Source organism: Protopterus annectens, chromosome 10.part0, assembly GCF_019279795.1.
Source record: "Protopterus annectens isolate FY-2018-M chromosome 10.part0, PAN1.0, whole genome shotgun sequence".
Taxonomy (NCBI): domain Eukaryota; kingdom Metazoa; phylum Chordata; order Ceratodontiformes; family Protopteridae; genus Protopterus; species Protopterus annectens.
The window spans coordinates 384,843,222-384,915,310 of record NC_056744.1 but is presented as its reverse complement, the minus strand read 5'-3'; the positions used below and the strand labels follow the sequence as shown (position 1 = coordinate 384,915,310).

Here is a 72,089-nt window from a genome sequence, read left to right as displayed (position 1 = left end):
GGGGACCTGGCTGAGAGGAAAGGATGGCCAAACATCAAATCGAACCAGGCTTGTCCCAAAAAGAAGATTTCTGGGAAAAAGAAGTCTGAATAGACTTAGCAGGAGGAACATGCGTAGAACCCTTCTTACCTTAGTTGGCAGGAGTTTCTTCCCACGCAAACTCTGGTCGTAACAAAATGTTTCCAAAAGTCATTAGGCAGATGGCTCCAAGTTCCACTAAGACAGAAACACAGTTATAGAATGTGTTTTTCACCCAATATACGCTATTCTAACTTTCTGAAATCAGAACACTCTAGAACAGATTACAGTAGGAACTCCTTTGGTTGTTTCACTCTTTCTAAGCTGAACTCACACTACTTTCAAATGTGTGGGGGCATGATCCACCCAAATCGCAGCTTTTCATAGCCAGATCCACATTCAGCTAGCTTAATCACTTTAGGATTAAGATAAAATAGTGAAGAAATACCAGCCTTCAACTATCCAACTCCTTGGCTTTTCACACAGCCCCCCTCCACCTCAGGTCTTGGGGGGGGGGGTGACTGACCACTTCAGCTATAGAAAGAAGTCTATATCTTAAAAATGCTCCTCTGTGGTGTCTGCCACAAGGGACTACACCTTGATCATCTGCCTTACCTTTATCTGGAAGCCTACAGCATTCCAAAGGAAAAACAGACCACAGTAATACCCATTTTTTATGTTATCCACTGTTTCTCTTTAAATGACTTATTTATTTGTCCTTTGTAACAGAAAGGAATAATGAGTCAATGGCCCAGTTTCAGGGGAGGCGAGGAAAGAAAAGCTCTACAACAGATTAAACAGCAGCTGAGGAGTAATTATATACAAGGGGAGAAGAGCAGTGCAACAGATTAAATATTTTACAATGAGCTGGAGAGAAAGGCTCCATAAAACACACACAAAACACATTGTACAACAGTTGATAAGTAAATTATATAAAAGAGAAAATCCATACAACAGATGAAACATAAATGGATTGAGATGCATTTTCAGAATGCTATTAGGATAAACTATGATCAAGAAATACAATATGAAGTGCAAGTAGTGAGACACTATGTCACGTAAACTAATACACAATCTTCAAAATATTGACTATATATCTAATATATGGAGGTGATAAAAAATAAAGTATTCTGTTGACAAAACAGAGTAATACAATGCGATGAGGAGTAATGAGCAGAAGGGAAAATGAAGGCCATGCAGAGTTAGTTTATTAACTGAGAAATGAGAATGTTATGGAAAGACATTACAGAGGAAACAAATTGCAGAAAATGTCAACTGAAGAGGTAGAACAGCATACATCAATGATACCACATTATAAAAGTGATCTTCTTTCGATGTTAGACCATAAACTCCTGGTATAAAGGCATTAGTTAAGACTGAGAATGGCACAGTTATAGTGAGTCAGTGGTCATGCATCTGTTTTGAGGGTTGTTCAGGTCCAGGTCAAGCTGTCGGATATACTTTTTTAAACTGGCTTTGAAATTGGAAAGATTCATAATACATTTAAGGGATACAGGGAGAGACTTTTAACAGTGGACTACATAGCTTGAACAGAGATAGTTTCCTGCTGATTGATGTAATTTATAAGTATTGAGGAGCATTTTGCTTTCCGATTGCCAAGTCTAGTAGGGCTTTGTTCTGGTTTATATATAAATTTGTGAACTTGGAGTAGTTACGTGAGTTGTAAGGGTAATTCAAGCCAATCAAACTGTTTTAGGGCTAAGCAATGATGTGTTTTGTTTTATGAGTTAGTGGCAAATTTTGCTATTTTGTTGTAGCACTGCTTTAGTTTATTTTGGTTGGAAGCTTCATCATTAAGCAGTACCGGGGATCCATATAGTAAAGTGAAAAGTAAGAGTGCAAGAGGCCAAGAATTTTCTGAATGAGCCAGTTAAGTAGATTTTTTTCTTCTTTTTTAATTTCTCCAAATCTTTTGGGTTTCTAACACCATGACAGGAATGGACCCCATTCCTAACTCAAATTACAATTAAAGTTCATGAAATTAGTATTGTTTCAGTCTTTGATGTCAGTCAGAAGTGCTCTTTGCAGCACCCACAATGTGCCCAGTAATGACTTCTGAAATTCGGAGTTACATGTATTGGTAACATATCTAAATATGACTATAGATTCTTTTTTATAAGACCCGTTGTTCCTACTACAATTGGAACTGTCTGGGTATCTTTCTTCCCCATTGCTCTCGTTTCTGCCTGCAAACCATGACTTTGTCTCTTTACACAAGACACTGTAGTCACCAGGTGTGCCAATTTCAATGATCAGTGCTACTTTTGTCTTATTTTCATGGACCACTATATCTTGTTTTCTAGCATCTATCCTTTGAACTATTGGTAATGGGTGATCCCATGTGATGTGGACTTCATAACTTTCTATGATGCTTTGTGGCTCATGTATTCAGTGTTTTTCAGCCATTTCCATACCATAATGTTTGCACAATCCCCAGTGCAACACTTTCACCACATTATGCCTTTCAGTATACAGTCCTTTTGTCATTAGTATGTCACAACCAGCAATGAGGTATGCAACTGTTTCCAATTCTGTTTTACAAAACCTACATTTGTCTGTTTCTCCCACATGTTCAATGGACTTTGTAAACCAATGTGTACGTAGCCCACTACATCATGCCACCAATATTAACCTTTCATCTCTTGCTTTGAATTTGCCTCTCCTTAACCATTCCTGCATTCATTCCTGATCAACATGAAATTCTTCCAGAAGTTTTCTATACTTGCAGCTATAGTTATGCATTTTCCACATTTCTTGCCTTCTCATCTGGTCATCTGGTCCTTCACCTTATATTCTTTTTGTTTTTGGCACATTCCGTTGCTACCTGATTTTTATCTACTTGTGGTTTGATTTCCATTCCTGCTTGATGCCGATGTGGTTCTTCTAGACTAAGCAGGGAAGTCATCTTAGATTTATTCTCCTATGCTTCAAAACTTTCACTACATTTTGGTCTTGTGAGGTCAGCAGATATCTGTGGAGTCCCACGATTGCAGAGCTATACATGTAATCAATTTCAAGGAAGCCCATCCCTCCTTCAGAACAGGGAATATATAATCATGGTATGCAATGATTTTTATAAATAATTTGGTGAGCATGAAGCATCCTACTTCTTTTCTTATCTAATCTATCCAACACGTTTTGGGGCCAGTCAATCACTTCAAAATTGATGAAGCCATTTGTAATGGTAAAAACGCTTAGCAAGTGAATTTTGATGTTTCTGGATTAAAACTTCTGCCTTGTGCCTTGGACGTGGTTCTTTTGTTTTTTACTAGTTTTGTACCCTTTGGGTATCCAGTTTGTGGTATTTATTTGCGAAGTGCATGATAGATCCTGATTGCACACTGCTTTCATCATATCTGCCTAAGTATTTTTGCTGAGCTTTTCTCTTTTTTATACTTTTCTAACAGTGACACGTCTTGTCTTAAATGCTTTATAGTTTTTTTTCTACTCGATACTTCCATGATGGTATTCAATTTTTCCCCTTCCTTTCCCTCACTACTCTGTGTTCTTGTGGTAGAACTTTATCAGTTATTAATTTAACTGCACAATATATATCCTGCTCACTAGTGTTATATCGTATGGATGTCTATGGACAGTTCTTATTACTGTGTTTGTTTTATCAAACGCCTGACTTTCATTTTTTATAGACTTTTGGCATTCTATTTCTTTTACTGATCTTAATATGTCTATCTACTGCTATTAAATCAAGCAACTCTTCTCTTAGCTCATTTTCTTTGAGACTGAGGGGACATTTTTTGTTTTCCATTTCCTGCAGGCATTCCATAGAAAGTCCTGTTGCATCTTCCTGTGGCACATTCTCTTCAGTTTCATTTTCATCCTGTGCCACTGTTGCTCTGCCATATGGAAACTCATTGGCCTGTCACTCCTCAACACTGACTGCATCAGAGTTTCCACAGTTTCAGTTTCCACAGTTTTATGTTCCCTCCTTTGCTGTCCAACTTCAAGTGAACGTTTATACTGGTTTCCTGTGGAAGGCTCCAAAATATCTTCATATGGCATCTGACCAATTGCTTCCTGTTCCACTGGTTCCCCCTTAATTTGGATGTCCATTGCTCTGTCCTATTGTGGTGCTTTCTGTATTATATTTTCTACCTTGAATCCTTCACTTCAGAGGCACTCCATACACTCAGTTTCTATTTCTTTAACTTCTCCATTACCAATGTCCTTTTCTACTTTTCCTCTGTCTTCTTATTTTTTGTACTGTACTGTTCTTTTTTGTATTCATTACTTTTGCTTTCTCCTTTGTATAGATATTGTACCATATTAAATATCTTTTTCTTTCACGTGTTCATATTTCTTCTTCAGATATTTCCTGATCTTCCTGTTTTTCCTTACTCTGGGAACTTGTTCCATTATGCTGTGAGGTAACCTGTGTTAGACCTTCTATACCAAATCATTCACTTCGCAGGCACACCATAACTTCATTTTCTATTATTTAACTTCTACTTTACCAATCTTATTTTCTACATTCCCTCTATGTGATTTTTTTATTGTGAAATTTTCCACGTCTGGATGTCTTTGCTTGTATTTCTCTTCAAATATCTTTGGGGGCTGCCTTCTTTACGTTGATTAATTTGGCTTTCGCCTTTGCATTAATATTGCACCATATCTTTCCCATGTCCATATTTCTTTTTTATACTTTTCAAAAATATCTTTTGTTGTTTATATCTTTACACTTCCTCAGATGCTTATTTTTCCAAACAGATCAAAGTTTCTTGGTCTATACACTGTTTTTCACAAATCTGTTGCATTAATGACCACACATTTTTATTTGAAGCTTATGACAGTTTTTCTTGTGGAAGTATATTTTTTCCCTCTAACTTCTCTCTTAATCTTTTTACATATTTTATAACTTGAAATTCTGGGCTTTTTGCAAAATAGTAACAATACATACTTTCTTTCATATCCTCAAATAGTCCACTTTATCGTCTTTATGGCTCTTCTTTGGCCTATCAGTTTTTGTGATTTTTATGGACTGCAACTCCCTTCTACAACAGGGGAGCCATCCTCTCCCAGGGCCTGGCCCCATTGTAGGGAGGTTTCTGTATTTTGAGGATTCTACACTGTCATTCCTTCCATTCCTGGCTCCAGTGCGCCTACCAAAACTGGGCACTATTTTATCCTGGGTCTTTTGCTCCCAGCTATCTTTAATTTCTGACCTATTTCTGTCCATGATATATGCTATATAAATAGTCTATATCTCAGTGTTGTCTTGGTGATATTTTATGAAAAACAGGGTCCACCTCATGAAGGTACTCACCAAGACTCGAGGATGAATTCAATTTCAGCAATACTGCTCTCCTTTGCTTGCTGACTTCTCTCTCCATTCAGACCCCACTTCTCTCTCCATTTGGACCCCTTTTCTTCTATAGGGATGGGATTATCTACCCTATGGACATCTGTGACTCCATGACAATACAGCACTGCCTCTACTTTGACGAAAGTTACATGAATGGGAGAAAACTGTGTACAATTCATGCACGGTTTGCCACCTATGTCTCTAATGGGCACAGGCAACTTGTAAATGGTTCATCTCCCAAGCTCCTGCTTGTAAATGTTTCATCTCCCAAGCCCCTGCTTACACTTATCAATAGTATCTGAACTTGACAGAGATTTGGGATGCTTGTTGTTGTTAGCCTAATAAACACATATGAATATGAACCTATAAAAAGGCTCTGTTCATATATATTTCATCTTATTTTTCATATTAGAAACATCACAAGTAAATTTTGCAACAGTAACATCCACGAAATGCCAATCTTTGGTTAACCGAGTTGCACACATTGTACTCTACAGGATTACTCAACAAGGAACAATTTTTCCCCCAACCTGATGGCACAATGATCCCACTTTGCCACCGTAATCTGTTTGCTTCTTGTTGCTTGTAACTCATTTTCACACTTGAGCCCTTGAAATTGTTTCATACTGCCTTCATCACATTTTAGATTTTCTGGCCTCAATAACATCTTGCAGATGAGAAATCAGCTTAACATTCTTTCTTTCAGCTTCTGTTTTAGAACATTTATTAATTTGTTTTTTCTGTTGAACGGATTAATTTTCTGAACTTGACAGATGACAGCAAAATTAATATTTTTTGCTTATAATTCAACATTGGTCTCCAATGCATGCAGATTTGCCATTAGTAAATCAACAGTGCACCTCTCTGGGACTTAATCTGCTTATCCTTCTCAGCTTGCAAGCACAGGTATTTTGAACTGTATCCTTTATTGTGGTTTCCCGTCCTTAGATTATTCTGCTTCAGGTCATTTATTTATTCTTGCTCTCCCTGTAATAAATATTCAAGGTCAGTTTGTGCTGTCACACATCTTCTAGTTGATGGACAGTAAAGGACAGTCATGAACAACATGAATTAATTCAGCTCAGCATTTCCTGACCTTGGTGCACTAAGGTGGCCATTCTACTGAAGAGTTGCTCCAGTTAAGGCTTCATCAATTTGTACTTCATCTAGAAAGTTAGTAGTCTTATCATAGAAGTCCATTTTTTTTGCCTATAGCTATATCGCTGGAAGCTTCTTGCCAGAAAGCTGTGTCTGCATTTTACCCTCCTTCTGCATACAGGTGTAGAATCTGAGTCAATGCAGACACTCTTGCAGTTACATTGGACTTCAGTATGATAAAATAAACACTGATTGTTCTGGCATTACACACCAACATGCAAGGATTCACTCCAATAACTTCAGCTACTGCCGTAAATGTCTATCTTTGCTTACTGTCAGCTGTTCAAATAAATGAGGACTGTGTTGGCATATAACACAGACCTGTAAGGGTTCAATTTAAACAGCACTGTCCAACAACTCAAAAAGTGACTTTTGGCTTTCCTCTTCATTTACTGTCTGCATGCTGCCAGGCTCTTGGCTCTTGGCATTCAACATATCATGTAATTTAAAAGCTTGGTGAGCTAAAGTGTTGTAGTTTTCATCTTCTCAGTGTCTTAACAGCATCTATTTTTTTCTTCTCATCACCTTGTTGGGTAATCTTATCTATGTATTTGCCCATTGTCTCTTGAGGGTATTAACACACATCCAAATTTCATATGTAAAGCTATCTTCCAGTATACAATTCTGCTGCGCTAAATGTTTTCCTTTACCACACACATTGGACAGCTGGTTCAGAACTACTGTATTTTTATTTTTTTAATTTCTTATCTTTACCAGCTGGACTAGTGTTTCCTCGTGAACTCTGCTCAAAGTCCCATGTTCAGCCTCTTGCCTTAATAGTTAGCTGACACTCTTTGCAGGGCAATGTGTTTCTCTTCCTACAACAGACTAAAGGCACTTTCATTCCAAATACATTTTTTCTAAGTCTTGTATGCGCCATTGTGCCTTTGACTACTGTTGCCTTACACCAATATTCACAATCATGCGGCAGTAGAGCAGAATCCTTTTCCTTAGCATCACCCCCATGTGTTTCATTAAGAACTGCAATCAGAAATGTATATTTGTAATTTCAGGTTTCTTTTGCTGTACAAGCTGGGCCAACGTATTTTCCTTTCCTAAGGAACTAACTTCTTTAATCAATTCACTGTGATGACAGTGAACCTTTTCAAAGCCTAATGGTTAGTTTTCAGTCACTATGAGTTGTACTTTTAAATAATCAACATATTTTGAGTGGGGTTCTATTGTGAAATTCACTTGTAGCTTGCAGTTTCTGGTAGTTGTCAGTCAAACCAATCACACTGTTGCTGACAGTCTACAAGCCCTGCAGAAACTTTTTTACTATTACTTAACCATGAAAAGTCAACTTGTCTCTTAACCTGACCTGTACTGTTGCTCGAGCCCAGGGATGACTTCTCTGCTCTTTGTCAATTTTGTGTCCATTTGTCTAGCTCTACTGTGTTTTCCTTGTGTCTTGGACAAGCATGTCCCAGCTCCTTTTGTCCTAAAATCCTTCTCCTCCTTCTGGTGGTCTCTTCAGGACCCCTCCATTTGATGCTGCAGTTCTCTAAGTGCAATGTCTGCCTCTTGGATCCCCTCTTGCTTCTGGTGTTGCCTCTGATGTAAAATCAAAATGCACAACTTTCACAAGTACTAGCAAGTACTGCCTCCTACAGCACAGCTTCTTCAAAGTTAACAAGTGCCTATAGGTTCACAATCTATCCCCCTCAGGGTTGGGCTAGCTCAGCAGCACGCCACAACTGCTTGCAACTTTTCCATTTTAACAGATTAGCATTTACCTGTTGAAAGCCTTCCACCAGTGTCAGAAGCAAAAAACATCCTTATTAAATGGAAGAAATTTTCCAGAACAAAAACAGAATGGAATTACTTTATTCTTAAATGGGCCAAAACAATCAAGCCCCTTAACAGTTTGATAAATAAGCAAAACAGTTCACCAGTTTGCATTGCTCAACATTTTTCTCACAAGCAGTAATGTATACAAGAAGCCCAAAACACAAAATCAGTTTTTAGACAGGTAAAACTTAAGTTACCTACTTTCACATCTAACTTCACTAGTGCACACTGCAGTGTTTAGGATAAACCATTTTTTTTATCTTACCTTTAAGCATCCCTGTGACTAGCACTTGCTCTAATACCTGCTGGAAAGCACCAGGAAGCCTTAAACTGATACAAGCACTCAATTTGCCTTATTAATAAGGAGAAATTAATCATAGGTACTAAACAGCCTATAATTGCAAAGTACCTTGCTACGGTAAGGGAAAACACCTCCTGCACTTTTAAAAAAAGCACCAAACCAGGCATGTCCAAGGGTCAGCTTCCGCTGATTTCTCCTGTCCACCCGGTGAATCTGGGCATACTGGGGCAATGCAGCAATTGCCTCATGTACACAGACAACCCTCTCCTCCTACCACCCAACACTATAACCTGTGAGAGATGCACTTAGCCAAACTGGAAGCAAAGCTCTCTCCACCCAAGATTGTGCTAGACAGTCAAGAGGGGAAGGTTAACACCCGCACTATACCTCAAGCAACACATAGCCCTTCTAAACTCATAGCAACACTAAATCCACATATGCTGTGGCCCATAACTGTAACCTGCACAAGCAACAAGGACCTCTGAAGCTGAAACGCAAACAAACACCAATCACAACCAAAGTGTCACATAGCTCACAACACCAGTGTGCCACCCAGCAACAACCCCTAAGGCAAGACAACGTACCTAACACTTTAGTCATAGGTAACTCTATAGTCAGGCACACTGATGTCCCACTCACCAGGCTGAACAAGGAGAAAATTACAGTCAGCTGCCTGTCGGGTGCCAGGAACCACCATATAACTCATGCACTCAAGTCACTCCACAACAAGTACAAATATGACCCTGTCATTGTCCATGTTGGAGTAAATGACTTGAGACGTACTTCCCTAGACTACATGAAAACAGACATGGAAGAGCTCTCAGATCATGTGGCCCAGGCAGGTATGACCCTAGCCCTGAGTAGCATCCTGCCTTCATCCAGAATGATACCACAATATAAGGACAAAATGATTGACTTCAACAATTGGCTAAGCTTCTGGTGTCATTCAAAGGGGATCCAGTATCTGTTTGACTGGGACGACATGATCGACAGACCACAATGCTTTGCCAGAGATGGTCTGCTTCTGTCGCCCCTGGGATTCAGGTTACTGGCAAAGGCTCTTGCCACCCCATACAGTGCCTTTTTTAGGCAAAGTTCAAAGGACAAAACCACCACCGTAACAGGTACAAGCATGCAAAATCTGAAGGTAATGCTACTCAATGCTAGAAGTCTAAACCTCAAAATGCACTCTCGAGGCACTCCTAAAAATGGAAAACATCGATATCTGTACAGTAACTGAGACCTGGTTCAAGGCTCCAGAGAGCACCCCTGCAATACCAGGCTACAACTCTTACCACACTTTTCAGCCAGCAAACCAGGATCGAAACACTAAAGGTGGAGGAGTGTCCATATTCACCAAGGATATTCACACCACCAGGTTAGTTGCCCAACACAATGCATCTGAAATTCTCCAGGTGCAACTAACACTAGGTAAGACTGCAATCCAAATTGTAGCTTTCTACAGATTCCCCACCATGCCCCAAGATTCTCACTACCTTTCTAAACATACTGGAAAATATTAATATACAACCAAACACCCTAATACTGGGTGATTTCAACTACCCTGCCATTAACTGGGAAAACTACTCGTGTACCAACACCTTTGCCCAATGATTCTTGGAATTCATAAATTCCAATGCCCTGGATCAACTAATTCATAGTCCCACCAGGGGCTCCAATATCATAGACCTGGTCATTACCAACATGGGAAATTGATGCTCCCCACCTATGGTCACCCCCTTGTTGGTCAGGTCAGACCATAAGCTAATCACCCTTAACATCCATGTCCCACCCCCACCCCCCAGTAAGGAAACCTCCATAAAAATGTCTCCAAAGCCAACTTCATGCTACTCAATCAGAAGTTACAAACTTCATGACACCCATGCAGACGCGAACTGAAAGTTTGACTGCTGAGTCCTACACTAAGGCACTGTACGAGCACATCCACTCATGCATGAATCGTGCCATCCCAAATAGAACCAAGATGCTCTCCTCCAAAGAAAGGAAGCCAATCTGGTGGTCCCTTGCCATAAACAAACTTTACAACAAAAGGAAGAAACTGTTGCAGAAAAGAGGAAAATCCCAGGATGCAAAAAACTCCCTTACCAGCCTCAGTAAGAAGCTGAGATCCCTCATAAAATCCTCCAAAGCTAGTTACAAAAATAAAATTACCAAAGATTCCAAAGACAACCACAAGGCATTCTATAACTATGTCAAGAATCTAAATGGCAATGCTCAGATCTGCTCTGAGCTACAACAGAATGGCATTAAATATACTGATCCCAATGATATTGCCAATATCCTGGTAGATCGATTCAGTGCCAACTTCACCCCCCTCTCACCCCCTAAATGGCCCATCTCAATACCGGACGATTGCCAAATTCCAGTAATAACAGCCACACAGGTAAAAAACGCACTCTCCAAAGCTAAGAATACAGCATCCATGGGACCAGATGACATCCCAGGCTGTGTACTACATGAACTACAAAATGAACTGGCACCTCACCTAAGTGTCATGTTTAATCATACCCTCACCTCAGGCTCCATGCCCACTGAGTGGCGCACAGCTACAGTTATCCCACTCCACAAGGACCGCCCCATCAGTCTGACGAGCCTGATCTGCAAGGCCATGGAACGTATTATCATGGAACTTATAAACAAAGACATTGGCAACCATAAAACACTGAACTCCACCCAGTTTGCTTTCGTGAAGGGCCGATCTTGTCTCCTGAACCTGAATGACTTCTTCGAATCAGTCTCCAGAGCCATGGACGAGGGTAAGGCAGTCCACACAGCCTATCTGGACCTCGCCAAGGCCTTTGACACCATCCCCCACTCTGGAATCATAGATAAACTTACTAAACTGGGCATTAATCCCTACATCACTCGATGGGTGGACAACTGGCTTACTGACAGAATCCACACTGTAAAAGTAGCTGACTCCAAATCCAGCTCCAGACAAGTGGAGTACCTCAAGGTTCAGTCCTGGGACCTCTCTTGTTTGGCATCTACTTCTCTGAAGTACAGGCCAACAGTAAGGGACTCTGGCTAACAAAGTTCACAGATGACTGCAAACTGGGAGCCATTACTGAATCCCTAAATGATGTCGATACTCTACAGAAGGGCCATACAGAAACAGATGCTTGGTGCCAGAGCCATGGGCTCAAGCTCACTGCCAAGAAATGTATAGTTAACCCCTTCGGGGAGAAAAAATGTACCTGTGAATTACCACATAGGTGGCAGTACACTAAACACCAAAAGTGTGATATGAGACTTAGGGACACAGGTGGACAGTGGTCTCACATTCAATAACCACATCGCCACAACAGTCAGGAAATCCTACTATGTGGCACACCTCATCACTAAGGGCTTTTCATCCAGAAAAAAGGAGGTAATTGTCCCACTGTACTCATTCCTCATTAGACCCATTATAGAATACAACACCCCATTTGGTATGTACCTCTCAAGACATCTGCAACAACTGGAAAGGCTGCAGAAATACCTCACTAAAAGAATCTCAGGCCTAAAGCAGATGCCCTATGCTGACCACCTTAAAAAACTCCAGCTATACTCTGTCGCATATAGTCTACTCCGAGGCGATCTCTGCTTAACATACAAGGCCATGTCAAACCCAGAGTTGTTGGACATGTTACACTTAAAGAAATCCCAATCCCTCAGAGCCACCTGCCCCAGAGATCTAAACCTTGTCATCACAATAAACAAAACATGCTGGAGGGTTAGGTTCCTGACCGAGAGACTCCCCAGACTCTGGAATAGACTGCCCATACATGTCAAGCAGAGCACCTCTTTGGCCCTCTTCAAAAGGATCATGTCAGTTGCCCTGCTAGAGAGGGGTCCAGGGAAGTAAATAGTTTGGGAAGAAATAGCAAAGGAATTGTTATGGCTAGGCTTGTATAGGCCCTAGGGCCGATAGCCTAGTACCAACCTATGAACCTATGTGATCTCAGATAGTCTGCTAAATAAAGGCAAGAAAACAGTCCTTGAATTTACATTTTGATGCAATTTCCAAATAGCTGCAGTCCCAATTTAAACCTGGGATTATCACTTAAGCACAGAACTCACACTAGCATGAAACACACTTTTAATAATTGTAAGATCTTCTCTCCTTTCGGGTCTCCTAGTTTGCAAGCTTCACCAGGCAGGTATTCTTTCTGCCAGTTTCCAAGTTCCATTAAGGCAGAGAAACATGCTCCTTACCAGGTACTTTCTCCTCTGGGAAACTCAACCCACAGAACTTTCTCAATATACTCTAAAATAACAGCATGAAGCTCCTTTGGCTGTTTCATCCCATCAAATTTTTAGCTAGCTCAACTCTTTCAGAGTCAGGATGAAATTAATAAGTGAAATAACTGCCTTCAGCTATCCAACCACTTAGCTTATTACAATATACCCTCTAAAACAAGTACACAAGCATACAGATAAAACTAAACACATGCACTTTTTTGGTGTGGTGTATCCAGGATTTTAAAATGTTATGCCCTTCCACACCATAGTCCTAACCCATTGCCAAGTACAGCACCCTCCCATGGATGACGTTACTGAGAATTTGGTTATAATATACAAGTAGCAAAACTACACTGTGCAATTAAGAATGTCCTCTACCACATTAAGGCATGGCTACCATCACACAAGATACAGACAATGGTGTATGGTTACAATACAACAAATCGGGCCAAGTCTCTGTACCACAATGGTAAGAAAGAGCCCAGCACACAGCAAATTCACATGCAAAAGCTGGCATTTGGTTACAATGCACACATGTGACAAGTCACACTGTACTATTGCGACAAGCCTCTGCACCACGTCAAGGTAGCCAGCAAGACAGAGGTCCACTCACACCACAACACTACCTGCAGCTGCAACTGATGTACACACACAACTCTCATCACACACCACAGATGCAGATCAATGAAATGTCCATAATATTAGTTGCAAAACACATACTGCAATCCATGATACAGTTAAAAGCTTTTGAACTACTGGTTTGCAGCTGCAGAAAATCACAAAATAGGAAAGTATGCTATTATAATAAAACAAGAGCCCAATAAATCCCATTCATATCACAACATACATAGCTCTAACTATGAAAACACATGTCTTGCCTTCCACCAAACAGCACCAAAACAAGTCATGACCTCATCATCCCAATAATATTCTATATGCTGTGAACTATCACAGGGCATCCATGTGTTCTGCATATGTCAACATTACTGGATTAATAAAATCTTTAAAGTATAAAACTGCTTACTGAACAAGTGTACCCAGGATTCAAGTTATGGGCATGTAATACAACAGTAATGTAGCAAAGTAAAACTCCAGCTGCTGAGACATGCAGGATTTCTGCTGAAGGCATAAGGACTACTATGAGCCACCCAGGCTAACCCAACCACATCCCATCATGCTCCTGATTCTCCTGCCTCTCCACTCCTGGACCAAAACAGCTTTAATGCACATCACACACACACACACACACACACACACACACACACACACACACACACACACACACACTATAAAATAAAGGATTACGAGCAGGTCAATGATCATAATCAAGCTCTTAATGTGTTTGAAAAATGGATTCAAGAACTGTACCTCAACAGCAAAGCTTGAGAGCAGCACAGTGGCTCAGTGGTTAAGATCTTTGGCTCACAGCTCCAGGATTCAATCTTGCTCTCTAGTTAGTGTATGGAGACAGCATATTCCCCACCCATCTGCATGGGTTGCTCTAGGTAGTCTGGCACATCCACATTACATATGCATACTACCTGTATGTCCTGATCGACCACTTCAAAAAGTGTCGATATACATAATATTCATCCTTGTACATGTGATTGACAAGGACCCATGATGATTAGCTTACTTACTTGAGCAACAACATTAAATTAAAGCAAGCATATCTATTTCTTTTCTCAAACTGCTATTGAATACATGGAAGGACAGTTTATTAGTGAAATAAATGCAATGTTATCTGGCCATTTGGAAATATGACTTTTGAGTACAAAATGCTAGAAGGCTAACAGAAAAGAACTCTCTTCAAGTATGTGCGTGTGTGTAGGTATGTGTGTATAAATATCTATATCTAGCTATTTAATATATATATATAAAATGGTACTCCTGGCTACACCATAACCCCCAAGACCAAAGCTCTTGCACTGTTCCTTTTCCAAATCAATGAAGCAACTGCTCCAACAGTGACCACTGGATTTATTTTAGATCCATGAATACATGCACAAAATCAAACATCATATTACATTAATCTTGTACCTTTTTGCAAAATGTATCCTTGCATCCTAAATGTCATACACTGAACTCATGGCCTAATAGAAGCCTTATGTCCTAACTACCATGAGTTAGTATCAGAATGGCTGTTGAAATTAATCCTAGAGTCCAGGTACATGCTATCTTAAGAAAGTGGCTATGTCAAAAGAACTGTGCATAACACATCCTGAAGTTTCTTTCAGATGGGTGAAATATATCCCATCTCAAGAAGGGCCTTCATAAGGAAGTACCTACACTAATGAAAGCTAAGACTTTGCAAAATTCACGAGTACCCCAGTCACAGATGTGAAGCAAACACTACCTCTAAGAGTCTCTTGATGCACCTAACTGGACAACTGCCTATGTATGGGAAAGATCTTGGTACCTCACCATTTCAGGAGAACTGCTATCATAAACACCTCGGGTACTGAGAAGAGTCAGAGGAGAAAGGATCAAATATTAATACGTGGCTCCAATCTGGAAGGGAGAAAATCTGTTTTACATTTTACTTCATTTTCTGGGCTAAAACTTTGCAGGATTCCAGCTGGGGAAGCTTGATGATCTCTGCCTTCTGTTGTTGTGAGGGCAGGCTTCAGAAATCCTTAATTCTTACTGGTTCTCTGTTTTCCAGAAAAGAATGCTAGAGCAAGAATGAGATCAATGTGATGTATTCAGATGGATTTTCATTTTGTTTACTGTTTGGTTAAGTCCAAATGTCACAGGACTTTCAAAAAGGAGGGAGTCCAAAATCATCTCTGCATCTTCAACAAAGCCATTAAGCATACCCACGAGTGCTGGCAAATAGTTATTCTCAATACCACTGCTCTAGTAGCCTCATTTGTTGCAATGCATGCTACATGCACCAGCAGGTTGCTGAAAGTAGCCATAGCTGCCTGCACTTTAAAGGCATCTATTAAAGGCACAACAAAAGTTCATCTGCAGTATGTCAAATTTCACTGAATTCACTCAAAACCAAGCACATGTCAAGTAGCTCACTTCTCAGTAACCACGTAGAGAATGTACACAGGCTTCCAGAAACTACCCATGATCTTGGATCTCTGGGGTCCAAGAAATCTCTCCTGTGGTTGGTTACTGACACAATAACATCTGGCTGATGACATCTACACAGAGGTAGCAGTCCTTCTGGGGGCTTATAAATGTTTTAACTGCCTTTCTCTGAATGGGCTACGGCTATCTTGTTGCTCCAGCCAATGAAGTCACATCCTGCATTATGCCTACTAAATGGTAAATCACTCAGGAGAACTGCTCTACAGTTCTAGAGGCCTTATGGATAAGTCACTGTGCAGACAGAAAAGCTTTGAAAGTCCCAGCATTTGCATGAAATATGATCTCTCTCCAAATCCTAGACCATCTGAAGGATATGGAGAAGTAGCACCTTTGTGCCTGACCCCATATTTTCTTAGAGGATGCAGACCTGGTTATTTATTTATTTTTATTTAAATGGAACATTTTCTTTGTCAATAATGATTCATTCCAAAGTCAGAAAAGATCACTCTGTATCATGCATGCCTTAAGGATGAGGCTACAGGATAAAACTGAGAGGGCCAGAGGAGAAGGGGAAGGGACATGCTGCAACCAAGATGAAGGTCCAGTACGGCCAAATACATGGATCTGGACAGGGATCCTCAGCAAGGAAACATTCTCCCTTACTGAGAGAAAAGAAGCATCTATAAAATGTGGGTGCTACAGAACAGAAAGAAGTGGCCCCTGGGGGGCTCCAATATTAGACACCCAATATCTGCTGTAAGGAAGCATCAAGCAACTCCATGAAAATCTGTGCCTGTTAGGCTAATGTTCAGTACATTGACAATTGCTTAACTGACACCGATATCTCCAATATTAAGGGGACAGATGCCTGGGTCAATGGCCTTTAGGCAGATGTAACTGACACTGATATTTCCGTTATGAGCAGACAGATGCCTTGGTCATTGGCCTTTAGGCAGAAGTTACTGACACTGATATTTCCATTATCAGGGGACAGATGCCTGGGTCATTGGCCTTTGGGCAGATGTGTGCTGGGAAGATGCTATGTGGTGCTGATGCCTGTGGTGCATGGAAGAGAGGAGCAAGCAAGCATTTATCTCCGTGAAGAAATGTTGGTTTTCAATCATTTTACTTCACAGGCCATAATGAAGTATTACCAAAGATGAGAGAAAAGGTATTCTTGGGGCTACTGAAAAGATACCCTACATGGACAGCGGAGTTCCATCACAGACAAGTTGGACAGATTTACCTTCCCTTCTAAGGTGAGTGCCATATATTTAGATTTCTTAGCTATGCAATGGAGTCAAAATTTGTATAACTTACGTAGTCCTCACTCTTGTGCCCATATTTATACTAAAGGAACTTCTGGTGTGCAAGTTACTTCTGCAAAGCTTTGATTCAATTGTAAAGGGAAAAGGGTGTTGTGCTTGACAGTACATTCTAAATGTACAGTGTGTGCCTGTTTGTAGAAGATCCTGCTTCCAAACAAACACTGTTGCTAGTGAAGGTAGTCATTTATGGACTCAAAAGGGACTTTGGCACAACAAATTAAACAGTAAAAACTGCCAATTTCAAAACTTCACTAAAATAAAGAAAAAGAATCACATCACTAAAAAAGGAAGCTTTTCCAAAATATCCATTAAACTACACAAAAGCAGCCTTGCCTCATTTTTGGCACAGAAGAATGCTTTCATGGCAGGAGTATGTAAGTGCATGTCAGAAGAGAGGGTACAGAGAACTGCTTAGTACATAAATCTAACTCCTGTGGTGCACTGTCCAATACATTTCACCACCCAAGCTCTAAAAAATTAGTTCCAAATATTATGACATATTGAAAGCTCACAGTTCTGCTTTCATTTCCAATAATGTTCACCGTCACTCACACCAGGAAAATGCACATGAAGAACTGCAAATATTTAGGCACCACAGCACACAAGAGTAAAATATGTTAAGAAGTCCAGACCATTTTCAGCCACAACATAAACAGAAGTACAACATACTGCAAGCCACAACCGAACGAGAGAGACATGCAGACAGTACTGAAGCTGAAGATCACAAAAAGCTTAAATGGGTTCATTATAGTGGATTTTATATACTTTACATTTGGATATTCAAGACTGAGCAGTTAAAACATACAGTGGCTAGAAAAAGTGTACACACCCCTGTTAAAATGCCAGGGTTTTGTGATATAAAAAAAATGAGACCACAATAAATCATTTCAAAACTTTTCCCACCTTTAATGTGACCTATAACCTGTAGAGTTCAATTGAAAAACAAACAAATCTGTTAGGGGAAAAATATAAAAAACGTACAATATGCTGGTTGCATAAGTGTGCACACCCTTAAAAGTAATACTTTGTTGTGTGTGCACACCCTTAAACTAATACTTTGTTGAAGCACCTTTTGATTTAATTACAGCATTCAGTCTTCTTGGGTACACACCTGCCATCAATTAAAGAGGCTCTGATTAACCCCAAATAAAGTTCAGCTGTCCTAGTAGGATTTTCCTGACATGTACTCAAGTTGCCTGCAAAAGTCATGGTTCACAGGGAGCTTACAAAGCATCAACAGGATCTCATCGTTGAAAGTGTGACAGTAACGAACAGGTTAAAAATGGATTTCAGTGGATTTTTCTGAAAATGTAAAATAAATATTCTGCATTTCAGTGTGTAGAGTGCACTTAGTTTGAACTCTTGGCAAAACATATAGCTTGGCATTCATTGTTAATAAGACTCAGAAGTAAAATGTTTTATCTCTTATAAACTGTGCAGCTTGTGAAATTTATTATCTACAAGCAGGACAAAATGAACTCTTGTATGCAACTGTGTCTCATCAATACGATACACAAGATAGGCCAAGGATGAAAGGAGTTATTCTTCAGGAACAGAATGTTTAAGATATGGAAAATTGTCAGCAGACCAGCTTGAGAGGAAAGACATATTATTCTGGCAAATTTCCAAAACTGCTGATGCAGGCAGAAACAATACTATGAGAGACTTTGATTTCCCTATCCTTACAGATCTGATGCTGTAGGCTGAAGTATGGTTTTGTTATTTCTGTACATCTTTCATTGTTAAACTAGATGCATACTTCGTGTGCAGAGTAAACTAATGTCTTAACAGCAGAACTGTCTCAGTGTTTTTCATTTGAGTAAAGGTACAGACTATCTGAATAGTGTAGTACAACTTTAATCTTAACAGAAAGGTATCAGTCAGGAGAAGGGTACAAACACATTTCCATAGCACTGGATATACCATAGAACACAGGGAAGATGGTCATCAAAAAGTAGAGAAAAAAATATGGCACAACAGTGACATTGCAAAGAACTGGACTTCCCTCCAAAACTGATAAAACGACAAGACGAAAACTGGTCAGGAAGGCTGCCAAGAGACCTACAGCAACACTGAAGAAGTTGCAGGAATTTCTGGCAAGTACTGGTTGTGTACTACATGTGACGACAATCTTCCATATTTTCCGTATGTCTGGACGATGGGGGTAGGGTTGCAAGACAGAAGCCTTTCTTACACAGAAAAACATCCAGGCCCAGGTAAAATTTGTAAAACAATACATCAAGTCTCCCAAAAGCATGTGAGAAAATGTGTTATGGTCTGATGAGAGCAAGGTTGAACTTTTTGGCCACAATTCCAAAAGGTACATTTGGAGCAAAAGCAACACTTCGCATCACCAAAAAAACACCATCCCCATGGTGAAGTATGGCTGTGGCAGTATCATGCTTTGGGGTTGCTTTTCTTCAGCTGGAACTGGGGCTTTGGTCAAGGTAGAAGGAATTATGAACAGTTCCAAATACCAGTCACTTTTGGACCAAAACCTTCAGGTGTCTGCTAGAAAGATGAAGAGGAATTTCACCTTTCAACACAACAATGACCCCAAGTATACATCCAAATCAACAAAAGAATGGCTTCACCAGAAGAAAATTAAAGTTTTGGAATGACCTAGCCAGAGCCCAGACCTAACACTAACAGAAAATCTGTGGGGTGACCTGAAGAGAGCTGTGCACAAGATATGCCCCTGCAATCTAACAGATTTGGAGCTCTTTTGCAAGGAAAATTGGGCAAATATTACCAAGTCAAGATGTGCCATCCAGATAGACTCCTACCCAAGACTGAACACTGTCATTAAATCAAAAGATGCTTCAACAAAGTATTAGTCTAACGGCACATTTATGCAACCAGCTCATTGTATGTTTTTTATTTTTTTTATATTTTTTTTTTATATTGTTTCCTGTAACAGATTTGTTTTTCAATTGAATTGTACAGGTTATAGGTCACATTAAAGGTGGGAAAAGTTTTGAAATGATTTATTGTGGTCTCATTTTTTATATTACAAAAAACTGGTATTTTAACACGGGTCTGTACACTTTTTATAGCCACTGTAGATAATAAAACCAAAATATTACAGAACACCATTTGAATTATTACAGCTGCATAATCCTCAGAACAGTGCAGCCTAAGGAAACCACCCCTCAGGATACACTAACCATGAGACAATGCATGATAATTACAACAAAGCACATCCCTACTGCAAGGTACAGCCATCAAAACATCTTCTGCTTTCAAATGCTCAGTTCTTTGTAGAACAAAAAAGTGACCTTATTTGGCAAAACATTCTCTACACTGATTAAGGAATCAATTTGGGTACATCTATCTCACTTCCTGAGCTCTTCATTTGTCTGACCAATTAGATATTATGAAGTCCATCTCTTGCATCCTACAATATACAGAAAGGCTCCTATTACCTCACCCAAATGTTCTTGGTCTAATATTGTCCAGGTAAGTCAGACTAATCGCCACTACTTTCTAACTCACAAGGCAGGTCAAGAAACATACCCATGTAAAGCTTGATAAAGGAGGAAAAACTGCTATGGTGGTCCACTTAAAGAAAATGTGGATTCAACTGTGGGCAAAAACAAATACAACCTAAAATTTCAGACTTCAAGAACTCTTGATCAGGATACAAGAAGATGACACGGTGTTAATTCCCACTTGTTCATAGAAAAGTAGGTGTAAATACATGTTAAAGATATCACTGAAAATTTTGTAAGAGTAAAGCTCAGATGTTTAGACATAAGGCAGGGATGCCAGACAGAGACCACTGTCCATCTTTGCCTAAAAACATACATGGAAAAGTTCATTACCTATCATATATGCTAAAGTGCTTCGCACATGAAACAGGTCAATTCATTCAGCATAACAGACTGGAAAATAAGTTACAGGACAGATAACATTGTAAGATCAGTTAGAAGAGGGGGAAACAGAAAAAAAATGATTAACATGTTTTAATATAAAACAGAAGTTAACAACAACTAGGTTACCATATATTTATAGAAACTATAGGGACTGCCAAGGGAGTAAGATACTACTTTATAAATTATGAATGCCTCTTGACTAAACATACGGACATAAGCAATGGCATGACCATCTCCAAGAAAACCAACTGAAAGAAATGGGTTTACTGTAGCAATCGGCAGGACATACACAACTGTGTTGTATACAGCTAAGAAATTCAGTGATTATCTACCATGTAACAAATGTTTTCTTGGCATCAATGTATGTATGTATTTCATAACATGAGTAATCTATACAAGCTGGTACTTTAGGCTAACAGTTGGACTCATCACACTTCAATACAAAAGGGATAAGGTTGGGACACAAGGTACAGGGTTTGATTCTCGCCTCTGGTTATTGGCTAGGCTTGTAATAACTTGCAGATTGCTAGCCTAGTATTTACTTATGAACAGAAGGGTTGTAGATTAACAAACTTACTATCATTAAAAACAAAACTTTTAATGCTGACCACTCAAGATGTGACCAAGTCTTTAGTGGCAACACTAGGCTACATCAACAGTCTTGTCAGTGTCAGCACTCCGAGAAAACATTTTTACAATCTGTATAAAAAATCATATACAGATCAGTATAGCATACACGTTTTGCCATTCACATGCATTTCTAATGTTTGTTGGAGCAAAAGGAAATATTTCAAATGTTACAACAGTCACTGAAAACCTATGCCTGCATTTACTGTTAGTAATATTTAAATCTTTAAGAGAGATGCTAATCTCAACCGTTCTAAAAGTATTAAGGAAAAGGTCACTGAACAACAACAGATGTAAAAAAAACAAATGATCACGAGTGAGAAAAGTGTTGCCCCATCATTGGGTTACTAGTCATTTTGCAGGTAATTCAACAGGAGTTCATCTGGACTATCCACGTCTGTTTCAACTACTACATATCCTGGTTGTGGACATTTCCTGTACTTCATGAGATAAACCACATTCTGAAAGCACAAAAGTAAATCTGTATCTTATACCTGTTTTGGGAAGTAATAATATCAGAAGTACAAATCATCTTATGTTTTGCACATCTGACGACAATACTGTTTTCAAACATTTTGTGCTGTGTTTTATTGTGTTAGCAGCCTGCTTCATAAAAGCAGGTTCTTCAGATTACTTGGCTGTGAATAAGAACTAGTACCAATATTTGCATATCCAAACTGTCCTCATCAAATGGCAGTTAGCACAGAGTTTTAAGGCACTTCGCTGTTAAGAAGTTCTGTAGTCAGGGGTACAGAAATTAGATTCCCTGCAACACCATTTGCCTAATGTATGACTAAGCAACTCACTTCAGACAAAGCTCCTGGATCACCCTAAAAAGAGATATGAATCCGGTGGGCTTTACCTGGTTAACAAATGTATTATGGGGGGGGGGGGCTGGTTAGAGGTCCCTTAATGATTTAGAGTTCTAGCCTAGGATGTTATGTTGTCAATACTACAACAACACCCACTGTACTGACCACTCTATAGCACTGGCAAATTTATGGTACAGTAACCCTAGTCAAGAAAGGCTTCACTCATTTGTGTCACAACTGCATCTCTCCCACAATTACTGAATGGAAGAAATAATACCAGGTAATTAAGTAAACATGTTTGTAACTCTGCGATCAGATTTAGGTGCATATACTTCATACCTGCTAAATTCCTGTAATATATTTATCTATCCATCCTTTGTTGACTGGGCTATTCCCAGTAGGTTAGTGACCTCTTTTCAAGGGAGACCAGAGGTGGTATTTCTACCACTAGGAGAAATTTGGCTAGGGCACTGGGGAACTTCCCCTACTCTTTAAACCTTTTACATCCACCTGAGCTACAACCAAGTCAAGCAGAAAGGACATAGTTTTAACATCTCATCTGAAGGACAACACATTCAGTACTGTCACACCCTCCTTATGCTATAATGCAGTGTCAGGTGTGGGAATAAACCCACAGCCTTCTGCACCAAAGGCAGTGTGGGCTACCTGTTGTGCCACTGACACAATTAGTGTAAATGCACAAAGGGTCCCGCAACCTATGTCGAAACATTAGTAACCAGAAGTTAACACCTGAATAAAAAGTATTCCACAATGTGTTATGGATAGATGGACCATGTTGAACTCAAACTCACAGTGTTTGTGCCATGTGTGCAAATAAACAAGTCAGTGAAGCAGTCTTGAGTGGGCAGTGTCTTAAAAAAAAAAAAAAGTCTGCACACTGGGGGAATCACTGTAGTTACCATAACCCAATTTCATTTTAATGGAAATCACTGCTGTCTTTAGTTAAATCTTTTGTCTGGGACTTCTACAGTAGCACCTGCTTTGTGCAAAAACTTTTTAAGTGGTATCTGCTTTATGGCCACAAGTGTGTGCTTTTACTGCAGTAGAGACAATGGAGTGTGTCTGTGTTTGTCTGTGGTGCTGCCCTTGGAGTTTGGATGTTCATAAGAATAAAGTCACACATCCTGAAAATTTAACGTTAGATCAATTTTCACAAATACATTTTACATATGGTCTAATTACAGAACATTCAACAAACTGATCTGCTTCCTCCCACAAATACTTACAACTGCAATACTAGCCTCATATGGCACACTGTTGCAGAGTGATAACAGTCACAGTGACAAGTCGCACTGTATGTTTAACAAGACAGAATGAAAGACAGTGAAGTGTGCTTTGACTACAGCCGCTACCTTTAATTTTTTTTTTAATTATTTGCAACCCCATAAATTTATTCCATCAAGGTACTGCTGCTTGACAGTAATGGTCTTCCTCTTTTGTCCAGTTTACCGATTCCTTGGAGTGGGTGGAAGGACACCTTGCTTAGACAGGGTAGGAATGATATCAGAGTTGAGGTTTCAGGTCCTTTCTATAATATGTAGATGGATAACCAAGTCACCATAGGGAACAGGTGTTAACACAGCTGCCTCTGTTAGCAAAAATTTGCTCCCTGGATACAACACTGTTCTCAAGGTTCAAGGACCACTGAAATCCTTTATTTGCCATTCAAGCTGCTGATCTGGATTATCTGCCTTTCGTGCTGATCATTTGCTTTTCGTGCTGATCATCTGCCTTTCGTGTTGCTGATCTGGATCATTTGCCTCCCATACTGCTGATCTGGATCATTTGCCTTTCATGCTGCTGATCTGGATTATTTGCCTTTCGTGCTGATCATCTGGATTACCTGCCTTTCGTGCTGCTGATCTGGATTATTTGCCTCTCGTACTGCTGATCTGGATTATTTGCCTCTTGTGCTGCTGATCTGGATTATCTGCCTCTCGTGCTGCTGATCTGGACCATTTGCCTCTCGTGCTGCTGATCTGGACCATTTGCCTTTTGTGCTGCTGATCTGGATTATTTGCCTTTCGTGCTGATCATCTGGATTACCTGCCTTTCGTGCTGCTGATCTGGATTATTTGCCTCTCGTGCTGCTGATCTGGATTATTTGCCTCTCGTGCTGCTGATCTGGACCATTTGCCGCTCGTGCTGCTGATCTGGACCATTTGCCTTTTGTGCTGCTGATCTGGATTATTTGCCTTTCGTGCTGCTGATCTGGATTATTTGCCTTTCGTGCTGCTGATCTGGATTATTTGCCTCCCGAGCTGCTGATTTGGATTATTTGCCTCTCGTGCTGCTGATCTAGATTATCTGCCTCTTGTGCTGCTGATCTGGACCATTTGCCTTTTGTGCTGCTGATCTGGATTATCTGCCTCTCGTGCTGCTGATCTGGACCATTTGCCTTTTGTGCTGCTGATCTGGATTATTTGCCTCCCGTGCTGCTGATCTGGATTATTTGCCTCTAGTGCTGCTGATCTGGATGATTTGCCTCTCGTACTGCTGATCTGGATTATCTGCCTCCCGTACTGCTGATCTGGATTATCTGCCTCTCGTGCTGCTGATCTGGACCATTTGCCTTTTGTGCTGCTGATCTGGATTATCTGCCTTTCATGCTGCTGATCTGGATTATTAGCCTCTCGTACTGCTGATCTGGATTATTTGCCTCTCACACTGCTGATCTGGATTATTTGCCTCGCGTACAGCTGATCTGGATCATTTGCCTCTCGTACTGCTGATCTGGATTATTTGCCTCCCGTACTGCTGATCTGGATTATCTGCCTTTCGTGCTGCTGATCTGGATTATTTGCCTCTCGTGCTGCTGATCTGGATCATTTGCCTCTCGTACTGCTGATCTGGATTATTTGCCTCTCGTGCTGCTGATCTGGAGCATTTGCCTTTCGTGCTGCTGAACTGGATCATTTGCCTTTCGTGCTGTTGATCTGGCTGCGTTTCAAAGACACTGCTGTCACTCTTGCTGCAGCAACATGTCTGTCTATGCACAACAAGGATGGGATAGTCAATATGAAATATAGTTTTAACAGCTACACAGTTTTGTACTGTATCCACTTAGAAGTAAAAGCAGCTGGTTTCTAAAAACTGTGAAGCTCTTTATCTGTGAGCCACTCATTTCTTGTGTAATGGAAAAACTCACAGCTTCAGTCTGAAGTAGTGCGCATATTTTCTAAAACGGGTGGTTCCAAGATGAGAAGCTACTTTAGAGGGCCAATTAATTTGGCAAGGCTCCATTTAGGAGCTGGATTTCAGCAGTCAAGTACAAAAACAAGAGTACTTCTGATATATTCTGTAGCTCTTCATTTTTTGCAGAAGACAGCATCTAGCTTATTAAGCATTCTTTCAGGGAAACACAGACTCCTCCAAAGAAAAATCATATTTATCACGTGTTCATCCACTATTCATCTGAAAAGGTGCTCTGTATAAACTGTAGGTATTTTTCAAAGGGCTTTTCACACGTATGAATACTTGGGAAAAATATTTCATCTCTTGCACTTAGTTAAGGTTATGCGGCAATCACTCTGTGCTTATTTATTCAGGATGCTGTGAAACAGGAATACCACCGACTTTCATTATACAGTCTGTCGTGTTACATGACACAAAGACTTTTTTGTTTTTTTACACTGTTGATGACACACTGACTTCTTTACATTGTCTGTGTAGTGTAACAAGGTACCACTGGAGTGTCTATGAATAGTGTATCACTTTACAAAAGCATATCAGGCAAAAATATGGCACTACTGTTTCTCTTGTGGTACTTGTGGGAGAAAACAGATATAACTTTTACAATTTATCCCAACATGTTATTTAAAAATAAAAAACTGCATCTTAAGCACAATGTCCACTTCTGAGGGTGTACTTCCTCACTAGTGTGTGACCTCTCTACTTAATATGACCCGCAGTTTCTTCCCCTCTGTGGAATTGATATCCATGTCTCTTCTTCAGTGCACATCATGTTGGGGCATGAAAGGAATCTCATCTTACTTTCCTTCATAATTTCTCCCTCTTGCACCATGTGCATATCTGAAAGTTTTCGGCTGCAAAGCAAAGTACTCGTTTCTTACTATATATAAACACAGAGGTCATAAAGCTGTTTAGGTAAAAAAAAGAAATCACAGCTCTGGAGTACTATCACACAAAGATACACGCCTTCCCTTTCCTGAGGTCATAAATTTACTGAACCCTAGTCTGAAGGTGAACACATCTGATAACCACTAACCGCAATGTTACCAAATAAACTTCGCAAGGCAGGAAACGTGATGCTCTGGTAGACTCAGGGAAGGAAAGAGGAAGGACGACAGGAGGTGAACCACACAAATTATCCACTTTTAAAAAAGTCTAGGTTATCTCAGTTATTTATTTACACTTTTGCAGGAAACTTTCACAAGATGGTGTAACACATACGTAGGTGACAAGTCAATGTGAAAGACATCAGCATTAAACCAAGGACTTTCAAACTTAGTTACAGTTGTTTGCTGATTTTGTTACTTTATAACTTTTGAATTGACAATGGAACCTTTTCCATTTGACTCCCACCAGAGTAGCTCAGTGAGAACACCAATCTCATGTCATTGTTATGCTACATACAATTATGTGTGTTCACACAGCATTCAAGGAAGTCATGGAGAAATGGCTCACATTTTAAGAACAAAGTAAGAAATGTTTTTTGGTGCAATCTGCACATTCAGAAAGATGAACCCCTACTGCAGCAGCACGGCAAACATTACAGACATTCCACAGGCAAGTGGGATCCACTGCACATGATCTTTAAAACCACATGTGCTCTACACTGCAATTCATCTCCAGGTACACTTTAAATTCTGACACTGCAATTCATTTTGTTAAAAAACAACATACACTGTATTTCTGCAATGTTTTAGGTTCACTTGGGTGCTCCATCTTACCATACAGGCACCTGTACAATGTAACGAGTGGTTTACAGCCCAAAACCTTTCTGGGTAATAAACAAGTTACTTATTTAGAATAACAGTTAGCCAGTTACATACATTATAGCTTCAGTACTACATCAAATGTTAAAAAGCAAAGTATTCCACCAGGAAAACATGGTGACACTAAACCTTTCCACCATGTAAAAGTCTTCTACTGCTGCAAACAGCTTGGAAACAAAGTAGCCTATACTCATTCATGTAGTAAGGTTACTACGGGATTAGTCTGCTGCGATGAAAAAGAAGAATGTCACAACTCAGGACAGTTAACAAAACTTTTAAAAAACAAGTAAAACACAGAAAGAATGTGCTTTTTCACATAAAACATTGTACAATTAAATAATGGACCTAGTAACTGTGTTATTCCCAACTCTAAGTTCTTTTAAATGAAATGAAAGGCGGTATGTTTCCCCAGCATACAATGAGCAGGGCAACGGCTACCACAAAGACTTACAATACAAGGCTAAACAGCAAGGTAACCGCCTCAGAAGCACTGATCAAGCCCTGCCTTATGGAATTTTAGTAAAGAAATGAAAATTACAAAACATGTTCAGATGTTGTTGCAGAACAGACTGCAATACATTTTCTCAAAGCCTCTCAGGTTCACAGTCTTCGGCTCAGCACTGATGGCACTACCTGGGAGGCACCAATTAAATAGCCCTGCCTAATGGAATTTCACCAAACAGATGTAAGTTACAACACACCTTCAGCTTCAACTTCTGGGGATAAGGAATGGAGCTCTGTCAGTTTTCCCAACATATACTGCACTATAGCAACAGCTCAGGCTTAAAATCTATTGCCAAGCTGTTTCATTCAAAAATATTAACTAAATCAGCCATGCCCTAGTGAATGTCAAACAAGTTTAAGTTAGAGAAACCACCTTCATAAAATACAGGCTAAACTACTGTAACAAGTTGAGAGAGCACGTGGTACAATCAAGTCACAGCGGACTAATCCCATAGTAACCTTAGTACATGAATTAGTACACTGTACTCAGACATAGCTTTCAGGCTTACAATGCAAGGCTCAACAGTGACGTCATTCCCGGAAAACACTGGTTAAACAGGCTTGCTTCAGAAATGTCTTCACAGACTTCCAAATTATAAAAATACCTTCAGAGATTAACAGAATGTAGTAACTTTTCACAAAACACAGCATACCAAGTAAAGACTGCCTCTCAGACTTACAATCTAATGCTAAACCATTCTGTGCAGAAGTACCAGTTAAATAGCCAATGTAAGGCAGCACAACAATTTCAAAGGCACCCCCCCCACACACACACACACATTATTAGTTTTTATTGATGATATGGACACAGTACAAACATCTATCAACTTTAAGTACCTGCTGCCCATCCAGTAATAATACTTGCCATGAGGTATATTCTACTTCAAGTGTTACTCTTCTGGACAATGGCATTATGGGTCAGATTCCAAAGGACTTGCTCTCAGAGTGACTGGCTTGTGAGGCTTATCCATAAACGAGCTTGCACTGGGGGGCCCGATTCCTAAACACCTGCTCTCAGTGTAACTGTTCACTTACACTGAGAGCAAGTCTTTTGGAATCAGGCCCTATAATGCACATTCAGAAATGTATATGACAAAAAGTATGGATATGCACACAGAACAATTAATTGTACTAGTCAAAAAGGAAATCTCCTGCTTAGGTAAGTACATCTGTTTCTGAGACAAAAGTAGGGCTGCCACAAATAAAGGAAACCTTTCTTGCCCACTCAGTACCATGAAGTGTTGAGTACAGTAAACAAGAGCAAAATACATCTGCCAAGAAAAATTCTGCTTTCTTATAAGTAGGAGCCACATAGGAACATGTTAAAATCACCCTAAATTTACTCAAGATAAATGACCAATATGCACAAAATAATCTAACTCAAATATATCATCCTGCCATCTTTACTTCTTAAACCCTACATCTACCTGTAAATCAGATGTCCAAAGACACACCCGGGGTGTGTGTGTGTGTGTTGGGGGATGGAGAAGATGTGGCCCAAAACCAACAAAGACAATCCACATCGCTGTTGACTCATGTAACAGTGCCTCACTGGCCTTGCAGTAATATGGCCAGACTACTTCCTTTTGTATACACCATTAGCATTAATACCTGGCATCAATTTATGTTTACCTTTCCAGTCACTGAGAATTGCTTTAAAGGTTTTTCACAGAGGTACTCTGCATGATGTGAACAGTCAATAACCTCTAAATGTGGGGGAGTCATTAGGTAAGAAACCTGTCATAAAATAGCCAATATGGCTGCTCTTGTGGTGGAGGTTTATGTTCTTGGAGAAGGCAGTAGTAATGTGGTTGGCCTATAATGTTGAAGTATGTCAAATTACTTTTATAGCACAAAATGTTAGACAAAGACTGGCTCTCAATGGTCTGTAAGAAACTCAGACCAGGAACAAAGCTTTTTGTCTGTCACAGTAACTTACATATTTTTCTTATCGGGAAATCTCTGGGGCCTATCAAGTTGTACAAGGTGCTTAAAAGAGGTACATTCCAAGCAGCAAACTGCATTTGATGATGGTGGAGTAACTGGGGACAAGGACACCTTGGCTTTACAAGAAATGCCATGACAGACTGCCATTCAGACACTGTTCAAAGACATTTATAAATACACACTGAGAAAAATGAAAAAAGAAAAATTGTGGATGAAATCAATCCACATATTTTGACATGTTTCCTGATGACAAGAAAGTGGACATAGGTATTACAGGATTAGTACATACAACATGTCCACTGCTACCAATCGTACATGGAAACACTGAGCAGTCTCCATCTACACAGCTAGCAGTAGATCTATAAGTTACACAGAGTTCAAACAAATGAAAGTCCTGCATCTTCGGTAGAGCAGTATGAAGAGTCCAGAAATGATAACCTTCTCAGAAACTTAAAGACATAGACTACAACAATGGCACTTAGATTTATTACCACAAACAAGTGGTTAACAACTTACAATTTTAAATTGTGAAGCCAGTCAATACTATGAGGTCTTACAACTTGACAGTGCTGAGATAAGTGTTGGTTACTCTAAAGTACCAGCTATAATAAATACATAAACATCCTGATACTAAATACAACTCCTGTTAAATAATTACATTTTGTTATTCAGTGATAAACGGGTACATAACATTGTCTAAAGCCCAAACATACAAATTAGCTAAATAACCCTGCCACCACAAAAAAAAAACAAAAAAAAAAAAACAAAACACAGCTATCCCTACAGAAAATGATGCTACTCTAAACCAGCAAAACTCCTGGTGCACCTGTCAAAGGACAGATGAAGCATTTCTTAATTTAGAAGAGATGCAAGGAGCCAAAAATCTACCAAATGAAGTAAAATAACTTGGATTTACATACATCATATCACATATACAGCATAAAAAAATCAAAATTCAACTGAACAATTAATATTCAGGTTACCCTGCAGATAAGGGTGTATGACAGTAAATTCCTGCAAAAACTTCCATAAAAGTCAGTACTTTATAAAATAACTCCATAATTTTAAAGAGATCTCCTCTCTGTCCAGTTTTTGACTACACATAGTTTAACCCAGATCAATACTATACAAACTAGATAAATATTTTCTACTCAGCAAAAGTATACTGAGCAGACCACTGTAAAATTAAGAATCCTCTATTTCTAGACTTGAGTACGTCTTAAAATGATTAGGTAAATGACAGCCAAATTAGTTAAGATCAGTTTGCATGACCAAAAGATGTAAAATGTCTGCAACAGAATGATCCCCACTCAACTTTCAATTTAGGGGACTATTTTATGCATTACTTCCAATTTGTGGGAGTCCAGTAAGCATTGTAGAAGATCACACACTGCTGCATAAATTTATCGAATGGGGAATTCTTATAAAATTTATTTCATACTTTCTCCCAGTCTGGGAACATATTTGTCATTTTCAAGAACAATCAACTGTTGGATTGTGTAGGTAAAGGTAGGGCAGACAGTTCAAAACTGAATTATAAACAAGTGTTTAAAACTGAATTATAAACAAGTGTTTAAAATGCTTCTTTTTTGAGGTAAGTCAACCATGAGGAAATGAGGTTTAACTTATTATCAACTTCAAACAGTGGGAAAAAAATTAGAACTGCAGTTCTTTCTAAACTGAGCAGTAGAGTTGCTTAGGCTTTAAGGTTCCATAATATCAGTATTTGTATTACTGAAATTACAGCATTATTTTTTTGTAAAACTTTATACACACAAGTCTTTTAACAATGGAAGTGTCCAGGACTTTGAGCAGTTCAGTGTGAGAATTATCTGACAGGGGCTGCAGTATCAAAAACTCTAAATAACCCAATAAGTATTAAAATTGTGATGGATGATAAAACTTAGCTAAAATGTAGGATATGGTCTACAACCACAAAACATTTCACATAGACCCCTAATTTCTTAAGACAGTCTTCTGACAGAATCCAGAGTGAGTGTTACAAGAGCCAGTAGTAGAATATTCAGGGACATTGCGAAGTTTCACTAATCTCAAAACCACACAGAAAAATAACAAACCAAGTGTATGAAGTATACCCTTTAGCTTTGGATGAAACATATTTCCAAAGGTAACCCAGGGTAACAATTGTTCTCTAAAAGCTAGCTTTTAAACAGTTTTGTTAAAGGCCTTAAATATTTCATTCAGAAATGTATTACATTTTAGGAAGGTGTCTATTTTCAAGATGGATATCCATTATTTTAAGCAAGTATCTTACCCCACTGGCAGTACTAGTTTCCATAACATGACATTTTAACCTAGCCATTTGTAAATTTCAGGAAACAAAGCTACAATTCATAAGATTGAATAAACTACAACTTCTGGTTTTCTGTTGGCTGAAACTGCTCTTTCAGAAACTTTTTTTTACTTATATTTTCTCTTTAATTTAATCATGTAAAATGACTATGACTCACCTGTTCTGCTGCAAATTCTCTCACGCACATTAACATTGTCTGCTCTATTTAGGGTTTTAGACAGACAAAAACACAGTCCTTCTCACTGGCAAATACGTTTCATGTGTACACGATGAACTGTGCACCTCTTTTCTCTCCCATCCTACTTAAGGTTGTTAGCCAGTGGATGACTTTTCCCCCATTTCCTATGCACAAGAGGGTTTTAAAACACAGGTAGTTTTAAAAAAGGTATCTAGATCACATCTGAATTCCAGCAATGATGCTCAGATAGTCACTTTAAAAATCTCATGATATTTTATTATTTTTCCATGCTACACTTAAAACCTTTATAAAAGGCGTGTAATAATCTTTTAGTGGCAATAACCTCTCTGTGGTACTTGACACTATGGACTGTGGCATCCTTCAGAAATGTGTGCACTGCACATATACTGTGGACTGCCCTCACATTTACTGTTGTTAGAGTCACCTTCTAACTCTCAATGTGATCACACAGACTATTCCCTCCCAGAGTTATCTGCAGTGCACAGCTCCATGCTGGTGGTACCACTTACAATACATAAAGTGGAAGAGGAGTCTGAGGTTCTAAATATGTGCAAACACTATCCTCTTGCTTGATCTCTAGTGTGGCACCTCTAGACATAACACAATACAGTCTTTAGTCAACCTGGATTTACAAAAGTCATTTGGCAATCAATCCAATTTAGACTGAAGCTGTGATCACCTCTCAGTCTAGACTGAAGCTGTGATCACCTCTGCAACTCTTACGTCCCACTCACATTCCCTCGTACCAAAGCCAGACTTTACAAAATGGCACAATGCTAGAAACCATGTCTAAGGTGCAAAATCTTAGGATTATCGATATCAGTCTGAAGGCACCTGTTAAAGTACGTGTTGCCACGTTACTGATCACATGGATCGAACACTAACTGTTCCTGGGTGTTGATTTCCATCCAACTTTTTACTGTGATGCCCTTTACTACCTTAAATGAATCAGAGTACCTTCACTCAATGCAGAATTCTACGGCTAGGCTGATAAATAGAATATACAGACCTGCCATGCCAGACTTGTACAATATAGTCTGCACGGACGTCCGATGGCATCAGGAAGAAATACAAAAACTCTACTCTTCATGAAATGGGTTCTGTTTTCCTAATGTACACATCAGCATCTATTCAACTGATAAAGGGCATTGCTGGTGATTAAACAGGATGTGTCTGGGTACACCAGGACTTCACCACAGCACCACATGCAAGCACCACTCCTATGAGTGGAACTGGAGAAAAAAATGGCATACAACAGTTAGGCAGCTGAATGGATGCAAATGCTAGACATAGTCCAAACCAGGCCCAAGTTGCAACTCACCCATCCATGTATACCTCTAATTGTAGCAGCTAGCCACAAGCAGTTCAAGTGCTTTCTTTGAGGCTTTTCAACTCAGTTGCAAGCAGTTTTGAAATTCTAAAGATTTAATCCATATGAACATCAGAAAATCGTCTGTCCTTGCAAGGATCAAAGTCTCGAAGCACCTGATCAACACTCAGAGGAATGTCCTGATGTATGTGCAGTACAGCAAGTGCACAGAGACGCTGGTCGCCCATGCCAATCCTCAGCCAGTACTTCATTCTCCGCAGGGCACTAAATGAACGTTCCACACTGGAAATGCTTACTGGCATGGTTGCCAGCACAGAGAGGATGGCATGAACGCAAGGGTAGAGATGCTTATTCACGTTCTGCAGTGTTGCGACAATGGAGTTTGGCTGAGACTGTAATGGCGCAGTACCCCATTTTGTCCTCCAGCGCAACAGCTCTATCTTTAGTTCATCAAGACTGCTCAAGTCATTTTTAAAAGCAGAAAACAAAGCTAACTCATGTTCTTCCTTCAGAAGTGGTAGCTTTGTAGGGATGACATATTGACCAATAAAGCGCTCCCGACAGTTGATAAGTTGATCCTGCAATTCGCTTACCACATGGTCCAAAAAAGGAACAAGAACGTTTAGCCTGTAGTAGTCTTGCTGTGTTGCTGTTGAAACATCTTTCTGATTTTGTAAACTACAAATGCATTCGACAGTTAAAACACTACCCGCCATTGCCAGTATCTTTGGATACAGCTCTGCAAAAACAGTTTCTGATTGTTCTCTCATGTCCCTCAGAATTTGCACTATATTGCATGCCTCTTCAACAGCCTGCATAAGATCAATATCTACCCGCTGAAGGTAGAGGTGAAGTGGTTTGGTCCGTGCCAGCACATGCTCCACGCAAACCAGTGCTACAATAAAAGTGAATTCCTTGATGGCGCATAGCAAAGCACAACAATCACTGTCAAACTGTCCAATCTTTTCTAAGGATCTTGCTATTAATGCATACTGATCAATGAAACGTGCCAGAGAGTCAGTCTGATTCCTCCACTGGATATCTGCTGCTGGAAAGGTGGTCATATGAGTTGGCTCTTCATCAAAATCTGAGGCAAGAGCACCTAGTCCTTTTACCTCTACTGCAAACAAACTAGTGCGCTTAGTAAAGTGTTTCAGCTTTACAGCAATTTTTTTTGTAAAGTCAAACATATTGCGCACTGCCTGTAAGGAACATGACTGCAGAACTGCTGTGTTAAGCCCGTGCGCCTTACAAGCTGTATAAACTGCATCAGGTACAGTGGTCTGGATATGAGCTTGAGCTCCACTGAATTTGTCACTCATGTTTGCACTTCTGTTATAGCCTTGGCCCCTCATGCACTGTGCATCGACTCCCCATGCTACCAGTCGCCTGAGGAACAGCTCACCAAGACCTCTGCCTGTACAGACAATAGCTTCAACAAACTCCACAAAATCCTCCCTGATTTCTACAGCACCAGTCACATCATCTTGGTGTACATAACGAACAGCCAAGGCTATCTGCTCTTTTGTGGACGTATCTATTCCATCGGCAAGGAGGCAGAACCACCTGGCTGCTCTTACATTGCGAAGTATGTGCCTCTGTATCTGCAGGGCCATAAGACCAAGTAATTCATTTTGAATTTGAGGAGAGGTATACATGGCATTTCGAGCAACAGACTGAAAGCAGTCACGGAGCTCAGCATCATGCTTTAAGCACAAATTTAGGAGCCCTTTCACGTGGCCATCATCATTTGTTTTTCCACGCAAAGGAATATTACTCCTTGCACAATATTCGAGTATGTCTATAACACAGCGCAGAATATATAAACTCTTATATGATGTTTTTGTCTTTTGTGTGACAAACACTTGACTTACAGTTTGTTTTCCTGAGCATTCAGAAAGGAATGCATCTGCTCTGACAGAAGCATTACCATGATTTTTTGACCTGCTGTGGCGCTCTAAAATTTTCTTTCCATTGGACCAATCCCTCATAGGGCTAGATACCAATATGCAGTCTGTATTACTAGTGAATACAAAGCAGGGTCCACAGAACACACCATCCAGCTTCTTTGAATACCGTGCAAACGGATATTCATCCAACAGGCGGGCATTGAAACGCCTTGAACGTTGACTGGCACCCTCTGGACCCATAAGCCGGGTAGGAAATCTAAATCCTGCTGGAGGCCTCCATTGACAACTGAGGATTTCTTTCCTCTGTGCATCAGTCAGATGCGACCTATTGTAAACACATATGTCTTCAACAAGGGGCGGACGGTCTGACTGTGCACAACTGGTGCTTGGCATAGGTTTGTCCACTAAGGAAGCACCAGTACCAGCATTGGTAACCCTACTTAGGTCCACTGAGACGCTTTTGGAGCTTGAGAACTGCTGAACTCTTGGTGCACGCATGTCCAAGGCAGTCCCAGCACCACTTTTAGGGTCTGCTATGGAAACACCAGTACTTTGGTCAACAGAGGTTCCAATCCCTCTAGCTGTGCTAGGGGAACTCTCAGTATCTGACTGCATCACAGGAGTCACAGGATCATCACTTTGGTTCAGCAAAGGGGATCCAGTAATAGGATCCATGGATGCCCCAGAAGAGGTTGTGTCCATCGACACACACTCAATACTTGGGTCCACTGCAGCTCCAGTGCGAAGTTTCAGTTCATCCGTATTGCTGATTTTCACAGGAACAGATGGTGGACATGTACTCACAGACCTGCAAAGAAAGAAAAATGAGTTCAGTACTGCACTTTGTAAAATACTGCTGTACTGCAAACTTATAACACAGAGTCTTACCGATTAAGGAATGTATACATTGCCTTAGACATGTGTGCCACTCCTACTCGAGCACTTTTCATTTTTCTGCGTTGTGCACCACAAAGCTTCTTTCCAGATTCCATTTCTGCAACAGATCCTGTAAAAAGAAGAAAAAGTTACAACTTTAGATTTCTTTTATTGTAGAAATACAAAGCAGCATGACGCTAATCAATCCCCTTTCTTCCTAAGGTCTTCTAAATCAGGAAACCACTTGCTTCCAGCAACCTCTTCGCCAAAATCATCTGCTGATGACACACTTCCTAAGGTCTGCAACATCTGACAAATGTTCTGAATTACAAAAAATTATAAAATATGAAAACTGTTAAGATAAGACTGTGGGATACAGATTGGTTTTAGTTGTTGTTGTTGTGTCTTTCGGCTTTTCCCGGTTAGGGGTCGCCACTCCGCTAATGATTGGTAGTTGATTTTTACGTGCCAAGTTACCAGGCCTGACGCCCATTCACACATGTCTCCACGCAGAAGACGCTCTAGCTGAGAATCGAACCAGACAGCGTCTGACTGTGAGGCGACAACGCTACAGCAGCACCACCACCATGACTTCTACGACAGATACTAAATAGAAGTGGGACCGCACTAGTGACAGGTCTTTTTTGGTGGCTGTGGCTTCCACTCTCCTAACTTCCTGTGTCCTATCTGTGAGCTAGCTTGCAACACAATGGGCGACGAGAGCTTTATTCCTAACTTAGTAAGTTTTTCAACAAAGTCTGAGTGGGGTATTGTATCAAAAGCTTTGGCCATATCAAAGTAGGCAGTGTGTACAGTCTTCCCTTCATCCATTGCTTTGGTGACTTCTAGGGCCCTGTTTCCAGTTTGTTTCTTTACTTTTTCAAAAAGTCACCAAGTTGAGTAGTCATGACCTGCTTTTGATGAAACCTATCTGGGATGGGTCAAGTGTATGTGTGTTAACTATTTCTTTACTAATTAGTTCTATAACAAGTCTTTCCATTGCTTTACTTATGATGCTGCTCGGACTTGTGTATAAGAAGCTACCCAAGTCGATGGAGGACTCTTCCTTGTGCATGGGGTATATTTACACAATGAAATACAGGAGTATTGCTTTTTTGCCAGCTTAATTACATATGTTACAGATAAAGCTCTGAAAGGAGCAAATCATGATTACAAACAGAGCAGTACTGTAGCTGAAGAGGAGAACTGCATAGATATTTAAAGTTATTAGATGTTTAGTAGAATGACCCATTTCTTTGCAAAACCACTGGCTCTACAAACACCTGCATTAGGGATGTAAATCTACACCAAGTGAGACTTGACGGACAGATAGGTTCCTAATTCAATGTATTCACAGCCACCAAACCAGGACCGAAACACTAAAGGTGGAGGAGTGTCCATATTCACACCACCAGGCCAGTTGCCCAACACAATGCATCTGAAATTTTTCAGGTGCAACTAACACAAGGTAAGACTGCAATCCAAATTGTAACTGGCTACAGATCCCCTACAATGCCCCAAGATTCTCACTACCTTTCTAAACATACTGGAAAATATTAAGATACAACCAAACACCCTAATACTGGGTGATTTCAACTACCCTGCCATTAACTGGGAAAACTGCTCGTGTACCAAAACTTTTGCCCAACGTTTCTTGGAATTCATAAATTCCAACGCCCTGGATCAACTAATCCATAGTCCCACCAGGAGATCCAATATCTTAGACCTGGTCATTACCAACATGGGAAATCGATGCTCCAGACCTATGGTCACCCCCTCGTTGATCAGGTCTGACCATAAGCTAATCACCCTTAACATCCACATCCCACCCCCCAGTAAGGAAACCTCCATAAAAAACTTCTCCAAAAGCCAACTTCATGCTACTAAAGTCAGAAGTGACAAACTTCATTACACCCATGTAGACGGGAGCTGAAAGTTCGACTGCTGAATCCTACACTAAGGAACTGTACGAGCACATCCACTCATGCATGAATCGTGCCATCCTAAATAGAACCAAGATGCTCTCCTCCAAAAAAAAGGAAGCCAATCTGGTGATCACCTGCCATAAACAAACTTTACAACAAAAGGAAGAAAATGTTGCAGAAGAGAGGAAAATCCCAGGATGCAAAAAACTCCCTTACCAGCCTCAGTAAGAAGCTGTGATCCCTCATAAAATCCTCCAAAGTTAGCTACGAAAATAAAATTGCCAAAGATTCCAAAGACAACCACAAGGCATTCTATAACTATGTCAAGAATCTAAATGGCAATGCTCAGATCTACTCTGAGCTACAACAGAATGGCATTAAATATACTGATCCCAAGGATATTGCCAATATCCTGGCAGATCAATTCAGTGTCAAATTCACCACCTCTCACCCCCTAAACAGCCCATCTCAATACTGGAAGATTGCCAAATTCCGGTAATAATGGCCACACATGTAAAAAACGCACACTCCAAAGCTAAGAATACAGCATCCATGGGACCAGATGACATCCCGGGCTGTGTACTACATGAACTACAAAATGAACTGGCACCACACCTAAGTGTAATGTTTAATCACAGCCTCACCTCAGGCTTCGTGCCCACTGAGTGGCGCACAGCTACAGTTATTCCACTCCACAAGGGGGGATCCACCTTGGGTCCCAGGAACTACCGCCCCATCAGTCTGACGAGCCTGATCTGCAAGGCCATGGAACGTATTATCATGGAACTTATAAACAAAGACATTGGCAACCTTCAAACACTGGACCCCCACCCAGTTTGGGTTCGTGAAGGGCTGATCTTGTCTCCTGAACCTGAATGACTTCTTCGAATCAGTCTCTAGAGCCGTGGACGAGGGTAAGGAGGTCCACACAGCCTATCTGGACCTCGCCAAGGCCTTTGACACCATCCCCCACTCTGGAATCATAGATAGACTTACTAAGCTGGGCATTAATCCCTACGTCACTCGATGGGTTGCAACTGACTTACTGACAGAACACACACTGTAAAAGCAGCTGACTCCAAATTCAGCTCCAGACAAGTGGAGTACCCCAGGGTTCAGTCCTGGGACTGCTCTTGTTTGGCATCTACTTCTCTGAAGTACAGGCCAACACTAAGGGACTCTGGCTAACAAAGTTCGAAGATGACTGCAAACTGGGAGCCATTATTGAATCCCCAAATGATGCGGATACTCTACAAAAGGGCCTTAAAGAAACAGATGCTTTGTGCCAAAGCCATGGGCTCAAGCTCAATGCCAAGAAATGTATAGTTATCCTCTTTGGGAAAACACATGTACCAGTGAATTACCACATAGGTGGCAGTACACTAAACACCGAAAGTGTGATAAGCGACTTTGGGACACAGGTGGACAGTGGTCTCACCTTCGATAACCACATCGCCACAACAGTCAGGAAATCCTTCTAAGTGGCACACCTCATCACTAAGGGCTTTTCATCCAGAAAAAAGGAGGTCATTGTCTCACTGTACTCATCCCTCATTAGACCCATTATAGAATACAACGCCCCGTTTGGTATGTACCTCTCAAGACATCTGCAACAACTGAAAAGGCCACAGAAACACCTTACTAAAAGAATCACAGGCCTAAAGCAGATGCCTTATGCTGACCGCCTTAAAAAACTCCAGCTATACTCGGTCGCATATCGTCTACTCAGAGGCGATCTCTGCTTAACATACAAGGCCATGTCAAACCCAGAGCTGTTGGACATGCTACACTTAAAGAATTCCCAATTCCTCAGAGCCACACGCTCCAGGGATCTAAACTTTTTCATCACAATAAACAAAACATGCTGGAGGGATAGGTTCCTGACCCAGAGACTCCCCAGACTCTGGAATAGACTGCCCATACATGTCAAGCAGAGAGCCTCTTTGGCCCTCTTCAAAAGGAACCTTGACAACTGTATGGGAGAAAGGAAATTCACCCCGGGGATCACGTCAGTCGCCCTGCTAGACAGGGGTCCAGGGAAGTAAATAGTGTGGGAAGAAATAGCCAGGGAATTATTATGGCTACACTTGTATAGGCCCTAGGGCCGATAGCCTAGTACCAACCTATGAATCTACAAGTTACCACTACAGGTCAAACAAAGTAGTACTTTGGCTACATTTAATGCTAGCCTTGACGATCAGATGGGTAGACATAAATTTACACCAGGTTTATCATGTACGGCCCTGTCTGATTTAGGAGGTGAATACAAAGTGTTTAAAGATGACAACACAAACTTCAAGTGTAACTACTTAAAGGTGTATATGGCCAGGCATCTTATGGCCCTTGTGATCATTTGCTTAGTTTTGTATCTGCATTCATTAAATTAAACGATTTAAAACTTTCAAAAGGCCCTTCTGATTCTCCGGTAAACCTTTATAAATTATACAGCCCCTCCCAGCTAAGAGGGCCAAGTTATTTTCATTCACCACAGCTAAAAAAGCTTATTTAACTCTTCAAATATAGTTTCCTTCTCCATTTGCGTTTTGAACTCTACTTGCTTTCTTACACCCACTTTCCTATTAGTGGTTACATAAAACTAGTAGCTATTTTCATAATTTCCATCCTTTTAAATCTTCCATTACTGTCATATAAACATTCAAATGCATCTTCCTCTCCCAAATTTCCCTAACAAAAGGTGTCAGCTCTCAGCTTCCCCTTTGCTATCAAGTCATTCATCTTTTCTTCGTTCTGCTCATATAAATTTTGCTTTTTCTTTGCAAAGATAAAACATTCCTGTTAATAAAACCTCATTATTTGCCAATGGACCATAATTCCTTTCTTCTTCCACTCTCTTTTTATTAATCATTCCTTTCTTTAGTTGTTTAAATACAATTCACTACTCAGTATCTCCCTTACACTCTCATTCCCCTACCTTAATTACACTACAAATGCCCCAAACCTCCAGACGGAACAATTATCCTAAAACCCTAAAAAACATTTAAACCTTTAATTGCATCAATTTTCCAAATCCAGGACAGTGGAGTAGGTGGATAAAACCCTCTCTACAGTGCACACAACCTAGGTTTGATTAGCAGCGTGGGAAGTCTAAGGCAGTGGCAGAGGATGACAGGCATGCCAGTCCTGGGAAGGGAGGAGGAAGGAGGTGCATGCATGTGGCACACAATGAGATTAAATTTCCCCAGAAGAGGCCAGAGAAACAGTAGGAAAGTGCTTTCTGTGGGTGGGCATGGCAGCTTGCAAGTGTCATCTTCTTGCAGAAGTAAGGAGAAGTCAGTGTGGTCCTCCCACAGAGTACTTCCGGGGCACATGCTGAGTACTACCAGGGCACATGCTGGGGCTGGGATAAAGGTAGAACACTTTCAGCAGCAGTACGTCAGGGACCCAGGAAGCCTTGATCTCCCTGCCACCCCTGGTCCTTTTAGCAAGGAGTGCAGGAGGGTATGCAGACCCCGTGATTGAAGATAAGCCATGGGGTTACTTATGGGAGGCAAAAAATGTAAAGACCCTTTCCTTCCCTACTTGTAAAGCACATATTTTAAGAAAGGTTGCATATATCCTGTAGAATTATTTTCTTTTCAAACATTAATAATTAAACTAGAAAGTCTGCCTTCTTTGACTGGTAAGTAGCACTTTTTAAACCTTGGTTTTCTGACTGTTCACGGACAATCTTAATGAAATAATTTTTTTTTACACTTTTCATCATAATTTTTTTTAAAATTGCTTTAATGAAATCAAAAGTAAGCACACTGCTCATTAGAAGATCAGAACAACCAAACAGGATGAGTGTACGGATTTGTTACAACACTGTAATTAACTACTTCATAGGTTCATAGGTAGATACTAGGCTATCTGCCCTAGGGCATTTATAAGCCTAGCCAGAGTGTATTTGGCTTCCGCCTCCCTATTAGATTAGCCTACTGTGCCTCTGTAAAGTAGGTCACAGAAGGCACCCTTTTAAGATTAGTTTACTGTGCCTCTGTCTAGCAGGGACACTGGGGAGATCCCAGGGGTGAATTTGCGATTTCCCATCCACGCGTCCAAATTTCGCTTGAAGAGGGTCAGTGAGGGGCTATGTCTAACATGAATTGGGGTTTTATTCCAGAGTGAGGGGAGCCTCTGGGAAATGAATCTGTCCCTCCAGCATGTCCTATTTATTTTGTGCTGAGGTTTAGATCCCTGGAGCGTGTAGCTCTAAGGGACTTGGATTTTTTGAGGTGGAGCATGTCTATTAATTCTGGGTTTGACATGGCTTTGTACGTCAGGCATAGATCGCCTCTGAGTAGGCGGTAAGCAACTGAGTAGAGCTGGAGTTTCTTTAGTCGAGCTGCATAGGACATCTGTTTGTAGCCCATGATCCTCTTGGTGAGGTACTTTTGGGGTCTCTCCAGTTGCTGCAGGTGTCGGGTAAGGTACATCCCAAAAGGGGCATTGTATTCAATTATGGGCCTGATGAGTGACAAGTAGAGGGGCACAATGACCTCTCTTGATCTGGATGCGAACCCTTTCGTGATAAGGTGGGCTATATAGAAGGTCTTTCTAACCACTTTGGCAAAGTGATCATCAAAGGAGAGATTACTATCTATGTTGGTCCCCAAATCTCTAATTACTTCTTCCGTACTTAATGGATTACCACCTATGTGGTAATTTGTGGGCACCTTGTTTTTCCCAAAGGGGATGACTATGCACTTTTTAGCATTTAGCTTGAGGCCATGGCTCTGGCACCAAGCATCCGTCTCTGTGAGACCCTTTTGGAGGATGCTTGTGTCAGCTGGAGATTCGATTATGGCCCCCAATTTGCAGTCATCTGCGAACTTTGTCATCCATAATCCCCCTGTGTTAGCCTGAATCTCAGAGAAGTATATACCGAACAAGAGGGGTCCCAGAACTGAGCCCTGTGGGACGCCACTTGTAACTGGTTTGGATTCGGACATGGCACCTGCGATTCTGACCATGAGGGTTCTATCTCTGAGCCAGTTTGCAACCCATCTTGTGACATAGGGGTTGATATTTAATCTGGTAAGCTTATTTATGATACCCGAGTGGGGTATTGTGTTGAAGGCTTTTGCGAGGTCCAGGTAGGCTGTGTGGACTACCTTGCCCTCATCTATGGCTTTGGTAACTGTTTCAAATAAATCAACTAGGTTTAAGAGGCAAGATCTGCCCTTAACAAAGCCAAATTGGGTAGGGTCCAGTGTCTGGAGGCTCCCAATGTCTTTGTTTATGAGTTCCATGATAATACGCTCCATAGCTTTACAGACCAGACTAGTCATGCTTATGGGGCGATAGTTTCCGGCGTCCGTTGTGGCACCACCTTTCTGGAGTGGGACCACTGTAGCTGTACGCCATTCTTTGGGTACATATCCTGTAGTAAGGCTAAGTTTGAACAGTGACTTAATGTGAGGGTTCAGTTCTTCTTGGAGCTCGTGTAAGTCACAGCCTGGGACACCGTCCGGTCCCATAGATGCTGTGTTTTTTGCTTTGGAGAGGGCAGCTTTCACCTGTGCATCTGTGATGTCAGGGAGGTTACATTCAGTTGGGATAGGCATTTGCTCCTTTGGGGGGGAAGGGGGGGAGATGTTTGAGCTGAATCTGTCTGCCAGGATGTTGGCTATGTCTGTAGGTTCGGTATATTTTGTACCGTTATGCAACAATTCAGAGCATATCTGGGAGTTTCCGCCCATGTTCCTGACATAACTAAAGAAGGCCTTGTGATTATCTTTAGTGTCTAGGGCAATTTTTCTTTCGAAACTGGCCTTTGATTTTATGTCGGATTGAAGTTTCTTGCTAATACTGATCAGAGATGCCTTCCCTTTTTGGGATTTTGCTCTGTCATGTAGTAGCTTCCTCCTTCTGTTGTATAGCTTATTTATGGCCGGGGTCCACCAGACCGGTCTCCTGTTTTTGGAGTAGTGAGTTTTGGTTTTATCTGGGATAGCACAATCCATGCATTCCTGCAGGTGCTCATAGAATGCATTTGTAAAGGATTCTGCGGATTGGGCTGTATTATCCTCTGGCCCAGGGGCTTTGAAAGATTCCACCTCAGTCTTGAGAAGTGCAAAGTTGGCTTTTGAGAAATTCTTTACAGTGATTTCCTTGTCTGGGGGTGGGGACGGGATATGGATGTCCAGGGAAATTTGTTTATTGTCTGATCTTACCAATGAGGGGTTTACCTCTGGTGTGGAACATAGAGTCCCCATGTTGGTGATGACCAGGTCCAATATGTTGTTCCTTCTTGTGGGAGTGGTGACCAGTTGTTCCATTGCGTTAGAGTTTATAAATTCAAGGAACCGTTGGGCGAGGATGTTTGGGCTTGAGTAGTTTTCCCAGTCAATGTTTGGGTAGTTGAAGTCACCCAATAACATAGTGTTTGGAGAGACCTTCATATTCTCCAGTGTTCTCAGGAATACCAAGTGGGGTTCCTGTAACAGGGAGGGTGTTCTGTAGCAGGCTACAAACCGAAAGGCAGTTTTGCCCGCTGTTAGTTGCACATGGATGGTTTCCGATGCTTCGTGCAGTGCCACTAACCTGAAGGTGTAGGTATCTTTGATGAATATAGATACTCCACCTCCTTTTGTGCTTCGGTCCGAGTTTTGGGGCCGAAACGCATGGTAGGAGTTATAACCTGGTAGTGCTTGGGTGCTCTCACGAGCCTTGAACTAGGTTTCTGTTACTGCACAGACATCGATTTTCTCCATACTGAGGAGAGCCTCGAGTGCGTGCATCTTGAGGTTTAGACTTCTGGCATTGAGTAGCATTACCTTTAGTTTTTTATCCTTGGGTTGTCTATGGAGGTGGGTTTGTCCTTTGAGCCTTGCCTAAAAAAGGCACCATGGGGGTGGCAAGAGCCTTGGCCAGTATACGAAAGCCTAAGGGTGACAGGTGCAAGCCGTCCCTAGCGAAGCAACGTGGCTTGTCGAGCATGTCATCCCAGGCTGACAGACACTGGATCCCGTTTGAATGACACCAATACTTTAGCCAATTGTTGAAACTGATCATTTTGTCTTTATACTGTGGCATCATTCTTGGTGAGGGCAAAATGCTACTCAAGATCAGGGTCATACCAGCCTGGGCTACATGGTCAGAGAGCTCCTCTATGTCTCTTTTCATGTAGTCCAGGGAGGTACGTCTCAGGTCATTCACACCAGCATGGACAATGACGGAGTCATACTTGTACTTGCTTTGGAGTGACCTGAGTGCTTGCGTTATGTGGTGGATCCTGGCACCCGACAGACAGCTTACAGCGACCTTCTCCTTGTTCAGTCTGGTGAGCAGGACGTCAGTGTGACAGACAATAGAGTCCCCTATAACAAGTGTATTTGGTGTGTTGTTTGGCCTTAAGGGCTGTGGTTGTGAGGCACACTGATTTTGTGAGATATGTGATTCATGGGTATTGTTATGGGGTGGCTGTTGCTTGGATATCTGCTTAGGAGGTCTTTGCTGTTTAGGCAGATTTTTATTTAGAGCCTCCGAGTATGTTTTTGTGTGTTTATGTGTTGGGTATGCAGATGCAATAGGTCTGTGTGAGACTGGATTTGTGGTGTGGGTGGTTACCTTTTCCTCCTGACTGCTGACTGCCAGTCTTGGGTTGAGAGAGCTCTGCCTCCAGTTTGGCTGTGTAACTGCATCTCTCACATGTATTAGAGTTTGTTGGAAGGAGGAGAGGGTTGTCTGTGTACATAAGGCAATTGTAACATTGCCTCAAAATTCCCAGATTCACCAGCTGGACTGGAGAGTAGCCTTGAAACTGACCCTTGGACATACCAGATTAGTACAGGGAACTGTTTTTCTACTGATCAGATGATTAGGAAAGGGAACTGATTTTTCACTTGATTCGGAAGGACCAATCGGGAGTCTAATACTTATGAGAAGTCAAGGAGGGTGTAGTGCTTTAGTTAGTTAATGTTTCCTTATAAGAGCTGAGCAAGTGCAGGGCTTTAGAAAGAGAATAGAGTGATTACTTTGAGAGTTTGAACAGTTCTAAGGGAAAAAGTGAAGAGCAGACTTTGTGGAGCCTGGAATAGTTTAAACCTGTTTACTTCGATATAGCGATACTGAGCAAAACTTCAGGCACAGAAGTCCTTGTTTAACTTCTGGGGATTTTACAGAAGATTTCTAGGGATTTTACAGAAGTCCTAATCTTTTGACAAAAGAAAATGTGATTTTCATGGAAAATGTTATATTTGTCAGCTTTATCATGGACAGCAATAAACAAATAGTAACATATTATAAAGAGGAAGTACTTTAGATAAACTGTTGGTTCTAGCTGGATCGTTTTGTTATGCCAAACGCTACCAAATTCTGATCACAATTCCATAAGTAACATTCATGCAGGAGATGCTACAAATACAGCTGCATGCACAGACTTAATGATGTAACTATGACATGATGTTAAACTGTTTCTAGGCTAATTATAAAATGATAATCAATGGCAACACTAATTATTCAAAAGTGCTTACAGAATTAATTACCAGACAGGCAAGGGACATATTTTACAGGCAACAGCAGTCTCACAGCTACCTTCTTCTGAAAGAGATTTTTTTATATTTATTTTTCCTAGAAAAGCATGAAAATTACAGTTGGTGGGGAAAAAGATTTCAAGCTTACATCTAAAGAAAAAATTATACATTGGAAACTTATACACAGTACCCTGCTGAATGAAAACGATTAATAAAAGCTTTTCCAAAAAAGAATCAAAGAAAATTGTTTTGAAAGATTAGGCAGAAATGTATTTTTATATAGCACCTCCACGAGGACAAAGTCCAGCTGCTGAAGTATCACTGAGTGGTCTGACTTTCTGTTAGTACATGCTGGGGGGCAGAGCAAATTATGAGGAAAAAAAAAAACAGGTACATTTTGCAAAACTAAAGAAACAGAAACATAACCGATTTCTCCTTGCATTCCAGTGCTGTCCCTATTAAAGACCTTGATTTATTTTAAACAAAAAAAAAACAGCAACAGAGATTCTCTTTTCTCCGTTGCTTATTATGGACTGCAAAGTTGTATTGTGCAAGCGTGGGGATGCAAGTCTCATACGTAGTGCATCAGCCTGTAGAAGACAACTGAAGTGTGTTACACAACAACATGATTCAAGAAAGGTAAGCAATTTCTTTCTTAAATAGTATAACAATAATCCACTCCTGTGTGTGGGTGTATCAGGATTTACCCACAGATCACTTTGTTTAATCACTCAGGCTTCGCCCTCATGACCAAGCCACACCAACCGTGGATTACTGCTTAATGATAGTACAATAAAAGCCTTGCGAATGGTCAAGAATAACATCAGTACGACCACTAAAAATACCTTAAAAATGTACGTAGTGTGGGCAATGCACACAACCTTTGGAGGACTGAGCAATAATACTGCTGTACAAAAATGGAATCAAGTCAAAACTTGAATATTACGAACCAACTAAAAGAGTAGGCAGGATTTCTTTCTGGACAAAATGTGGTAAAACCATTGGAGAACAAAACACAACTGGCGAAGCACCATGCTTTTGTACTATGCCTTCTCATCTTTTTCAGTCTAAACTGAATAACTCCAATGACTGCACAAGTAGCTATGCTGTTAACAATAATGAAGATGCTCCATTACCTAGAGTGTACTGAACAACGGACAACAGTTAAAAGGTACAAACTGTACTTTAGTCATTCTAGACAAAATAACAGAGGCCAATTTCAGTCACCACAGGACGTTAAAAAGTTATAGCTTTAAAAACTCTTACTCTTGCTGTTACACATAAGAAAAAAAAAACGGTCAGAGCATCCAAAAGCTTTTAAAGCTGTTCATTCGTCACACAGAGACCCTCAAAGTTGTACAAACACTTTGCTCTCCTACACTTTTTTCTTGCAACTGGTATCACATGGAATTGATAAAATTCCCATGACCTACAAAGAAATATCTACAGGTCTCCCTGATCACAACTCAGTTATGGTTCTCCACATGGATGTTAAGATACACCTGTGTGCTTCACTTCACTCTACCCAAAAGGTAAATTTGTTGACATCAATCTTGAACACACAGCTTAGTTATAATCACACATCTGATTCATAATCTTATGCATTAGGTCATCTTTCAACACAAAGCTCTGGGGACTATTACAAATAATACATACAATTACACAAAGTCAACATTACATATAAAAGAGACTTCTTTTTAGATGCATTAGTAGTACATATCCCTAGTGTGTTAAGTGTCCACCTTTCTTCTACATTAAAAAGACCGATAAACAAGTTCAATGCTCTCTTAGCTCTTATACCACAGAGGCTAAACAAACTAGATACTAGAGTTCATGCAGAGATTTTTATTTTTTTATAAAAATGATACAAGGGATTTCTAATCTCAGTTACACTAAAGGGCTATTTTTATATTACATATTTATACTGGATACATGCTAGTTCATGGAGATGCACTTTAGATGTACAGAACTTATTTATACAAATGTTTACAAACAGTGGTGTACTATACTGTACATGTGTAAGTCACCTGCACACACACACTTAAAATGAACATCAGACGTGAGTGACTTACCTTTTATACCGCCATATAGATGTTTTCAGCCTCTTCTGCACTTAAAACTATCACTCTTAAAATTTACTTTCCCTATGTTTATGCCTCTAATACACTTATGATCATATGGCAGGTGACCCCTCTTTCTTAATGACAAATACATATTTAAAAACTAGTAACAATATCTTTTTAAAACATTTAAATGAGATTTTCTATGCATACTTATTATTTTATTATCATTATTTACACTCATGTGACAACCAATGCATACAGTTTTTAATATATACTTATCTTTAAGAATCTGAGGTCAGCTGTCATGTGATTATCTGAATTGCTTTAAACATCACTGTGCTGTTTTTAACCAATTCTGATGAAGTCTGACTCAACTAGAATAAAGATGGCAGAGTAAAGTTTTTTTTTTCTTGCATTATCCTGGTATATCACCATCTTGTCAGCATGGGTTGCCTGCTCTACTGTTTTGATTCTTGGTTAGCATGCTGAATGGTGGAACAGATATTTGCAGTTTTTTAGACCACTGAATCACATATGTTTAATGCACTGCTGCATCTCCCTAAGGTGATGTGTTTAGTACTGAGTTACAGTTTCTAAAGGTTTACTCTAAAATTTCATCATGCTTGTTTTTCATCTGTAACTGCTAGGTCTACATATACTAGGGGCTTGATGTTTTTTGACCAGGGCCGACTGAGGGAGGTTCCATGTAGACCAATGCAATGATATCAATGGATACCAATGCAGGCAGCGGACTGGTCAGCACCTGCACTGCTGAAGTGTGCGGGGATATATCCCACTCAACGGGAGAACATTTTAAACATAGCTTCTTTTTATTATTGTACATAGTACCAGTTGCTAACTGCTGTTGTTTGCTAATTTTATTTCTGTGAAAAATAATTTTAATTTTGTTGGTACAAGGAAAGAGTGAACTCAAAAGAAAACATCAGCAAATGGCATAAAATATCACAATAACCAGCTCTGGGAAAGTTTGGATGGATGACCCTGTCCATAACAAAAACACGTCAGAGATGTAATGATTGTAAACCTGAATTTGAAAATTATTTCACGGAACACTAATGGGTTAAACAGCCCAGTATAAGGAAAAGGATACTGCAATGTGTCACGAAAATACAAATCGGACAAAGAAGCCATGCAGAAAATGCATTTGGACTTGACAGAGTACAATACATTCACTCGGAAATTTTGAGCTTAAAGTTTTGTATTATCAAGTCAAAAATCTAGACAAAAGTTGGGTAGCCTTATCGGTTATAAGTCGGCTCCCCTAACAGCAGATGACATCCTGACAGATGTACCAAACAAATTTATGGGATGTTATCTGGGAATTAAGGTTTTTTTTTTTCAATGTTTACCTTACCATCGGGTTTTAACAAGATTTTACAAACATTATGGACAATATCATGGCTTTTCAGGAGGCCACTGTATTTATCACAGACAGACTGCAAATACAAAGCAGTACCATTAGGACTTACACACTTAGCTTTATCAGATAAAACACTCTCACTCAGTTCACTATTTTATTCCAACAGCTTTAATGCCTTATCAAGAACGGACAGGATTCATATAACCATAGAGCATACTTGCAAGAAAATGTTTTCAGACTCATCAGACACTAATAACAGATTATGACCTATTACAGGTAATGACTGAGTGGTATTTGGTAAATCCTCTTCTGAGATGGTAGAGGTTCACCTTTGTTAGGAGATCTTAAGTTGTTGTAAATGTACCACTTCATAAGATTGACCTGTCAGGTGGCAACAAGGCTTTGCTATCCAAAAGGGGCAACTTGAAGCATTCTTTGGCAAAAAAAAAAAGTAAAAGAGAAATTATACCAATCTACGAAGACTTCTCAGAGCAGAAAAAGTGCCAAATGAGGAGTCTACTGATGTGACAGAAAATGTACCTGTCTAAAGTAAAAATAAAAATAGCTAATCCCAAAAAGGATACAGAAAGGGAGCTGGACAGAGCACATGAATTTCTAGCAGAAGCACTGAAGAGCTTTTTTATACTACCTTCCACGGGCTAGGAAAAGGCACTGGTTATTAGACTGGGGAAGCTCAATCTCCAATGAATGCGTTTTTAAGAAGATTAAGCTTCACCCGTCCTTTATATACAGTACAGAAGTGGCAGTCAAGATAACAGTCACTGTACAAGCAGCCCTTTCATCTCCAATGAATGCGTTTTTAAGAAGATTAAGCTTGACCCGTCCTTTATATACAGTACAGACGTGGCAGTCAAGATAACAGTCACTGTACAAGCAGCCTTTCAGTGTAGCTCAGCTCTACCAAACTAACAAAATTAATTACATTTCCTCCATTTGACTCTACAGCTACATCTTACTCAACTTAAATTACCCCTAACTGGGTCCGAACAGATATAAGTATTACCTCTAGATCAGACTGAAGTTCACCTGTTTTTTCCCTTTCTTTCTTTCCCACAAATGTCTGGCTTCTCGTGTGTGTGATTGATGAAGTCCGCAGCTGCTCTTTACTGTATTGGTGCGCGTGGCCTTAACTGAAAAAGAAGACACAGAAACTAGTATTCCTCTCCAACATATTTAAGACATTTGATTGCAAAATCATAAAATGTCTCCAGAATATGACAATGGACACAAACTATTACAATAACAATTTCATCTGTCTACTCTTGGGAAAGATGTTACAGGCAAGTCCCATAAGGGGGGGCAGCAGTGAAGAAAAGAAAAAGATCCAGAACAGAACATTGTTTTCTTGACAATTTAAAAGCTACTCTCTAAACTATGCAAGTGGCACCAGAAAACATCTCTGATCAACTTATAATAAGTAACACCCTAAATGATTTCACTAAAAGGATGGCATTATCTAAGAATTGGATCTCAGATTGTGAAGATCTAGAAAGAAATCTTAAAAGTACCTCATGGCACTTTTTTTCTTTTAGAGAAAAACTTTTGGATTGGAGCCATACAGCTGGCACAAGAATTTCCTAATTTGTTGACTGTTGACAAGCTCAGAACGCAGAGATCTCACTAAAACGATCAAGGATATTTTTGACTTTCTGAATGATGACCAAAAGCAAACTGGCAATATGGCCCTAAGGGAAATCACAACAACATAATATCCCCAGACAAATATATTTTGTCCACAAATATAGACAAAGACTTTGTGGTCATTATTTAATAAAGAAATTGGTCTATACAATTTACCTAGCTTTGGATCTTTGTTGGATTTAAGAATAGGGGGTAATCAAGGAGCATCTCCAAGAGAAAGGGATCACATTTTTAGTTTGTACTTCATCAAGGTGTTATGTTATGAAGTAAATATATAACTGAATCTGGAAAAAGCTTATAAATCTCTATTATAGTGCCATCTATGCTGGAAGCCTTATTAGGTTTAAGGTTTTTGATTTTATTTTTTATTTCATTTAGAGTTATTTGTTTCTCGAGACTTGTACTAAGATTTTCTGGGATGGCCTTCAAATTTAAAGTGATTAATTCTTGGGATGTAGTTTATATTATCAGAGGTATGATGTTTGGTGAAATGATACCTAAAGGCTAATACATCTCTGATATCAGAAACTGTCTTCTTAGTATCTTCATGTAATAATTTATTTGCCTTGGAATGTAATTTTGCTCTAGAAATTGTGCATGTGTTTGGGAGTAACAGCAAGATAGTTTAATTTCATTTTTTCTAATGCTAAATTTGTTTTGTGTGCCAAAACATCTAGATATTTCTTGTTTAATGCATCTATTTCTTTTTTGTTATTTGAGTTTGATTGTGATGATCTAGATCTCAAGGAGGTTAATTGAGATTGTAGGTTCTGTAGTTCCAGTTCTCATTCCTTAAGTTTTTTCTTATACCAGACTATAGTTTTACCATAAATATATTCTTCTAGAGCATCCCAAACCAAAATAATGTTTGTTTCAGGTTTATTTGTTTCTAAGAAGTAGCTTAATTCTGATAACCATGGTTTGAAGTCTTTTAGTTTGGTAAAAAAGGCAGGAATTCTAGTAATAGTATTTAGTTTTGTGAAGTCTATTTGTATATCTAACACAAGACAATCATGGTCTGATAAAGGACAAGGAAGAATAGTAAAGGATGCAAGCCTCAATCATTGGAGATAAAAACTTTATCTATTCTGGTTTGAGTTTTAAATCTATGATCAGTGTGTGTGTATAACAGAGTGACTTATTATTTTTAGAGTTATATGCATCATACAGTTTATGAAAATTTTTTAGCAGTGAATGGTAGTCTAACTGGGAAACTAGTTGCATTAGAATTACCTAATAAGCAGTTAAAATCATCCCTTAGAATAACATTCCTTTTTGATATACTATCAATAAAATTGAGATGTTGTTTGGCAGTTGAAGCACACAATCCTGGGAACAAATAAAGGTTAGCAAGCGTCCAAATTCTACAACTGAATTTTAGGATAGTGACAGCTAGTAGTCCCTTGGGGTCTTCATGCCTGTATAATATTTGAGGGCAGACAATAATATTCTTCCATAGGATCATCACTCCTCTCCTTTTACACTTAAATGACACGCTAATAAGTGTTTGGTTTCCAAACATCCTTCTCTGTATTTTTAAAATGGGTTTCCTGTAGAAATACTACTTAAGGTATCTTAAAAAAAGTCTGACCTCTTCTTTGAATTATTGATGCCATTTATATTAAGTGAGGCTAAAGACAAAGACATGGTGAGTTATAGGAGTAGTTTATCCAATGGTCAGTAATAATTGACTTCATTACTTCGGAGCATTCAGTGACATGTTTGCAAGAATCGTGACTGTAAATATGATGTGAAGTATATTATAATCAGGCCTGAGTGCAGAAAGAAACAACAAATAGTGTATTTCCTCAACACATACATGGGATTAAAAAAAATCCCAGTTTGAAAGATGAGATAAAATCAAACTGCTTTTCCAAACCATCATGAAAGTGTACTAATAAAGAGACTTGTGCTGTGAACATACAGTTGAGTGAACAGTTTCCACTAAGTAATTAAAGTTTAGTGAGGAAAAAGGAGAATGGGATAGATATTAGCATCCCAAATTACTGGATGTTGAGGTCCAATTACTACAAGAGATCAAATGAGTTTAAAACAAGTACAAAATCTCTCTATTACCTAGAGTCAATAAGAATTAATATTTTAATTATGTTATCCAAAAATGAACAGGTAAAAAGGAAGTTGGGCTCCCCTTTTATGAAATTTGTTTCAAAACATTTGTGCACATGTATTAGAAAGTATCGAGAACAACAGTAATGGACATCAAAGGAGCCTATAGTCTGCCTCAGACATTTACATCTACTTAGTGTATGTCAGTCCAAGTGTAAGGCTCTCATTTTGCATTTAAAATCATGCTAGTTAACAAACAGCTTGTGTAAAAACCTTTGAGACAGTGTAATGTGTATACAAAAAATGCATAAGTGATTGCATAGTTATTCATCAAAACTTTAATCTTTTGTTCATCTATATTGTTCTAATCAAGTAAAAGCTGAATGTAAGAGTAAAAGCTCCCAAAGATTTCTCTTAACATTAAGGGGCTTCACAATTACCTCAGTGAAATACATTAAAGTACATTATGTTAAGATGAATAGGTGATGTTGGACTGCATTTATTTTTATAGGATTAAAAAAACATTGTTATCTATATTATTTGTAGCAAGAATTAGTGAATAACCAAATCAATAAAGGGAACATGTGGCAACTATACAATAATAATAATGCAGCGTCATATAACTACTAAGCATTGTTAAGTACGAGTCAGTGATGATTATTACATTTTCTATATTATTAAAACAGATTTCTTTACATTACACCTCTGTTTCATCTTCTATGTAGATGCAAATAATGTATTATGTGTTATAACCATTCATCTTCTATGTAGATGCAAATAATTTATTATGTGTTATAACCACTCATCTTCTATGTAGATGCAAATAATTTATGTGTTATAACCATTCATCTTCTATGTAGATGCAAATAATTTATTATGTGTTATAACCATTCATCTTCTATGTAGATGCAAATAATTTATTATGTGCTATAATAATGCATCTTCTATGTAGATGCAAATAATTTATTATGTGTTATAACTATTCATCCTGCACCTATTTATTATTTTGTTTACTTTTGCAAGGTCTTAACTTGTTCTTACTTTCTAAACAATCTCAGTTGAAGTGTAGCCCTATTAGACATTTTACATTTAACAGTGGAATCCCAACAGACTTTGTAATAGAGATGCAAGTTATATGCTTATTAAGGAAAAGAAACTTGTAAACTAGGTTGTATTGATGTAACAATGCTTGCAGTTTTTAAATTTACCGCCAATTCTTGCAGTTGTTAAGTTTACCACCAGTGACTTTAAATATCAACTCATGTATTTTAACCTATCTTAAATCTAGTTGTTTATGCCCTTTATTCACCTTATAAAAAACAGACGATTCTTAGAGGAGTTTTTCTTCCTCAAGATTCTTACATTTATAAAAGCTTCCATATAGCCAAAATCTGCTGACTAGACTGGACCGGAGAGCTGCTTAGTGCAGCTATCTTCAGTATCATAATCATATTTAACTGTATGCTATTCACCTTAACAGATGTCAGCAAAAGTTCTGAGAAGTACTGTTTCAGAGTGCCATCCAGGACCGTCTCGCACATGTTCTTGTTCCCATAGTAATGAAGCATGTCATTTTTTTTTAATGTAACTGCCTTAATGTCTACAATTAGCAGAGCTACAACACCTTCTTGTCAAAAAATGTTATTAATTAACACCTGTATAAACCCTCTAGCCTTATACAGCAATATGAAAAAGCCGTTAACCAGCTTCGCTGTACAAATACTCTGTACTTTTCTTCAGTCTAATAGAACTTCCTTGGCACCGAAGCTTGAGCATAACATTATAATAAGATGTTCTCAAAAGTTTGCACAGTTTGCTGCCTTCAAGTATTACATAATCAGGAAACACCATTAGAGACTTTAAATTGTGTGTATATTTATGTTTCTAAGTCTGGACTGATTTAGGCTTACACTTGTCTCTGTCAGCTTTAATTTAAATTAGTAATCATATTAAACAGTTAGTTTCCAATTTCTAAACATTAATCTTTATTTAGTAACTTTTTATATAAATAAAAGAATCTAACTTACTTAAATGTAGTAGTGCGAGTGTTTTCAGCTTTACTTAGGAAGTTTGAAACTAAGGGTGCATCTCCAATATTGTTCCTTACACTTCCTGTAGGGTGCAACATAGCAGAATGGACCAACAGCTTCCAGAAGCCTTAGAAAAGACAGAGCAGTTTAAAAACGGCGCGAGGGTCATTCCGACGTAAGAAAAATCTTCACCTCACTTCGAATTTAAACATTCTTTGAGTAAAAAAACAGCTCAGTGAGGTAAAAAATGGAAACATAAAGCTAAAAAATGGTGCCACATTTACTCGCGGCTGTTTCCCAGTTTTACACGCTCTAACAGATACTCTAACATTAATAAAAGATTAAATTGAGCATGTAAGGTTAAATAAAACAAAAAAAAACAAATCTAATATAATTAAGTTATTGTGATACTTTATATTATGTAGTTGGCTAAACAAACTGGATTAGTATTTTAATAAAGATTTATACATGTATGCAACATGGAGCCCTCCCCTCAACTCACTTAAAGAAGCAGCTGCACACATTAGATTTACTAACAGTGCCTTACCTAGAAATCAACTCAGTTTCTTTTTTTTTTTGGGGGGGGGGGGGCTATAAATGAGAAAATCTCAATATACAACGAGATTAAACTTTTTTTAAAAAATTCCTTAATATTACTGCTGTAAGTTAACTATTTGCTCTGTGTGTTAAATATTTAAAAAGCATTCATTACCATAATAGTGCAGTAAACATGAAACACTAATCACTAACCAAAAAAAAAAAAAGGATTTAGTTGATTCTTTGAGAGATGAATTTGCTGTGGTAGCTGACATCTCAGTTTTTATTGACTTCATTCCATGTATTTTTCTCATATATTCTCTTTAAAAGAAGATAGGGAATAAGTTCATATCCTCTGGGATGGTTGTAAGATTACTGTTTGTTATAAAGGCATTGTTAAAGGTTCTTGTACCAGAAGAGAGGTGCAGTTTTACTTTTTTCGGATACAATATTTAGGCTCTAATGTTGTTTTGTTTCATTTGGACTCTAATGTTGTTTTGCTTCAGAGGTTTGACCAGTGGCCAACATTTCTTCCTAATTTCTAGAATTCTCGCAGAGTAGCCATTGTCAAATCTGATGGGGTATTAGTTACATTTTAATGAGGCTTTTTCCTACAAGCTGTTTTTAATACTAGTTCCTTATCAAAGTAAAAAAAGGAATTTTACAACAATAGATCTCAGTATTGCTGTGGAGGATGTGGGTACTGGCTTACCAGTTGCCCTGTGAGCTCTTTCTAAACCAAACAAGAGTCCCTCTTGTAAGTCTAAAATTTTTGGAATCCAATTATTCAACAACAGAATCATGTTCTCACCTTCTACCTTCTCTGGTACTCTGAAAATTTGGAAACTGCACCTTCTCTCCCGACTTTCAAGGTCATCAATTTTATTCATTAGTCATTTATTTTGCTTTAGAAGAAAGTCTGTGTGCAGTTCATTCTCCTTTAAACTTCCATCTAGGTCGGCTATGGCTGTCTCCATGTACATTATTTTATTATGATGCTGCTGAAAAAGGTCTCTAAAACTTCTATTTTAGAACTATTCTCACTTATTTCTCCAGATTTTGTTGGAAGTCATGCAGCTTCAGTGGCAGTGACTGTAGAGTGGAAGACACCAGCTGCAGTTCTTTCCTCAGTGCAGCATCAGATTGTGAAGACTTGGAGCTTCTCGTTTTCCTTCAAGTTTAGTCTCAAACAATTTGACATGAATATTTTGTAAAGTTAAAGTTTAGACTATTAGTAACTAGATTTTATAACATTTAAGTATACATATTAGTCTAATTCTTTTCTATTATATTAATTTTATAGAGCTCAGAAAAAGTGCCCCCCCCCCAATACAGCCTTCTTTCTCAGTGTAATATGAATGAAAGTTGTTTACTGACAGTGGTAGTTCCCTCTTTCTTTCCTGTATTTTTCTCTCAGGAGACAATTTATACAGAGTTCTTGTGCGTGTGTAAGAAATGCTGGATAAAATGTTGTTTTACACTTGATTTAACACACACATTCAGTGCACAACAGTAGAATGTGTTAATTAACATGTACTCTGTCACATTTACCTCAAAATTACTATTTTAACACTTGTAAAACCTCTACTTCTCTCTTTATATAAATACATTTTATAGTACTGTGGCACCATACACAAAATAGAATTCATTTCTTCAATTCAACTTTTATCCTAAGAAGATATTATATTAATTTACATTCTGTTCTATTAATTTAAAGAAGTGAGGATGATCTTGTTTATGTCTGTTGATGTCAGCCTCTTGCTTGGTTGAATTGTGCACATGTGTACAATAGATTATGTACATGTTTATGACAATGACTGTGGTGATGATATGTGTTGGTTTCTGTTTGGATGTACTTTTGAGCAGGAGCTCAAATACATGGCAATATTAGAAGCTCATGCTCTGAAACTTAACTGAAAGTCTGACGTATATTAAAGGTGGGACTAATATGAAAGTAATAGCAGGTTTTCCACAAAGTCAGACAAAATTATACAGTCCTTTTGATAAGCCGGGAATGTGCGTCTCTTAAAAAGAGTGTAGTGGGTATGTTGCCAAGCATATGTTATCCCTCAGTACAAATATAATTCTGGAAATATATTAGTTATTTTAGACATCACAGTTACTCTTCTACCATTTTTTATCTCACAGTATGTTCTAGTGAATATGATATCCTATTTACAGAAGAGACACATCTTGAAAGATATTTGTATATGCAAATCCTCACAAAGATTTTTTTTAGAGAAGTTTATTTGTTCTTTGAAATATCATACGTATCTGTCATAATATCCAAGCATGTACAGTCTTGCAGTCAGAATGGACTTTAAACAGTTACTCAGTCACATTATCAATAATGTATAATAGCATATTAGTAATATAACATGACTGGTATAAACAATGTTACATGTATCGTCGTTTATACATGTTACTCTCTCTTTTCTCAGAACAAAATAAATGACTGGATTATAATACTACACAAGCGCTTATAAATGTAACAGAACCAAATGACTATAAGATCTGCTATACTTTACAGTTTATAAGTTTTATAGCAAGCAAATGACTGTTTATAACCTGAACATTGTGTATTTACTAACTCCTTTTAATTTTGTTAAATAGAAGTTAGACATTTCATATATCATAACTTTAGAAGTAGTAGAGTGATACAAGATACTTATTTGTGGGAAGGCAGTAGTGCCTGAATAGGATTGCTGTTCAAACCAGGAGTTTTAAACTCCAGGGGGGGGGCAGGAGAGAAAAGTGCATATATAGTAGTTTACAATTGAGAAATTTTTTTGGTGTCCACTATTTTTGAAAGAAAGTTTACAGTTAATCTCAATTATGTTATATCTATGAGTAAGCAGGTCACTGGATATAACCGTTTTTCATTACTTAAAAATGTATGAGGGTATTATACTCAATATTTATTTTTTCCTATTTCAGTAGCATGGCCAACTTTATGGAAAAATTCTTTGCATCTATCTAAAATCCTAAATGCATTTAGAGATGAAAAAGGCATGTTTTGTTCAGGGACTACAGAGATTCAAAGGAAACTACACACTATTATTAATGTCTCTTGGATAAAACAGTTGGGAGAAATAAGAACATCAAAGAAACATTATTTTTGCAGGTGACTTTAATTGTATTTTATCCGACAAGTATACCAACACTAGCTGTAAAAGGAAGAAACCTGCCTCAGTCAAAGCTTTGATGCAGTTCACCGATCTGTATAGCATGAGAGATACAAATGAGTTTTCAGTATCAGACTCACTCATTTTTACACATCTCTCACAGGCATGGGACACAATCACAGATATAATATATGTTTCAGATGAGATCACTAGTAGGATAAATAACGTTAAAGTAGTTTCTTGTCTACTGTTGGATCATAACGTGACAATATTTGAAATTATATTGAATTCCAGTAATAGCAACCCAATTGAAAGAATTCCTGCATATATAACCAGTATAAAAGACTTTAAAAAAGAAATTCAAACTTTTATTGAAATTAATCATACACCTAACACCTCAGAGATTTTTGTATGGGACTCTTTAAAAACATACTAAGAACCAACACAAAAACAAATAACTAAAAAAAAAAATGAGACCAGCCAGGGAAAAATATAAACTTTAATAACCAAAGTGAGCTCTTTTGTCTTGAATATAACAAAAAGACATCCATAGAACCCATATACATTAAAACAGTTACCATTTAAATACCCCTCTCAGAAAATCATATATTCTGCTAGAACTAAGAAAAAAGATGATACCAAATTAATTCTAATCCTGGATTAATTTGGTATCAATTTTTTTACTGGTTCTAGCAGAACATGTGATTGGCTGAGAGGAGGTATTTAAAGTGCTAACCATTTTAATTTATATGGGTTCTGTGGAAGTCTTTTTGTTATATTCAAGACAAAAGTGCTCCTCATTAAAGTTTATATTGTTCCCTAGCTGGTTGCTGTTTCTCTTTAAAAATTTATCTTTTTGGCAAAATTACAAGTTGGTATACACAAAAATAAACAATGAGACAAAGAATTGATAGATTTAAAGGAGAAAATGTATACATTTAAAACTAGATAGTCAAAAAGGAAATAACTTAATAGAAGAAACAAACAGCTTAAACAGGAAATATTTAGATATTTTACAACACAAAATTATGATAAAATTAGAAAAGATTAAACTAACTAATTATTCCATAAATCCTAAATCAATGTATAAATTGGCTACAAGAACAAAAATGATTAAATCTAATTGCATCAAAGAATTATACTTTTCTAGTAGTAAAAACAATGTTACTGAAATAGAAGATATTAAAATGAGACCCGAAAACATCCAGAATAGGATTAATCAACACAAACCAACAATGGATACACAAGATCTAATTAAAACATTTATTAAAAAAATCTACCGAAAATAGATTGTCAGATGATCAAATAAAAATAACTTACAAGCCTATATCAATGTCTGAACTCAAAATTCAAATTAATAAATTAAAACCCAATAAAGGTCAACAATCACACAGGGACCACCATTCTGGAAACACACCTTAATATCCTCAATTTTAAAACCTGACAAGGACTCAACACAATGTTCTTCATCTAGACCAATTTTGTTATTAAATGTAGATAATAAAAAAATCATGGCAATCTATCCCTCTAGAATTCCAATGTTGATAAACAATTATCAGACTGGGTTTATAATGAACAGGAACACGTATGATAAAATCAAGGGAATACTATTAATAGTTTATTTTACTAATAATTCAACTATCACTCTAGAATTCCAGTGTTGATAAACAATTATCAGACTGGGTTTATAATGAACAGGAACACCTATGATAAAATCAAGGGAATACTATTAATAATTGATTTTACTAATAATTCAAAAAAGAACGAACTTTGACTTTACTAATAATTCAAAAAAATAACTTTGGTTAGTGTGGATATCAATAGTGCATCCGATTCAGTTAAGTGGGAGCACTTACTATTAGTAGAGGAATGTAATTTTTCAAACAATTTCTTATAATTAATCAAACTTCTCTATGAAAATCCCTTTGCATACATTAAGATAGGCTCATATATTTCCCAATCAATCATGATTACTAAAGGTACTTAACAGGATTGTCCGTTGTCCTCACTGCCTTTTGATTCTAGTTATGGAACCTTTTGCAAATTATATAAGATCAAATAAAAACATCAAAGGCATACTAATAAATATTGACTTAATCCCCAAAAGACAATTATTTGCAGATGACATCCTATTAACTTTGACTGATTTCAATTCTTCTCTTATTGCATATTCCAAGCAACAGAAAATTCCAGAAGAAATTGGGACTCAGTTTTAATGAGAATAAGACTAAAATACTATCTGTTAATTATAATATGAATAACATAGATAAGTAATTACATAACTACATTGTGAAATATTGTAAAATCCCTTACTTAGGAATAATATTGTTTGATAATATTAAAGATACAGCAACCCTTAACTATATGGTATTGGTCTTCCAGCTTTAGAATTATATTCCTTATCCTCAATTGTTTCTGAGATTTTTACAATTTCCTAATAAGCCTAGATTGGCTTTAAATCATCACATTAGAGATTGGACCTCGGGTGGTACTGGTCTTCCAGCTTTGCAACCCTTAACTATATGGTATTGGTCTTCCAGTTTTAGAATTATATTCCTTATCCTCAATTGTTTCTGAGATTTTTACAATTTCCTAATAAGCCTAGATTGGCTTTAAATCATCACATTAGAGATTGGACCTCGGGTGGTACTGGTCTTCCAGCTTTAGAATTATATTCCTTATCCTCAATTGTTAAGATAATAATTTCTTGGTTAAATAACAACTATAATGCAAAAGGAAAGATATTCAGGGAGGTATTCAGTGTAAATCCAATAATTTAACAAAATCATATCATACTAAAACAGCTACTAATAAATGTCATTGGTTAATAAAAGACTATTTTACAGAAAACAAAACAAACCAGTTTAATGCAACCAACAGTTAGAAATTCTTTCTCAGATTTACTGATTTTATTCATTATTCTAAAGCAACAGAATATAAACTGGAAAGGGACTTCTATCTAAAACATACAAGGTACTCAAGAAATCAGCAGTATGTCACAGAGACAGCGATTGGGATTATTTTACATTTGTTAACTCCCAAAGTGAAGATGATAAAAAATAATACTCCAATCTTCAAAACAAACTACTTCATCAATAAGTGGAGGACATTCTCTCGGAAAGTCTTACACAGAACCTTTATCACACCACATAATGTTGAATTGATGTATAATGAAAACACATGATACTGGAGATGTAAACTAATGTTAAAGCTGACTGGCAGCATATGCTTTGCAATTACATATTGGGATAATATGACTTCTCTCTTACAGTCTGTTTTTTTATGATTAATTTATGCCGACCAAATCCTTTTTTTAACACACCTATTCCCAACTTGTGTCACAAAAATAAAATACCCTCTTTTATGGAGTATCTTAACATTAGCAAGAAACGTCATCACCAATAACTGGAAGAATCAGACGACTCCTACTATGAAGGAATTTGTACACTTAGCAACTGAGTTTGCCATCTTGAAATGATCACGATCAAGACAGGAACATCTAGAATCACCTCTTCATATAATATATGGTTGAAATTCAAAGAACTGCTGGATAAACAAACTTTAACAACTACTCATCACATTTCTTTTTCTCTTTAAAAAGCTTTGTTTTATAGTAGACACCATTGTAAATAGTTATTTTTGTTGTTTATTATTTTTTTTAGATATGTATACTTGTTTTATAATATTTCTATCATATATTAATGTTTTGTTAAAATTTTCAATAAAAACTGAGGAAAAAAAAAAGAAGTTAATTCTGGACTTATTTTAGTCTGGGCAACATATTCAATGCCTTACTTAATATCAATCAAAATTACTTAATGTTGTCTAAACAAGATCAAGCAATAGCATATTTTCTTTGTGTAAAAGCCACAACATGCTTCAAAACTGAATAGTATACATTAAATAACTTCTACAATGGCTTTTAAATTTTATGATCACAAAACTGCAACAGTTGAATATAAATGTCCTGCCCTTTACAATCTACTATTCTTTCAAAGCACTACATCCTTAGTTATTGGTCCAAAATCTCCTCCTTGTCCTCTCTCTCCCCCTTCTTCCTCCTACCTATCCAAAACATTTTCTTAAAACTCTTAATACTGATCCTCCATTTACTCCTTTTCTCTCCTTCTACCAAGTTTTTTCCAAAATTCTACTCTCTTAAAAATGTTGTACACTTGTTGATTACTTGTATACCTATGTTTACTATGTTCTTATGCAACGCTGGAATTTTTTTGGGGCTCTTCGCCTCAGTCTCCACTGAAAATGGGTAGCTTTCCGCCCAGATAGACTATCCCGGTGAACAAACACAACATAATAAATAAATATATATATATATAAAGTAATTCTTCACTTTCTTAATTACTTTGGTAATTCAATATTTTCCTCATTTTATGCATCAAGTTTTACTCTTAATAAACACAACTAGCCTTGTGCTTACTATTACCAAGGATTATTTATTTTTGATTTAGGACAGATGTTATTAAACAGTAATAACTAGTTTTTGCTACTCCCTAACAATATTTAGGAGATTCTTGAGCGTTATCAAGGTTATATTTTTTGCAAATAACTTCAGATTTTTCTTCTTCTCTCAAATGATTTTTAGAACAGTTCTCTATATCTTGTGAAATGTCATAATAATGTTTAGCTTAATAGTTTTACTAACCATCTGGTTGACCCTTTCTTACTTTAAAATGTCTCTTTGGTGGGATGAAAAGATTTGCTCTCTGCAGTTTTTCGATAATCTCTGTTTAAAAACACCCAGTTACTATGTTATCAACTGTTTATCGTTTTTATACCTCGTAACACCTCCAATTTATTTACAGACTAACACCCATTGTTATGTTGTAATTTTATGTTAACAATCATAGATTGGAATTCAAAGGGAATCCAACATAAAAACAAGAGAAAAAAAAACTCTTCTTTCATCTGTTTTAGAAATTTGCTGCAAATATTATATTTGCATGAAAAACTCAATAGACAAACCTTAATAAGGAATGGCTAAAATATTTAGATTTTGCTGAAAACACCAGTAACAATGTGGTGTGGCAATTTTAATTGAGCAATCTTTTATATACAATATTCCAGATTCAGATTATGATATAAAATGAGATGTAGTGCTATTTTAGGACAAAAAACACTAAACAGACCTCTACTTTTATTAACTCAATACACATCATGTACTAAGCAAACAGAATTTAATATCTAGACATTCAATCTTAAGACTAATTTTAAAGAGCATGATTACATTCTAAGTGGGGACTATAATGCAGTGGTTGACATCATACAAGACTGATCAAAGCCATGCATAAAACAAGAACATTAGTACATTTCAAACCATTTCAGATCTACAGACTATGATCTTTTGATCTGGTCAGATTTGGTCCTACACAATCAAAAAGATTTACTTATACTTATGTTATAAAACTTGGTCAAGGATAGACTATTTCTTGATATCTAAAGACTTACCAAGATATATCACTGACTTTAATACAAAATCATGCTCTCCATCGTATCATTCATATATACCATTACACATACATTTTAACAGTTTTCCCCAACATCACTTTCCTAATAACTGGACTTCACTATCTGCATCTACACAATTAAGACATTATAATAAGAAATATACATACCATTGACAATTTTCTCCCTCAATACAGATCAAGAAAATACAAAACAGGAAGACTGCTTAAAACCATACACATAGTGTCCATGGTTACTTGGGGGGGGTGGCCTAATCATTAAGGTGTTTGCCTTACAAGCACAAGGTGCGGGGTTCGAGTCTGACAAGGGATAATTAGCTAGGCTTAAAATGGCTCGCAAGGGCAATTAGCCTAGTACTAACCTATGAACCTAAAACCTATGAACTTACGAAATGTTCATACAACTGTATTATATTAGATGTAAGAGTTACAGCTATTCTACTATAGACAGTTCATCTTACACAGACTGCAGGTTGGAGGATGCACTTTTAGTCTTTCTTTGTTTAGGTAGTTGTCCTAATAGGGCCAATTATTTTACAATTAGACACTAATTATATACAAAAACAGACTTTAATTAGCATGCATTCTTTTCATGGAATGAACAATTTTTATAAATGTAAATTCTTGATCGTAATTAACCAACTTTGCTAAGAAATTAATTGATTTAAGGAGGCACAGAGCAAAATAAAACTTCAATTAGCACGTACTTTAGGAACTAATAGATATTTGTAACTATATTAATTATTCAATGATTTTAAGAGGCACAGAACAAAATTTTGAGCTCAGAAATCAAAAACAGTTGACACCAACTTCTTATGGAAAGGTGCCTGCTAATTTCTAATAAGGTTGATTTTTTAATAATGATTACTAATTGCATAACTACAGGGAGGGTAAATGACTGGCAAACCTCTTCATATGCTATATTACATCTTACATAAACACATTTATAACAATAACTAAAAGGTGACATTAATAAATAAGAGAGTCTGCTGCTCCTTACCTCCCCCGCTACAATAAAGTTGTTTTGTATTGGTATTACTAAAAATCTACCTTTATAAAGAGTTCTTGTTGGGGGGGGTTAAGGGGACAACCCCTTACCCGCTACATGGCATCCTCCATAACTACTCATTGGCACTCACAGACCTTGATTAATGATCTTAGTACCTCTTGTGGTGACTGTGCATATTCCTGATTTCTTGACTTCTGGGCATTCTTTTATTTCATTAACTGTCTGTACTGGGTACATTATGTCATCTGAAGTACTGTTTCATTTTTATACTACTTATTATTTGAAATAATAAGAATTTCAGTTGCTGCTGTTCAGAATTGTGTCAATATAACTATGCTGTACATGTCTGCATCTGTGGTTTGGGGAAGATATTCAAGCATGTCAGTCACCAAAACCATGCCACAACTTCCATGAAACTACAATGCAAAGTTTCTTTCAGATAGAACTACATTTTTACCAATAGCACTGTATTTACTATAATGGGGGGAAAGCAGCACCTTTTAACTGTATTTGCATTTATCGGTAAAGCTAATATTTTATTCATAATGTGTGGGGTATTGAAGTGTGTTAACTGTGTGGCAGTAACCTTCCCCCTCAGCACAGGCATCTTTTATATAAAAACCTACTTCTTACTGCTGCTGTGTGTGTGTTGGGGGTGTCATTTGCATTTCTGTAATGTTCAAGCAACAGTGAATGAAAGGACATGTAAAACTGTCAACTGTGGCCATATAACAAGGCGCAGGTTTGATCAAGTAATTATTAATGCAAATGCTGCAGGTTAACCTAGTCACACACAGCCAATTCATACCCCTCATGTGCACCTGAGTATGCAGACCATCCCTAATTTACTTTATACTATTTAGAAAATGCATACTTTTGGAAAAACATGATGTTCTATTAACCTTTTAAATGAATTACAGCAATACAACAATTGTCCCAGATTTTGGGTGCCCCCTAGCCAACCCAACAATTATTGTTGGCTTTGTCCTTGACTCTTGAACAAAGAAGTTAAAACAATCAAGAACAAATGCATCAGCTGCTTTTTGAGACTGGACAAACACTATGCTCACGGTCACGTTCAGTATTTATCAACTCTCTTTTCCCTTTACCCTTTGAGGGGGGCTGAATTTGCTAAAGTATTACTTCTCTAGACTTAATGAAAAAAAAAAGAATGCAAGGAAGAACAAACTGCAAGCAAAATGCAGCTTGGCTGCATCATGTGTACACATTAAACATAAGGTTACCACCTGTTCCTCTTTGCGCTGGACAGTCCCTATTTTGGTAGCATGTCCTGCAGAGGGAAATATAAAAAATGACACAAGTCCTCAGACATTTCTGACAAAAGCATTTCCTTAGCTTTCTTTAATAATTGCATAAAACAATTATTTTGTGGTTAAACCTTACCAGGGGAACTCAATGAACACAATAACCTATTTTGTAACTGAAAGACCTAAATGTTATATGAAACAGCATAAGCAACAGTGGGTATGGTTTGCCCTCAAAAAGCTCATATTTCTAAAAAAATGTCCCACTTTGGGCATTTAAAAGGTGGCAGCCCTAATTAAACAAGCAAGCCCTCCATCCCAAACTCCACTTTATCATGCCTCCCAACTGTTCAGATTTTTGCCTCGTACTTTTGGTCTGTTCCTCATAAAATGTGATTTTTCGACATATTACTAGGATGATCTGAGTATTGAAGTGACTACATAACATAAATTTGAGTTTCAGACTTCAAATTCTTCAGAAAATGCATGCTAACAAAAATCATGTTATTCCAGCAACTTTATAAATTTATAAGAGCAATATTTCATATCTGTCTCTATTGTGGGGTCCTTCCCTTCCCATTATGTCAAGCTTTGCCCACAATTCTTGCGCTAAGGGATTGAGAGTTATGCACTTCAAAATTATAAATTGCACTGAACCATGCAAGCAGTCTACATAGCTTGTTGTGAGACACAATGCAAAGGCTCCAAATAGGGGGCTTGGGGGGTAATGCAATGGAGAATTTCGTATAGGGAGGGGCAACAACCAGTACACGTTTTAACCCACACACCTATTTCAATACTCATATTTAACAGCTGCTAAAAAGGAAAGAGAAAATATGCAAATCTAAGTATTAATAAAAAAGTAGAACACAACTCTTCGGCAATAAAAAAAATAAATTAACCAACACTCAAGAAACACCTACCTGTGACTCACACACACAGTCTTTTAATACTACTTTTGATTTTTTTTAATTAAATTCACCCTGAAGTTACTGAAACCAAAACACAACTGCAGGTTTCTATCTTCCTCTATATAACTTCGCTGTACAGATCACAATAACAATCCTCCCAGCATCCTCTAGCGAATGTGTAAAAGAAAAAACGAAGCCCCACATAGCCAGCGGCTAGTAAGTAACGCCCCTTTCCAAGGTGACAACCAATCGCGACAGAGAAACTGTGATGGAGCCCACTGAAAGTCGCTCGCACTAATTGTTCTTATTCTGTATGGCCTTCTCATGCGCGCGATTCTAAGCTAGGGAACCAAATGGAGGGACAGGGAAATGTGGAGTTCTGGTGTGTAGTGTGATTTAATACGAATCGTGCATTAAGTTTTTAACTTGCTATAAATGTATACTGTTTGCATAACTAAGAATATTAATATTAAATAATGTGAAATAAATTCACAAAACATACGCCATGGCGTGCACGGCGTATTTCTGACTACGCATTACGTATTGCGTACATTTTAACACTAAAGCCTTTTGTTGTAATTAATGATTGCAGGCTTTGTGAAACGATTTTCTACATTCTTTGAGAGTGTTCAGTTAGGCCTTCTATTCTTTTTAGGATTTTCCTGTAACGACTCACCTGCAAAGTTCCATTTTGTTCTTGTTTTACCTCTTAATTTACTTGTAGCTGCTACTTTGCATGTTCAGCTGCTCTTTTTTTAAATGCTTTACAATATGTTCATCTTTTTTCCCCACTACGTAGTAATTTTCATTGTAGTCAACTCGGCGTCAACAGGGGTACGGATACTATATATCTCAACTGTCCACCTGTTTTCTCGCTAATCATTCAAGATAATGACGTGCATTTGAGTTTCAGACTTCATATCCTTCAGAAAAAATGCGTGCTGAAACAAATTATCGTGTTAAACTTTGTCCAGATTTCTTAAGCTAAGCGGTTGACAGATTTGCCATACCTTTCAACCTCTTAAAGCAAAAATCTGGAGGGATTGTACAATAATGGGGGGGGGGGGGGGGGGCACAAAAAATAGGGACAGATTTGTAGATATTGCTATTTTGCACTTCCTGAAGGGTCTGAAGTCTGAAACTCAAAGGTAGATCATTATTTAGTGACTGATCCTCGTAATGGGATCACAGCACATATCGTGCATATGTAATTGTGTGAAGAACTAGAAATCGAGCATACCCAGTGTCGAAATGAAAAACATTTATGTAAAAAAAACATTTAAAATGGCTGTGTCAACAGCCTCTATGCATGCACTGAGAAACGGACTCGGCACATGGAAAATTTTAAATAAAAAAAATCCTCCCTTCTAATTTTGTAAACTAACTCTGAAATTGCACAAAAGGGGGTAAGGGCATATTCTGACCAGCTGCTTAGCCGAATGTAAATGGTAGCCCAAACACACACTCTGCGGGGAACCCATATATAAATATGTACAGTGCTGACCTTAGCTGAACTGGCTCCCTAGATGAAGGGTTCCCCATACAATGTGTAATAATAATGAACTCTACCATCCAAGTTCCACCCAAACAAAATAATTACTCTAATACATTCAACTCTCTCTCTCTCTTCCTATTCATTAAAAAATTATACTAAAACCAAAACCTGTCTCATTTGCACCAGAAACTACCTGATGAGTACCTAAAACAGGCAGTAGATCATCTACCTTATCATTCTCTATTCTAGTGAATAGATCTATTACAGAAAGTTATATACTGACACTGGAACAAATCATTTATTCTATCCTTAAATATGGCAAAATCTAGAGAGATATCTTACTCTACTCCATTTGTCATCTTATGACCCTATTTAAAAATCTCAGTGGTGAGAGACCTGGGCACACAGGTTGACAGCAACCTTAACTTTGACAACCATGTCTCCACAGTGGTAAGAAAGGCATTCTGTATTGTTCATCTCATAAGTAAGGGCATTGCCTCCAGAAAAAAAGAAGTTATAACCTCCCTGTATTCTTCCCTCATCAGGCCAGTAATCGAGTACGACATCCCTTTTGGTATGTACCTTTCCAAGCACTTGTAGCAATTGGAAAGCCCACAAAGGTTCCTCACAAGGAAAATTCTAGGTCTTCAGCATCTGTCCTATGTGGATCATCTGAAATCACTGTCACTTTATTCTGTTTCACACAGACTACTCGGAGGTGATCTCTGCTTTGCATACAAGGCAATCTCTGACCCTGCTTTACTGAAAAATGCTTCATCTCCATAAGTCAAATGGTACATGGGAACTCGCTCTATAGACCTAAACATGGTATGTGACAATAGAACCCACTTGAGGGACAGATTTGTCTTCTAGAGGTTACTACACCTTTGGAACAGATTCCACTTCATGTGAAACAGAGCACCTCATTGTCCCTCTTCAAATGCAGTCTGGATGATTAGATGGGTAACCATAAATTCACCCTGGGGGTTCCACCTGTGTCCCTCTTGGACAGGGGCAATACGTGCTGATCATGCAAATAAGGGTAGAACTTGGCTAGGCTTGTAAGGGCCCTAGGGCCATTAGCCTAGTAGCTTCCTATGAACATTTGAATGAAGGACCACAAATGACAGACTTCCTTTCACTGATTAAGAATGTCCATGATGAAGAGGTAGCAACAATAAAAACAAAGGTAGTTCATCAAACTATAAATTTTAAATTCTGGCCAAAATTATAATCACTTTTAGACAACTTGACAGTGATGTACTTGCCAGTGATGTGTCACTAAATAGTTCTTGCTTATTAATTAATGACATATGTTACAGATAAAGCTGGATATTTAGGGAAACAACATCTTGCAAAATAGTGTATACAGTTTAGCTAATACAAGTATTTCACTTTAAAAATATAGTCAATAAATGATATTCTTTACTTTTACTCTGAATAACAACTTGAAAGTCTGTATGTGCACTAGGTCAAAACACTTTAATTCAATATTATAAAGTGTATTTTGTTTTCTAAATTAATAAAAGTATTTAAAAAGAAAGAAAAGCCTTCAAAATAAATGGAACAATTCTGTAAATATATAGACTTCTTCAGAAAATAAATATAAATATATATGTGTATATATATTATGAAAAAAGTTTATATCAATGTTTAAAACAAATGCTTAATTCCACCATCATAAAAATATACTTTAATGACTGGAATAATAAAACAGGCTAAAGATCCAAAACTGTGCTCTTCATACAATTAGTATACTTAAATATTAAGTTATTCATGTCAATGTTAACAGAATGGCTAAAACTGATATTAACTTAATTTTCAGGTTGTGATTAAACAGGTTTTATAGCTAATGCAAGACTATTAAAATAATAATTACGGTAACAGACCTTGCAAAGGAGTCAACAGTTATGAAGAGGCATTTAACTCCCTAAGTTGGAAATAAACATTTAAAGTCTTAGAAGAGTATGGTTTCCCTAATTTGTGAATAGACTTCTTAAGCACATTGCATAACAATTCACAAACATGTCAAACTAGGAATGTGCTTATCACAGTCAGTTAA

The 72,089-nt window shown here is 38.2% G+C and overlaps 1 protein-coding gene across 1 annotated transcript; it reads right to left on the bottom strand.

The window, feature by feature from the left end:
• Positions 1-33,906: 33,906 nt before the first annotated feature.
• On the bottom strand, positions 33,907-68,681 carry LOC122814160 (52 kDa repressor of the inhibitor of the protein kinase-like). Its single transcript, XM_044086773.1, has 3 exons — positions 68,545-68,681; positions 51,468-51,594; positions 33,907-36,727 (listed from the first exon to the last, which is right to left on the bottom strand). The coding sequence occupies exon 3, from the start codon at positions 36,421-36,423 to the stop codon at positions 33,907-33,909; it is 2,517 nt and encodes an 838-aa protein (XP_043942708.1). The 5' UTR covers positions 36,424-36,727; positions 51,468-51,594; positions 68,545-68,681.
• Positions 68,682-72,089: the final 3,408 nt, after the last annotated feature.

What these genes read in the sequence shown, in the direction of transcription:
- LOC122814160 (XM_044086773.1), bottom strand. Translation starts at nt 36,423, where the DNA reads ATGGACACAACCTCTTCTGGGGCATCCATGGATCCTATTACTGGATCC.